At 38.9% G+C, this 72,089-nt stretch overlaps 2 protein-coding genes and 1 pseudogene across 5 annotated transcripts; 1 reads left to right on the forward strand and 2 right to left on the reverse strand.

Annotated features, from left to right (window-relative positions):
- Nucleotides 1-6,464: 6,464 nt before the first annotated feature.
- Nucleotides 6,465-7,571, reverse strand: LOC129762276 (jerky protein homolog-like). Its single transcript, XM_055760390.1, has 2 exons — nucleotides 7,260-7,571; nucleotides 6,465-7,110 (listed from the first exon to the last, which is right to left on the reverse strand). Exons 1-2 carry the CDS (start codon nucleotides 7,553-7,555, stop codon nucleotides 6,555-6,557), a joined length of 852 nt encoding a protein of 283 aa, XP_055616365.1. The 5' UTR covers nucleotides 7,556-7,571; the 3' UTR covers nucleotides 6,465-6,554.
- Nucleotides 7,572-18,248: 10,677 nt separating this feature from the next.
- LOC129767923 (trithorax group protein osa-like) lies at nucleotides 18,249-50,311 on the forward strand. Of its 4 annotated transcripts, XM_055769235.1 has the most exons (8): nucleotides 18,249-19,037; nucleotides 46,986-47,855; nucleotides 47,934-48,250; nucleotides 48,320-48,554; nucleotides 48,614-48,808; nucleotides 48,896-48,961; nucleotides 49,034-49,323; nucleotides 49,397-50,311. In XM_055769235.1, exons 2-8 carry the CDS (start codon nucleotides 47,179-47,181, stop codon nucleotides 49,786-49,788), a joined length of 2,172 nt encoding a protein of 723 aa, XP_055625210.1. In that variant the 5' UTR covers nucleotides 18,249-19,037; nucleotides 46,986-47,178; the 3' UTR covers nucleotides 49,789-50,311. The 4 variants fall into 4 exon arrangements, with proteins under 4 accessions (XP_055625210.1, XP_055625182.1, XP_055625192.1 ...); XM_055769207.1 differs by having other exon boundaries at nucleotides 47,934-48,554; XM_055769217.1 differs by having other exon boundaries at nucleotides 47,934-48,554; nucleotides 49,400-50,311.
- On the reverse strand, nucleotides 26,000-26,194 carry LOC129763726 (U4 spliceosomal RNA; annotated as a pseudogene).
- Nucleotides 50,312-72,089: the final 21,778 nt, after the last annotated feature.

Here is a 72,089-nt window from a genome sequence, read left to right on the forward strand (position 1 = left end):
ACTTGTTAATTTTTCATCCAAAAACTTGTTTCAATAGCCTTAAAATTACTTTCAAAACAGGCTATTGAAATCACCAAACGGTATATAAGCGAGCGCCGCTCGGAAAGCCACTCAGTTATAATTCAACAGCGATTGGAGCATGTTGTCGCTGTTGTGGTGAAGCCTGTTCGTGCACCTCAGGCCAGAAGGGAATCCATCAGGAGGAGAGTGATGCCACGGATCCGCTAGAAACATCCGAGCAGCCGCCACACACACACACACATACACGTGCGGAACTCTCGTTGCTATCATCGTTGCTGAAAAATAATCTGCCAGAATTTTATTTTAATGTTTTCTATCCATATAACACTGCAACCAAATACATTTGGTTTTGTGATTTTTTAATCAATCGCAATTAGCAGGAAAGCTTCTGAATACTATTTTTCCCCATCAGTAGAAAATTTTCGTATCCAATATTGGATGCATAACATGAAAAAAGGAAAATGTTTCACATCGCGAAAATCATGTAATTTTTGAGCGATTGTTTGCTTTCTACTCATATGATGCTGCGACCAAATACATTTCGTCTTGGATTTTTCAATCAAGTGCGATCAACGTAAGACCACGTCTTTCGGCAATTTATTAGAGGTGCAATTGATCTTAAGGAACTCCCGCTCTACGCGCACTGGCAAACAATGTTTAATCAACAATTTCTCAAACGAGAAATGGATGTTGTGAGAAAGGATTAGCAAACGCAAAAACGACAAACGGGAGAAAGAGATGTTTGGAGGTTGAAGGAAATTGGCAGAAAACATCTTCATTCTATCTTTCGAATAATGTGATTATCATACAACTTCGTTTTGCCAGAAAGAGATTATTAATGCTCAAAGGAGGAATCGAGTCCTCCGAGGAAATACCCAGCGCAAATTAGAGTCGACTATCGATTGAGGCATTCGTACACAAATAATTTTATAATGCAGCTTTCATTAAAGTGATTTCTTAGATATGGTGAAATAACCACTTTCATATATTTCGTATCCATAGTCAATGGCGCCCATCGGTATCGAATTATCATCGATACCACCATTTTCGCTAAGTGCTTCTTTCAGTTCGGTTTGCAAAAACTTTTCTTAAGGTGAAGGTGGAAGCTAGCCATAAATGGCTGCCACAATGGCGCTCATTTCTTTCATCTCCCTCCCTCACCTCTCGCCCGAAAATCAATAATTTTGCGAAACAGTGTGAAGAAGATGATCGTTTTCGCACACTTCCCATCAAGTAATATCAACCAAACTCTAATCGATTACTCACAAGATATTAAATTTTCATTTGCTTTCGCACCGTATAGTGAAGAACGTCGGAAAACTCGAGCAAGTGCTCTGAAAGTTAAATTTTCGTTTTTCAATCTTCTGCAATGGTTTTGTTTGTATTGGTGGAAGCATCGTTATTTCTTCGACATTGATGCCAAACAACATCATCGAAACAGCTATAAAAACCACTCAATAAAATGTTATTCCGGAGTCATAGCGTCCCATGTCATGAAAATCAATAGAATAAAATTGTGTTGATATCAATACAATTATTATTTTTACGTTTAATGGGTCTATAATGTAAGTTTTAGCAACTTTAACATTGGGTAAGAAAATTGTATTGCAGAGCTCGGAACACTGCCACGGCTGCCTATGCTTTCAAAAACAGTAAACGGAAAAGTATTAAATTCAATCTAAATGCCTCGGCCAACGAAGAGAAGGGTTAAGGCTTTCCAACGTGAATATGTGAAAACTATACGATCAGCGAAGGAAAATATTAAGGAATTATCAACATCGAGTTACTATGCGGAAGAACTTGTTAATACCAAAAGTGCCCCAATTCGCATGTGTTATAAATTTGCTCATGTTACGCTCGCGTATAATCAGAATCATATGCAAATGCACCTTCTATACATATTTATATTTGCAATTGTTCATCGGAACATATCGTTCATACATTTTTCTTTAGTATTGAATTGTTTTTTTGTTTTTTTTTCAAATGTATTCAAAGACTCGTGTCAATGAAGCGCCACACAGTCTGATAAGTGAATTGATCTATTTACGTGTGCTTTGCTCTTCTCTCACAAACACTATTACCCCATTTTTACACGAGGGTTTACCTATACTACTACAATGGCTAGCTTCCACCTTCACCTTAACCTTAACTCTAATCCATGAATTCGGTGTCCCTGAAAAGGGCCGTTGATTGTATGCCAAGGTACTAAGATAATAATGACGAAAGCGGAAGCGCGGCCGTTAAGCACGCTCTCCTCGGATACTATGGGCCAGCTGGATGTCCTTCGAACAGGCCGACTAAATATGTATCGCTTGCCTCCTGCAGTGCCATAACGGCGGAAAACTTTGGAAGCGCAAGTCAGTTTTGAAGTTCCACGAACCAAACTCTGCAAAGGTAGCTTGCGGATCAGCAATTCGGTCGACTTCTAATAGCGGCGAATTTCACGTAAAGAGATGGTTCCCGGTCGGTAGCGATGTGGCTTCTTCACACTTCCTGCAGCTGATGCGCTTTTGTGAGCTGCTTTACCACCGGTAGATTTACGAGCTGTCTGCTTGGTCCCGATGAAACGAATCCTCACGGTGCGAGAGTAGAGGTACAAATGAACGAAAGCAAAGGAAGCTTCATATTATAAACCATAACAGTATGAAATGTTAATCCCACCCCTTTTATTATGTTCGTAGCTTAGCCTGAGAGAGAAATGAATAACATCGAAGTAAGTATACAGTAATGTATTTGAATCCAGACGCTTTTTGATCCGGACACTTTGCATTATATTCAATATCATACCGCAGCCATAACATTTTGTGCATGTTGAATTAATACGATTTTGCGCTGGGTATTTCCGAGGAGGAATCGATGCCCCCTTTGAGCGTTAATAATTCTTTTCCGGCTAAACGAAGTGGTATGTCTAAGAGATGAAATGTCTGAGATTTATATGCGCAGTCAACGTTAGTTTTACGTCCACTTGGCGGTTATGTCAAAGATATAACCCACTTCTAGTTTTTCAGAGCGAATGCAAAATACAATACGTTTGACAATTTCTTTCGTTCACATATTTTGGTAGTCCTAGGCATCATATCAAACTGAAAAGGATGTTCATCAAATAATATATTACCAAAAATTTCGATGCATTCTAAAATATTATTCGAAGTGGTAAACAAGTGGATTGCATAATATAATTGCGTAGTTCTATGTCGAAAATATGCGGTCGTGTCCTAAATACAACCCCTTACAATTTTTTCATGTTCAGACGCAATACAAATATTTTAACATTCATGTCATCCATCGCACATCGATTCAATGTTGAACCTTCAACGATATGATATTTCAACAAAAATATAACCTTAAACTATTCTGCACCCTGACTCCGAGCACTTCCCAATGACTCGGACTGTGATTACCGTGTCCAACATTTATATCGAATTCACACCCTACTCCAACTTCTCCATGCGCCACGGCATAACAAGCCGCTTCAATAATTCAGCAATTTATCAACGCCATCGGAGTGGACATAATGCCACATCGAACAGGAATGGACATACACAAAAAAAACCGCAACGAGAAAGCGATAACCGCAAAAAGTGTTTCCCGTCCAATCGAATGTCGGTTTTTGGAAAGTTTAAATATTTCATCGTTCCTCTAATGGACGTTCGGTGTAGAATTGCTGCATCCACACGAACATACACATCCTTCCAAATACATCCATATATTGTGACACTTGGGAAGTCCACACCGAACCATAATTCGAATGGCATTCCGTGGTTATTAGCATTAAATTTTCAGATGCGGTGTTGAAACTATTTAAATTTTTCTCTGCCCGACACTGTGGGAGGCACAACCGTTAAATAAACATGACAGTTGTGGGTTTTTCCCGGGCCCTCCATCGCCTCCCATGTAGAATCGATCCGCTCTGCGGTGACCGCAGAATGGGGCTAATTGAGTCCTGTCACGGTGTCGGAGAAATTTAGAAAACGCTTGAGTGGAAATCGCTGCTGATGTTGGAGAAATTCCTCCGAATTCACATCGGGAGGAAATAAATCACTGATTGAAATGTCCTGCTTATGCATGCCTGCATAAATCTGACAAATCTTCCGATGGAGTTTTGCACCCCCGCGCGCTGCCATCCCCCGTCGGACTCCCGCTGGGAGTTGATGCTCGGGAAAGTCTTTCACCGAAAGCCGTAGGAGTCGATTCGACGGAGGCCCAAAAGACAGGTGGCAAAGTTCATAAATCAAATGTCAGAAGCATTAGGATGATTACGCTTTGAAGCAGTGCGAGCGTGTGTGTGTGGCCAAATAGCTCCATGCTTTCCATGAGTTTGATTCGAGTCGAGGTGGATAACGGGAACAGACCAACCAATAAAGCAGGGTATTTATGGGCTCTCCGTATGATGTGTTTTATGATTGAGGGGGAGAAATGGAGATGCTGCCCTTCCGTGATTCCCAAACATTTATGACGTGTGATATACGTGTTCCCGGGAATGGAAAATGGTTCGCTCGGGTGCGGATCCGCTGAGGGGAGTCCATACGCGTGTGAACCATTTTCCGGATGAATGAAGGGCGAATGTGTTTGCGGAGCAAAAAAAAACCTTCTTGATATTTATTGAGATTCTGAGCGGAAGGGGGAACAAGTAAAATACAATACCACATCTCACATCTCACTAGCAAGGAATTCGACTCTCCTGCCCTCGGGGACTCGGCCAAGAATTACAAACCAAACCCAACGCCAACAATCTTCAGAGCAGATGCAAATCAACCAAACCACAACAAAGCCAAGCACCTTCCATCCGAAGCAGGAATGCTACCGAAAAATTACTACCTTGAAGTGAGGTAGAGCTGCCGGCCTTTGAAAGGGATACTTTCTACTTTTATTCTACCACCGATCCAATCCTTCCTCCCGTGCTCCAACCCTGCAAACCCTGCAATGGGAAAAAACTCCCAACGTGTTCCGAGTAAAACCACCGCAAACCTTTTTCTTCTCCCCCTCTTGGAACCTCTGCTGGAGACTGCTGGTTTCCGAGCCAGCTGCCAATCAAGAACCCACCGGTATCGGCTAAACTATCCATGATAAGTAGGCTCATCACGAAATCTTGGCCCGATACGTGGCCGGGGCGAAACAGGAGCTCACCATCAAAGCGATTCGTCCAGAGAGAGAGGGGCCGTAAAACGAAACGATGAGTTAAAACAAATATATACTGATGGGATGTCTGTCTAATCAGATAGGACAGGTGTCCGGGGAAGGAGTGCGAGATTTGCCATAAAATCTGCTCCGACCGCTCGCAGATGTTTGGCTTCCCTCCTGGCAGCACTGCAGCAGCGCGGAACGCAAGAAAAATGTGAGACCATTGCTAAGCCAAACATCTCAAACGAAAAGTAAACCTTGTAAAAAGGGACGTTATCCTTCGCTGACAGTCGGGGAGAAATCGGCGAGCCACAAGCAGGAATCTTTAATGAGGACGTGACTTGGATCCGAAAACATAAATTAAGCAGCGCCAAGGATAAAAGATTATTTTAAGCCGCCGAAGGACGAGCACTTCTCTTCCCGCTCCGATGGAATCCTTTTCTTTTCCACTCCCCTGATGCCACTGCTGCTGCTGGTGCTGGTGGTGGGTGATGATGAGCTCATGAGACGATGGTCGAAGATTTGCCGAAGCAGTGCTGAATGAGGAGCGGTTGGAGAGGGGGGATCGGATCAGCCAGAAATGAGATTTACTTCCGCACTTAACGTCAGTGGAATAAATTAGTGGAATCATTTTGGTTTAATTTCCAGCACACAATAAACTGCCAAATGAAATTTATCCCCGCCACTGCTGAGAGGCAGGCAGAACGAGCCCAGCATAAATTAGGGATTGGGGGGGAGTAGTGATGGGTGGCGGCGTCTAATGCGAGCCTTTAATCCAAACATTCGCGATGGTCATGGGCGGATTGACATAGGCCTGTGTGACGGATAACTCTGTGAAATCGGGTTTGTGGATGTCAGTAAAAATTCTAAACAACTGATTATCAGAGGGAATTTATAATATAGGCACACTCAACATATGAGGATAACGTGCAAGAAAGACCAATTTCCAAATCATTTCTGGAATTAGTGTTTCATAATAGCGATCGTTTTCTCTGTAGTTCCGTCTTCATGTAAAAAAAATTAAAAATATTCTTTAATTTTCCATCATCGGCAACTTTTGGGAGCAATTGAAAGGTAACCTCGGGTTTTTATATGTAAGTAGATGGTATTGTGGATCATATACAGTTGAATTTCACTCGTTGGGCTATCTTTAGTTGGGCTTCGATTTAGTTGGGCTCCCGTTCGTTGGGCTATAGCCCAACTAAATCGAAGACAAACGTCAATTCTGACAACGTAAATTTTTTTTTCGAGGGGCTCGTGGATGGTGTTTTTAGGTTTAAAATAAATTTTAAATGAATCATTGAAATAAATAAAATCGAATATTATTCAACAAAAACAATATTTATTTTAAACGTTTCAAACAAAATTAAACAAACCACGTAAATTCATTTTCAACAAAATGGTAGAGTTCTTCAACATGCTCGTTTTAGCCATTCAACTTCAGTGATTTTCGAACGTAGCGCGTTCAAACGGCATACTTCTGCAACATCATGCTTCATATAGCGAACTAGGCAATCAATTGACTTGATTGCATCGCCAAAATCAGGATCTCCGGTACTAGTAATGGAAGTATCAAACGAATTACTTCCATCTTCTGTGTCTACCAACCATTCTTCTTGCATTTCAGGTTGATCTTTCTTGAGAACTGATGACAAAATCTCGTCATCAGAGAACGCTTCACTGGTTACCCAATCTGGATTATGATCAGCATCATACACCTGATCTTTGATCCACAGATCAATATCTTGCTCAGATGTTTTTGTTCCTGCCAAGCTGTCAATCCTGGACACAAGCGCTTTGAAGTCATCATCGGCCGCTTTCGAGTCTACATTAACAGCATCCTCCGGCAAACCATCGATCAATTTCTTCCACGAATTACGTATAGTTTTGTCAGATATCTCCTCCCAAGAGGTTGCCAACCACGAAATACACTGTTGAAGATTAATCTTCTTCAATCGTTCTTCGAAACTAAAGAAGAAAGTACATAAATAAAACCTCAAATAGAATTTGAATTTAAATTTTGAAAAAGCACAGACGAAAAACTATCGTGCGCATAGTTTTGTGTTTATATTTGGAATTAATTATAAAAAATTAATGTTTAATATTTGGAAATTTACCTTAAGTGTTCGTTTTCCAGAATTAATGCGAGCATCAGTTTTCTTTTATACTTTCGCTTGATTGCATTGATGACCGCTTGGTCCATCGGCTGGCATTCAGCAGTTACATTTGGTGGGAAGTAGATCACTTGAATCAGTCCATCGTCACTCTGTAGAGATTCGTCAACGTCATAATGACTGGTGCAATTATCAAGAACCAGCAATGCCTTTGGCTCCAATCCTCTCTCGGCCGAAAATTTTCGAACAGCGGGGACAAACTCTTCGTGGAACCATTGACGGAACAACAGTCTGGTCATCCAAGCCTTTTTGGAATGATTATATGAGGCGGGAAGTTCTTCGATGTTGATTCCTCGTGGTTTTGCAGCAGTGCAAATGAAATACAACGGAAGCTTTAGGGAACCATCTATGTTGGAGCAAGGCATAAACGTATACCTTGTCTTGTTTTGCTTCCGTCCGCTTGCCACGGTCTCATCACAGGTAACGACAGAGCGTGTGGCTAGGAGCTTGATGAACAAGGCAGATTCATCTGCATTAAAGACTTGGGATAGTGATAGCTGCATTTCCTGAATCTTCTTCTGTAGAACCTTCTTGAAATTTAGGTACGCTTCAACGTTTACCGATGCCTTTTCTCCTGTTACGGCTTTCACGCGCAATCCAAACCGCTGCTTAAAACGATGCATCCAGCCATCCGAAGCAGAAAAACCGTGCACCGCATAGAGCCCCCGGTCCTGGAACATCTTAAACAGTAGCTCCGCCTTTGCTTTAAGAATATCCACTGTCAACAAAATGTTGGACTGCCGCTGCTGTAAAATCCAGATGTAAATAGCTTCTTCCAGCAAAGGGAACGTCTGCTCTTTCAATGTTTTTCGATTATTTACACCATATTCCTTGAACTTGTCCACCGCCTCACGAATTGTTCTTTCTTTTGGATTATTCTCGTGACCGTAGAAGATCCTACGCCGTACTTCTTCCCAAGAAAGTCATGCGTACCACCTCCTGCTTCAAAATCTTCAATTATGCGAACCTTCTCCACCAGCGTCAGGAAATTGCTCCACCGTTTCCGGTTAACGTTCGTACTGGATCCTTGCAAACCATCCATTTTGAGCCTGGCGATCGAAATGAACGTATATTAAATCTACGCTAATTTTAATATCAAACTTCATTAAGAACTTACCAATTAATCCAACCTAGAACGAAACTCAACCACGAATGAAATAAACGTCAGTGGTGTGAAAACTTTTCTGCGTTTCCCATAACAACAAACAATCGGTGTGACCCTCGATCGATTTTCGACTTTGACAGTTCAGCCCAACGAGTGAAAGTCTTTCACAAATTGGGCTAATGAGCTTAGTGCAACGAGTGAAATTCGACTGTATCGGTCGGCACTGATCCAACTGTGTCAAAGGAACGCGCGTCTGGAAGATGTCATTTTAGATTACAATTTTTCGATTTTAATCTGATTGAGCGATAGCCATGTGGTAGTTTGAAATGATTTTAAAAACTCGGCTACTCGAGGAAACTGTATGTTTGGGTCCAACATGAATTAACACAATTTCGAAGTAGATCATGGGGACCGCATAGTTGACATTGGATTACGAAATTATTTTATTCAATTCGTTTGTTTCTTACTTTGTTATTATTTTAGAATGCAGCGAAATATTAGAAATTTCAGAAATTTTCCCGGCCCTGAAAAAAACTGTTGATTTGAGTGGTTTTGTGGAATCAGTTAAAGATGATCGACTCATGATTCATTCGAGCCCTCGCGAGAGCAATACACAAGCTGGAAATGTGTCCAATTTGTTCATCTTTGTCGGTGCACATTGACAAAGTGACAATTTTATTTTAGTCTCATTAGTGACCTAGATTAATTATTAAGGGGTGTGATAACTGTTAACTGCTATTTACCTATTTTATACCTTTTAGTACATCATTTGTATTATCATTATTATGTTTAATCACAAAAAAACGTTCAACTTGAAAAGTTTTTTGTACTTTTTTGGGTATACTCTATACCGCATTTTTGGTAAACGAAGCACATTAAAGCTCGTATCAAGGAAAACAGCAGTGTGCATTAAGCAAGACTGTTAAATACTCGCTGGCCTGAGCTAGACTGTGTAATCGAATGATGATTGTGTGTTGGAATAAAAGGGCTCTATATTCGGAGAGTTTATTCGTTTTTGTGTGTAATCGAAATCGCAATGCTTTATATTCTTTATATGTTGGCTCAATATGGCAATATTTCCACTTGGCACTGCACCACTTGGCGCGCCTGATCCTCAGTGGCATATGATGATTGGTCTGCACTGAACTGGCTTTGTGCATATTCTGAAAATGCATTTTGGAGCAAACAACTTCGAACATACGTTTAGCATGATAAAAAATAACAAACTGACGACTATTTTCGATTGTCTACATCGTTCTTGATCTACGAAGAGACCACTAGAACGTGACATTTTCGTGCGCTTGGCCGGGAGATCGGTGCCACCGGCCAAAGAGTGAGAAAGTACCTGGCGAACATGGACATACATGTCAGGAAGCGGAAGTCCCGTCCACTGGTTTAGGAGCTGCAGGCAATGACGTAGCGGCAGCGACTGAATAAGATGGTCAAGTCGATTTTCCCGGCGAATCGCGACGTGGCGGTAGTGATGGACGACGAGATCTATCGCACCCTGGATGGCAACGACTGGCAGGACACTTCGTATTTTACTTCCCTCCAAGAAGGAACTGAGCTCCAAAGTGAACAATCAGCGAGATGGGATGACAATCAGCGAGATGGGAATGTGAGCGCCCGCTGGAAGTTGCGTCGTTCATCAAGAAAAACCATAAGGGCGAAGACGCGGTGTTCCGGCCGGATCTGGCGTCGGCCCACTACTCGAAGCGATCGTTAGAAGAGATGAAGCGGCTGAATATTCTGTTTTTTAAATTTTTATTTCTTACCTAATTTTCTTCGAAATATTTTCATGATGTACTGTGTTCTATTAGTCGTCAAATCATTGCATTTGAAACCGAAATTGAGGGGATTGCAAAAAATACATAGTCGACCATTTTGTGGCGGCGACCTTTTTGATTTTATGTTTTTCATAATGTAGTGTGTTCGCCAAGTCAAGCCATTCAACCATTTTTAGTGGCGTGAAAATTGGATTTATCAAGATCATGGAATGTGCAGTTTTATAATGATAGCAGAGATAAAGGTGTGTTCCAAATTTCAGATCCATCAGTCGGAAGGAACGGGGTCAAATTTATATTTATGTGTGACAACCAAACATACATACAGATGATGAAATTTTGTAGAAGCCATTTAAATGTAAACCATGTAAGCCATGGAGAATTCTTAGAGTGAGCCCATGATTGATAGCTTAGTGGCCGAGTACTCGAGGACTCACCTATGTAATCGATGCACACGCAGAAGCATAAATAGTTTGTTTTCTCCTCTGTGTCCGTAAAGGAATCATTAGATGTTCAGCGAGCGATTTACGCGTTGCCGATCTGCAGTATTATAAAGTTGAAATGCACAGAACAAATGCATAACGGGTGTTAAATAAAAAATGAGAATTTTTTCAATACCTTTCAGTAACTCAAATAAAGAGCGTAAAATTTTCTTTCTCCAAGAAAATTGCTCTTTGGGCTCCCTAGAAACAGTAGGCATGTTTGGTTTTGCTAGTTTGAATTTAGTCAAAGCAAAGATGGCGTCTAAACAGCAAGTGCTCCGCGAACGCATTGTACGGTTCTACGAAACGCATTTCCAGCAAGGAAAAAAGTTCACGGTGGCACATTTTAAGGAAGAAAATGTACCTGTCAGTACGGTATATCGTATCGTAGAGCGGAAGGTCGGAAGTGGTCGTCCGCTGACGATAAGCAGAGGAAGACTTTTTTAAAGCAGCTGTTTGACAACAAGGACGCAACCAGCCTGCGTGATGCCGGTCGGAAATATGGCTGCTCCCACGTATTGATCCATCGGATCCTCAAGATGGAAGGAATCGTCTGCAGGAAGAAGACGAGGTCGCCGGAGTACACGGAGGAGATTGAGACGGCTAAATCACAGTGTCGGTGGATGACCACAAAATACCGCGGGACGTCTTTCGTTCAGGACGACGAAAGCTATTTTCCGCTGTCCAAAACGCATATTCCAGGAAATGATAATTACTACTCCAGCGACAAGTCATCCACACCGCCTGAAGTGAAATACAAGTTCAAGCAGAAGTTTAAAAAAAAGGTTATGTTGTACATCGCCATTTTCGACCGGGGTATTTCAAAGCCTTGGTTTAAGCCGAGCGGTCTGGTAATCAACCAACAAATCTATCGAGAAGAGTGCCTCGATAAAATCCTGCTGCCGTTCCTGAACGAGCATCACGCGGATGGGAAGTACGTCTTCTGGCCGGACAAGGCGTCTTCCCATTACGCCAAGAAGACGCTAGCGTATCTTGAGGAGAAAAAGATACCGTTCGTGCCGAAAGATCGTAACCCAACAAACTTGCCCCAGTGCGCCCAATAGAGGATTTCTTTGGCTCACTCAGTGCCCTAGTGTATAAAAACGATTGGAGGGCCAAGGACACGGAGCAACTGACTACAAGAATCCGGAAAATGAACGTAAGTGCCGTTCAACGTTCTTGTGAGAGCATCGCGACAAAGTTGCGTCGAACAGCAGACCACGGCCCTTACTCAAACAATCACTGACATTTTTTTGAAGAAAATACATTATGTTATTGATAAAAAATACTGAAATCGAAGAAAAAAAAAATTTTTATATGTGATTGAAAAAATTCTCTTTTTTTATTTAACACCCGTTAAGGGAATGTCATCGACGTAGCCGTTGACATAGTGCTGGCTGGAACAAGACTATGAGCAGAAATCACGAATACCAAATAAGTTCTTAACGGGAGGATCTTAAGTTGCAATATCTCCCCTCTTCACTGTGCCCATCGAACGAACGCTGCACCCCCCCCCCATAGCATGAATGACAGCTATATGACCATAGTATTGATCCAACAAGCTTAGCTGGTGTTTAAGGTGCGATGTTATTATACACAGTTGTAATTACTTTCCATAGTTGTTGGATTTTCTTGAACCTTAACTTTAATAACAGGCAACAAATGTTCCATTGGGCTAGGGTTAGGAGATTGTGCTGGACATTTCAAAACTCCAACGTTTTTCTTTCCCTAAACCAATTTGGAGCTGGCTTCGAGGTATGCTTTGAATCTTGTTATATATGTATCGATATAGTTGAGTCAATTGGAAAATTATGATGTTGCAATAAGTCACTTCTTCACGATTGACCGTTTGTTTCGAACACTCCCGTGTCGCTTAGCCGTGTTTTGATGTTCTACTCTGATAGCCATGGTTTACTAAGTGCCACTCGACTCTTAAAACTATGTTTATGAAGTCAATTTCGCACTGTTTCGGATGTCATATGGATGGAAAACTCTTTATTTGTGTTGAAATTTCAGAAGCTGAACAAGCTCGATTTCGATTAACTTTAGATACTTTAGAAAAACTGGAAAAACTGTTTTGAATGTTTTGGTTTTGATTTCATTTCTCACTACTGATTTGATTTTTTTTTAAATTAAATTTTGCTTCAAACAATACATATAATCACAAATTTAAACCTCCATACCCTATTTTCAATCGCGAGTTTAGTAGTTTTGTACAAACAATATTCAAATAATTTTATAGTCGGTCGTTTTTCAAACAAAACGAATTTATTTATGTTGTTAAATGACAGATGGCGCTAGATCGAAATTTCATCCACGCATTCGTAAGTAACCTCACTTCATCTACAGCCAGGTGTTTCGTCAGCGAGCTGGAAGTCATTTCGAATGAGCACAACTAATTATTAAAATACTGCAAATCACACTTGCTCGGTTTATAAAATGACAATCGCGTTATTGTCATCAATTCTGATAAAACATCTGCTGTAAAGCACGTGTCTAGATTCAGTGCGCAAGCGTTACTAAAATTAAGAAGATGTCTGCACAATGACGCGAGAAATTGTGATTCGAAGAAAAAACAATAATCTGGAATTCATCGTTAACGCACATCGTTCATACGAATCTCTCCATGTTCTTCTTGAATAGCACTCATGTTTTCAACGTTCGCCTTCTTATCGTATTTAGTAGTACATCATTTTTAGTAGTACTTAGTTGAGATTTCTATACAAAACAACACACCTTGAATGTATTCTGAGTGGCAAGCCTTAGAATGTGTGTGACCACAATGCAAGCCAGAAGAAATATCGTTGACGAAAAATGCCCGACCGTTCTGAAAGAACAAGATGAATATTGCACAAACACTAGGTAATGAACATCAATGAACACCAATTTTTACGCCACTAAAAATGGCTGAATGAACATCATTACTCATTTTGAAACAATATTTATGAATAGATATATCAGACGAATAAAATAAAGAAGTGCGTGATATGATGTCGTGAGCTGTACCAACAATTCATGGTCCACATGTACGCGAAGGCAGAGAGCGAACGACTGCGATTCCTTGAAGATTCCTTGAAGCTTGAGGAAGAATACATTCACTTGGGAAACGCTATCATGAGGAACGCCGTAACAGCGTCAGAGTCAAAATTATCCGAACTGATTGCAATTTTGCATTCTGAAGTCCATTCGACTCAAGTCCAATCGAGTTGTGCAAATGTGTCAACCTTGCGACGCAATTCGACATAGACATGAAATGTGTTCGATGTGAAAAAGCAACACATTCTTTGCAATTGGGGGAATCTTGAACGAAAATTGTGGCTACGACCAAATTTATTACTTTTTTTTCTTTACATTTAACTTTCAAACATATCAGTAACATTAATAAAAAAGGGGGGTCTTCGTAGCCTCTTGGTTACGCGTTCGCTTACTAACCGATCGATCGTGAGTTCAAACTCAGGACCCTCAATTGACCATCTTTGTGTTGTTATAGAATAACTACGTCCACGCAACCATCATCAGCTATGGAGATCGATTCACGGTGGAACAAAGATCGATTCATCCATACCTGAGAGAGAGGAGCCAGCTGAATGACAGATAGTTTGTTTTCTTATTATTCTTTTTACCCATTCTCATCAAGAAAATTCCAATCTGACAATTTCAATCAAGCAAGTTGTTGTTATTCATTTATGAGAAAAGTGTTCAAGCTTGACGTGAACCTTTGTTTGTGAGTACATTTGTGCGTTTTTATCCCCGATTTGATTTTTGACTTAGGACTGCGTCTAATAGGAATATATGAGGGGTAAAAAATTTGAACACTGATCATGTAGGAAATAATAAAGGATGTACCAGGTCAGCCCACATCATGGCTTCCAGCAGCATCGGCCCATTCAAATTTTTTTACTTTTGATAATTTCGATATGGTTGCCCTAAAGAATTATTTCGATGATTTCTAAAACAATATCCGAAATAAGAAGCAAACTGATTTTTATGATTTATTTGTCGGTGGAGATCTTGTGTGAATTTATGGGTGTTTTTGGCTCATTTGTGACTTCTTCCGATCGTTCATCCAGTTTTCGCGAATTCTTTCATTCTTTCATTCATTCTTTCACTGGTTCCAGGTTGGCCTATTGCTGCAAGCTCAATGAATCGATTTTATCAATGAGGGCGATGATTGTATATTCTCCGATGCAATTTGAATATGCAACGTATGTGGAATATATAAAAAGTGCTAATCTTCCAATGAAAACAGTTAACATTTATTTCTCTCAGGTGCATTTTGAGGGAATTTCGTTTGTGTTCGATGGAAATAATAAAAAGATGCTGTGTCTGCATTTTTAACAGGCAGTGATCACGATTCGGATGAAGACGAGAATTATCCTACCAGTCTCTCGTCATCTTTGCCATGATATTCCTGCCCATCACTGATGGACCATTCATATGCAAATTTTAAATTTGACATGCATGTCGCTTATCAAGGCAATAGTATCAATGAAGATCCAATCGAATTGACCGATAGCGAAGGTGAACCAATTAGTCTTGTCCACAAAGCTAAAAGGATGTGCACCCGTGGCCGAGTGGTTAGCGTCTCACGTTATCATGCCGGGTCTTCGGGTTCGATTCCCGTTCTGGTCGGAGGGATTTTTCGTCAAAGAAATTTCCTTCGACTTGCACTGTGGTCACGCGTATTCTAGAGCTTGCCCCTCGGAATACATTCAAGTGTTATTTGGCATATTATTTGGCTGAAGAAATCTCTACTTAGTATTACTAAATGACGCTAGTTAATGCATACGTTGAGACGGCAAAAGTTCCACAGGGAACGTGAACGCCATTCAAAAAGAACAAAACTAAAAGGGTCAAGATTCTTTCTCCCCTTTATGTGTGATATAATTTGTATACCATTTCCCATAGACAACATATCTGTCGCTACCAATCAGTCTACAAATGTTGTGCTCACTCTGCCCTCCCTCACAACACCCACTTCCCGTTTGTGACATTGATGAGTGAACATTGTTTGTGCGAGTGTCGAGCAGGAATGAATTGTCTTTCTCGAGATTCATCGTAATCTTACGTTGATCGCACTTGATCGAAGAAATTACAAAAAGAATGTATTTGACCGCAGTATTTGATGAACTCTTTCTGAAAAGAACTGGATTTGATTTGCTGAAAACATGGATTTGATTTGCTAAAAATACTTTCGGGCAGCCACACTAGTAGTAGCAGCAGCTTTCTTCTTGCTGGGCGCCTTCTTCACAGCAGCAAGTTTGTTTTTTTTTGCAGCAGTAAATGTTCGAATATGATCTAACCGCTGTACAATTATAATTGAGTGGATTTCCGAGCTGGCACATGCTTATATACAGATTTTTGTGATTTCAATAGCTTGCTTTTAAAACAATTTTTGAGCTATTGATACAAGTTTTTGGAACAATAAGTAACACACATATAACGCGTAGACATTTTATCTTTCGAATGAAACGGTTATCATACCATTCCTTTCAACCGGCGAAGCGGTTTTATAGCTCAAAATCTTGTTTCTCCAATGTAACACTCTCGTTCTCGAAGCTTTGAACTTACACCCCAGTATAGAAATGAAAGATGTAGTCCGACGTCAAAATTATTTTCACATAAAATGTCTTGCCAAAAAATGTCATGTTGAAATTTTCTACATATTTCAATACTTCCCCTTGGTTCACCGTGACTGGTTCGCGCTGACATAAGGGTGATCACAACAAATGTAAGCTGGCTCCTCTCTCTCAGATCCATACAACTGCTCTGCTCTGCAAGAAACATCGGGCTACTGTTCTATAAATAACCCAACACTGATCAATATCAACTGCCTCTGCTGTCCGGTCTGCTGAACAATGGAAGAACAGATAGAATATCCTTACGCCTAATTGGTTACTACAGTGCAATTTACCATAATGTAATGGAACAGAAAACCTAGCGCATAAATGGCTACTACTACTACTGTGTAATTTACAATTTATAGAAACATAAACATATGTACATGTACACGATAAAAACCCGGCTCTGTTACAGAACAAATGCTAATGAGCCTGATAAATAAATAAATGGGATAAAAAAGTAACATTAATGAAATACATTGCATCATGAAACATCATACCAACTTCCGTTGAAATCGTATAATTCATTCTTCTTATCGATCATACGATGTGATTTTGTAGATCGTTAAAATATTCAAACACGCTTAAAATACATTAGTTATGTTTTATTTAACACCCAAAATATTCTCTAGAAATAATTTAAATGGCAAAACAACGTTTGCCGGGTCAGCTAGTTTGATTATGAAATTACTTAAAAATGAAATAAAAAAAAATACGAATAGTCGAATAGTTATCCCGGTTTCAGTTCAGAAAAACAGAAAGCAGATCAAGAGTGGATAAACTTTTTTTTATATAATGTACAATGATAAATGAAAAGTTGTAGTAACCGCAAACAATATGACAGCTGCATTGTTATTTACAAAGTCTTTCGTTGTATATTCACATCGTGTTCCAGAAGCAGCGAAAATATGTTAACATATCCACCAGAAATTTGTGGGAAATTAATGAAAAGCATAATAAACTCCCAATGTTCATACATTTTCGTCAATTAACATTCTTCATTTAGTGTGATTTTTGGTTTCGAAATGATAAAAAATTGAGAATGAATTATTCCCTAGAACATCCTGAATCAGAGAGCGAATCGGAGTAAACTTTTTCGATGTAAATAAGCTCACTTTGGATTCATAATTGCATATTTAGTTGCAGTGGGTCTTGCTAATATTAAAGTTCACGATTTGTAACATTTGAATAAGAACCAAACAAACGGTGTATCGTTCTCCCAACCCACACAGGAATTTTTTTTTTCGCTTGGTTACAAATTGCAAACTCCCATCCCCTCGGGTCTCGCCGTATTGTAATTATATCACAATACCCGTTCCAGCCAAAGCTGCGAGCCAACCAACCACCGATCCAAGTGCCGCTCTTCAGAATGAATGAAAAACGGTTTGTAATTTGTTATAAACAAAATCATTTTTCCCGTGCGGACTTCGAGTTTCACAGGAATTGGCACCGCTCGCAGTAAAAGCCTCGTTTCGTCCCAGGAGGCCCAACTTGTCCGCCTGCCACCATCCACCCTGTTTGTTTCGCAGAGCGCCGAGTACACCATGTGATGCAATCCGTCGCACACATGAGGCGGATCCCTTGGATGAATTCCTTGCGAGGACTCGGGCTGGACCCGAGTGCGCACGCGTTCCCCCAACCCTCCCACACGTGGAACCAGTGGAACGGCAACGTTCTGTCTCCATCACGCATAGGCTAAGACCAGCCATCCGCTGAAAGGTTCTCTTTCGCTCTTCCGTGGACTCGCCTACGAGGTGGTTGCACTTTTGGTTGGCTCAGATTGCACCTTCAGCAGCAGGAATTCATCCACCAATACTGGCGCACGGCTGCCGTAGTCCTGCTGTAACACACAGCGCGCACAACTGTGTTGGTTTTGTGCACCCTATTCGGTACCCGTTTTCCACCGGTCCGGAGGAAATTCCGTCGTCAGTTCGCTGTAAACTCGGTGAAGGTAAAGATGAGTTTCCACCGTGGTCCCGCCATTCGAGGAGCTCCGGTTCTAGCCTGAACTGTGAACTGTGTTGTGCAGAAGTTTTCCAGCAAGTTGCAAGAGGAGAGAAGAAAAAAAAATAGAGACACAGACAAAGTTTTCCACACCCCGCGAGCAAAAATTCGAAAACGCGCAAAACTTTTGCACCGCGAGCCAGAAGTTTTGGAAGTTTGAAAGCTGAAAGTTTTGCGCGATCCGGCCGCGAAAACACATACACAGAGAGCACGGGAAGAAAGCGAGGACAATTATATTTTGGCTGGCCGCCACCGCGCGCCTCCTCGTCGTGGGGGTGATCGTTTTCGTCGTGTGACTTAAGGGAAGCGAAGCAAACAGCAAAAAAAAAAGTATAACGCCAAAGCCAAGGGAAAGTTATTGCCAAGATCGAACGGGGGGCAAAAACTTTTTACGGATTTTGAGGAAGTGCAACGGGGGACAACAAAACGCAGTAACAGTAACGCAGCTTGGCAGGGTTCGAAATAATTAATTTAAAACAAATCAGCAAATCAGTTTTCTTTCAAAAGTGGTTCGAATGTCTGATCGGTGTTTCCAGGGGTGGTAAACTCGTGAGCAGTCCGGATCGACAGGGAACGTTTCCAGTGGGAAGTTCTGTGAGGGCTTCCAGTGCAAAAAAAAAAAAAAAAAAAAAACTGTGGAAGCGGAAAAGTCGAGTCGAGCGTGTTTACTTATTTGTTGAGAAGTGTGGATAACCAGTGGGGAAAAGGATACAAGTGAATCAAAGGTATGTACACTCTTTATTAAAACAAGTGGGTTGTTATTTTTCCTGTATGGGTATAAGGACCTTCTGTTGAAACAGTACGAATACCATGAATGTCGTCAAAGAATTTCTTTAGTTTTGGCGAAAGATAAAAATTACTGGGTGTTAAATAAGGTGAATACAACGGATGATTTAAACCACAGACTTTAATTTGAGCCAGAAATTGACACACGATAAGTGATAGGTGTTTCGCAGAAGAGCCCAACTTTCTGGATCATGGTATTCAGGTCGAATTGGATAGTTTCTAACCATTCAGTAACCATTTGATCAGGCGAAACAAACTTTTTATATACAACAATTTGAGTTCCGAAACATAAATTGAATAAATCAACCAAACTTGGAGTACTCTCAATGTTTACTTGGTTGCTCATTGCTCGAAATAAACGCGGCCCATGGGTGCTTTTCCGCTTAGGAACTTTTTGACAATGTATTCTAAGTACGCCAGAGTTTTTCGTCAGTTCTTGTTTTCTCATTCAAACTACATTCTTAGCCATGCATCTGAGGATTCCCGCATGTACCGAGGACCAGTGTTGCCACACGTACAGATTTATCTCGAAAGGTACAGATATTTTCGTTATTTTTGGTACAGATTCTGTACGGTACAGATTACTGACTTTCGTCATAAAGTGCAGATTGGTACAGATATTCGGTACAGCGCGCGAAATTCCATACATTTTTTTTGGTAAGTGTTATTACTTGATATCACTAAAGATGCATCTCTTGGTAAGAATGAAAACAAAACAAAACGTATCTGTGAAGCTTGATATGATACAGAATTTAGCGGCGCTTCGATGCTTTGTTTCTGAAGCTCAAAACCTAGCGATCTTTTTCTGAGTATAATCAAAACAACGCAAAAGCTTCGAAATCGGCTAAAGAGCGACACGAGGAACGCAATTTTAAGATTAAAATATTTGATTAACACTATATTGCCCAAGCAAATCATTTTGACTGCTTTTCAATTTCAATCAGAGAAATAATTATGACACAATTTTCTTAAAAAGTAGAAGGGTCTGAGCCTAGGGGCACGGATGGAACTTTGACGTAGGGCTGTGATTGTTCAGATCAGTTGTTTTTTTTAAATGTAATTCTTTTCATTGTTCAGAAATCTGTTGATTTAATTCTTTTGAAACTTCAAAAGTAGCCCTGAAAAGGGCTGTTTGTTATATGTACTCATATCCGTCAAACGGTTTGTGAGGAACAAAGAAGGAAAGGGTTCTGGCAAGTAGTTTAACTGCCTGAAAAAGATTAATGAATATCAGTGTGATTAATGAATATTATTAGTTATTATTCTTATTATTAGTTAGCTGTTTCGGTGAAATAATGTACGTTTGCAAACTATCATAATAAAGTCGTACTGTAATAGTCGTAAATCTATCATAGATGAAATTGAGTCATTGAGAACTATGGATATGAGTCATGAAGATTATTAATATTCTTTTAATATTAGATTATTAATATTTAATATTATTATATCATTTCGTTTTATTTTTGTGATGTGATGCAATGCCGATCTCAATAATTCCTCGTATGATAATCGTTGCCATCCTCCTAGTATTGATATCTTTTTTCGCTCGGAAGACACTCGCTTAAGATGTTCGTCACCCCGTCACATACAGAAGTCTTTCGCTAACTGGACTATCTTCAACTGGACTTGTCAATAACGGGGCGTACGTTAACTAGGCTGCAAATCAGTTATGTATCAATGATAGATGTCATCGTCAATTTGAAATGTTGCTTTTGCTGTTTTGCAGTCCAGGTAGCGAGTAAAATTCGTTAATTGTATTGATTTTCCGGGCCATTTAACAAACGATCACTATATGGGTGACACTTTCCTCGCTCCTTTTATGAAATCTTGCATGAAATTTGAGTGATGCATGAAATCTTGCATCTGATTAAAAAGGTCTTGCTGATTTGTTTGATAGAACGAATTATTGCACACAATTTTGTGTTGCATACACCATTCATGGGAACGAAGTTGAAAGAAAGAATGCATAATACTTGATTTACCTTCGCATCCACTCGCAAAACATACCTCTATTATTTGTTAAATTGTTCACTTGTTTTATTAGTTCCACTGTTGAAGTCTCGGGCAAAAAAAAAAGTTGGATAAATTTGCCTTCTAATGGTATATATCATAACATATATCGTTAGAACGATTCAGCGTAATATGCATTTGGAAACTCTTAATAAACGTTACATTTTTCGTAGAGTATAGTATGTATATATAGAAATCAAACACGTAGTCCTACGTCAAAAGTTGTGACTTTTTGTACATCTCATTAATACGTTTATTACGTTTAATACGTTTATTAATAGGTTGTACTAAAAGTCACAACTTCTTAAAAAATTGTGTCATAATTATTTTACTAATTGAAATTGAAAAGCAGTTAAAATGATTTACTTGGGAAATATAGTGTTAAGCATCGTGGCGGCAGCTCGAAATATTTATTGATTGGTAGTATGCAATCCAAATTTAGAAAGACTATGTATAAGCATCCCAAACACACGAGTTATTCGAAGCTTGCAAATTTTAATGTACATTTACAGTAAATGTACTATTAGTAGTAAGAAAATGTCAATCTAAAGTTCGTAAATTGATATAATATTTTGTAGTTTGTAAATGAGTTTTTTTTTCTTCCAAATAAATAGATTTTTTCTAAAACGAATATTCTCGATGGTATAGATTTTTGGAAGAAAAAGTACAGATGAAAAAGATTTTACCACTTCTGATACAGATGAAAATGTGGCAACACTGCCGAGGAGTAACGATCCATCTTAGATGTTTTCTGTGCGATAAATCGTCCTTTTTGTAGAATTTTCTGACCTTCTCGATGAAAATGTAATACGTTTTGGTATGTATCAAAAATCATCAAATTTATCAAAGGTATCGAATTTTTCGAAATGTTTAGCAAAATAAAATGAATAAAACTTGTATTTGTGAATCTTGTAAACAATAACAAGAACGATCCAAAAATGACGATCAGGTGAACCTCTCGCACTGCAGACTCACTGATAGTTTTTGTCGAGTGAGGCCAAGGCGTTATGCATTATTCAATATTTCGAAAGATATCATAGAAAATATGAATAATTTCAAATATCGAGTAACACGATGAAAATAGGAATTTTCTCCAAAAAACTAAAATAAACCATAGAATATAAAACGAAATGTTTGAACAAAAGTAAAAGTTTCATGTTCAGAACACAACATACTCAGTAGAACTATCTAGCAGTGCAAGAGGTGTCAGGTCTTAGGACTTAGGAATAGGAAAAGGCCTCTATACTCTTTTCACGCAATATAAAAAAGGGGTCATACCGTAAACAGAATTTATTCTTAAATATTCCTTCAGACATCTTGTTTCGAAATTTTCGATGTAGAAAGTGATCTTCTTGTACCAAACCAGAAGGAGTGCAGTCATCGCGTCAAAAAATATGCGATATGAACGAGCAAATCAATCTAAATAATTTCACACTTCTACGTCAGCAAAGCAATCGTGTCGAAAACACCTGTCTATGTACTTCATTCACTCTCGCCCTGTGCGGAGTCTGATTTGCAATACTTGCAGTCTTCTCAGAGTCCATAGAGCCAGTACTGCATTTGTGTTTCTAGCGAGCGATTTACGCGCGAATGATTCGATTCGCACAGCAGTAGTGACGATTTGCCATGTAAAAATTGATTCTCTTCATTATTTAAGTAAATTTTCATTGTACATCTACTTGAGTGATTTGCAATGGTTTTTCTTCGCGTCTTTATTCTGATTTTTAGTTCTTGATTTTGGATTTGGATTTAGATTTTGGATTCTGATTTGATTATATCTTATATTTATTTTATCAGATATTTATCTGATTCACGTAATATTCAAATATGGGATTGGTTTGTTTGCAGTGTAAAATTAAAATTTGGAGGATTTTGATATAGTTTCTGATAATGGTATTTCATGTGTGGCATAGTCAACTTTGAATCTAGTGTAGTTTCGAAACATTTTACTTGAGTTCAATGGGTTCAATCTTTACGTTTGTAGAAGTCGAAAAATGATTGCTCGGGTTTGAAAGGCATTCATTTCTATCTTGAATGAGAATAGGCTTTACTATGGATAGTCAGCCGACTATGAAACAATTCCCGTTCGTATTCAATTGGAAATGACTTTGCGTTTCATCACGCAGTTTCTCCGTCAACATGACTCAATAGTCAATCGGGCGTTTAGTCGATATCTCCCTTCACGACTTCATTGCATTTTAAAGTGACTCCCCTCAAAATGAGTTCGTTTCTCTCTCTCTCATGTATCCCGTATGCGTGTATCGATGTTTGAGTTCAACGTGGTTTGACATATATTACAGGTGAGCTAGATTTTTTTGTATCGTAGTCACACATACAAAATAGCGTGCAGTGTTGTGTTCAGAAACACTGACAAATTTGTGAATTTTGTTGATATAAACCCGTTTTTCTATATGTTTTTTCACAAAGTTGAACTCGCGGACAAAGTGAATTAAAATTTTGTTTATTGTTCTTCCCAACTGCACGCTATTTACTCATACTAACGCGAGGACCTTTGTAACATACCTGATAACTGTCTAAGTTCGTTGGTTTGAGTTCACGGTGGGTAGACAGTAAACCGTCCATTAATGGTGTAACTACTTTTTTGCATCAGAAATAGGCTGACCAAATAGTTCAGGTATGAAAACGGGACAGGTAAGCCAAAAAATCATCTTTTGATGTTTTTCGAAGAATTTTATTGAGTGAATAAAACCGAGTATAAAACAAAATAATCAAACATTTTTAGATGTACCTGCTTTGTTCTCTACATGAAGGAATATTCAGATGTTGAATGGACGTTATGAAAGAGATTATGAGTTTTGGAAGTTTTATCATTAAATTTTGTCACATTCCAGATCGAAGTTCTGTCATAATTAATTTTAGTATAACTTTCATGGTTTCAACATTGAGTCGTGACTTTTCCATTGTCCGCATATTGTTCATGGCAGAAAAAATCCTTATTTTTTTTTATCTCATTTATTTATTAGGCTCATTAGCATTTAGCTGTAACAGAGCCAGGTTTAATCGTGTACATGTACATATGTTTATGTTTCTATAAATTGTGAATTACACAGTAGTTAGTAGTAGCCATTTAGTCGTTAAGTTTTCTGTTCCATTACATTATGGTAAATTACACAGTAGTAGCCATTTAGGCGTAAGGGTATTCTTTCTGTTCTTCCATCGTTCAGCAGACCGGACAGCGGAGACAGTTGATATTGATCATTGTTGGGTTATTTATAGAACAGCAGCCCGGTGTTTCTTGCAGAGCAGAGCAGTTGTATGGATGAATCGATCTTTGTTCCACCGTGGATCGATTTCCATCGCTGATGATGGTTGCGTGGACGTAGTTATTCTATAACAACACAAAGATGGTCAATTGAGGGCCCTGAGTTTGAACTCACGATCGATCGCTTGATAAGCGAACGCTTAACCAAGTGGCTACGAAGACCCCCTGAAAAAAAAAAAAATATCCTTATAAAAGATGCGGTACTAGTAGGTAGACACACAAAATAGAAAAGCATATTTTGACGCGACATCATCTTCCATTGTTTTATGTGGTCTATGTCTATATCATTCATCATAAAACTTCACCCAAAGTTAATTTTGAGCACATGTTATGGCATCCCAGTTTATTACATTGAATGAGCTGAAAAATAACAGAAAATGTTCTACTCCCCAATACATGCATATCATTTGTATAATATATATGCTAGAGCCAATATGAGCGAGCGAAACAGGAGACACATTTAAATGAAAGCATATGAAAGTTTTTCGTGTAGTTTGCCAAATACACGGCCCAGACAGAGAAAGATATATTCTTGTTGATGTTTTCTTTATCCTCTTAGAAAACACTTTCCAACTTGAGGTTTGAGGTTTAATATTATCAAACTTCTATATAACAGCGCTGGTAGCTACATGGATAGCGTGGTCGTGTGAAATAGCTTTGCATTTCAGCCGGCCTTCGCTCGATCCCCATTGACGTTGTATGGACTTTTTTTTGGCACAATCCGAAATGAAATGAGTAAAGAAAACAGAAAGAGATGTCTGCTCGCATACATACAAACCATTTTTAAGCTTTTAAAACAGCTCATTATTTGCGCATTTGATTCTTCAGCACACTAAATGGCATCATTTCTGCCAAAGATGAAATGTTTTCTGCCAACGCTAGTTTGGGTGTAGTTCTGCTTGTGTTACGTAACCTGCTGTCCAACGAAAATTTGTAAATATTTGAATTTTTACTGTATTTTAACTGTACTGCTTCCAATTCTACGTCCTATGTGTTCCTTCGGGTTCGGGTTAGTTGTTTTTTCTTCAGTGTTTACATGTTCTTTTTCAGATATTCTCCTACTTGTACGTGGGAGAGTGTCTGACAATTCAGTGTTAATGATCTGTCAATCTATCAATATGTCAAACTATGTTTTCGTCTGCAATATCTTCATTCACGGGCTTCTGTAACGCTTGTTTTCGGTGCTGTTCGGAACATCGGAGTTGGAAGAAATTTTCGAAGCAAAATATTGCCACAAGGAAAATGAAAAACGCAGAGAGCGCTGTGCATTGTTTCCGGGTTAAAGTGGCTTCAAAGTCCAGCGTGTTTCAAGCCGGATATAATTAAGCTGTGTTCTTCGGCGAAAACTGAAGATGAAAGTTTGCTCCGCAACGCTTGCCGGCAATAGTTTCGTATCCTTACGTTAACAATACGGTTGAGTCTTGGACACTACCCTTCTAAATTTTTTGAACCGCGTGGCAACTTTTCGAAAACACAACTTTACATCACAAACATCAATACACGATTGATTTTATAAGGGTGTATCCAATACAATCGACCTTTTTCGGCGAAAATCATTGCACAAAATTGTTGAGAAATCAATGAACTATTTGGGAAAAATAACATTTTAAATACAATGTTATAAAATTTCAATCAAAAATTGAGTTCAGTATTAAAAAACTATGGATGGGTTATATCTATGATATGACCGCAAGGTTGACGTACGACAGCCGTTGACTTAGTAATCAATTGGATTTCTTCAATTAGCAATAATCGCACCTCGGATGTTCCTCATTGGGTACGATATCGCCGCTGCACAGAGCTATCTTTTGTGTGTATTGATTATATAATTGATTAAACTAGTGAATGAATGAAACTGTTTACGAATTTAATTACAAACAAATACCAATTTAAGTCAATTCATGCATTATGGTAGTAGTTATCGCAGGAAATAGTTATCAACATTTTGCATAATCATCAAACGATATGCGTAGAAGTTCAGTGAGCTGGTGACATGAAGATATATCTTCCAATACAGTTTTGAATAATCGAGCCAAAGCGTTGCATCTGTACCCGCTTTTGTAGACCGTGTTAGCAAAACGGATTCCGGAGTGTAAAAATGCAGTATTGCCGACTTGAATGTATCTGCAATGCCGATGGTTTCTTGGTTTCGGAATCTGTATTGAGAAAACACATTCCGGTTTGCAAAAATGCAAGCGAGTATAAAAGTACCCACAGCTTGCATCTATTTTGCAATGCCGATTTCCTCAGGCTCCATGTTTTGAAATCTGTGTTAGGGAAACATTTCAATTTGCAGAAACGCAAGCAAGTATAAAAGTATCTGCTGCTCCCGATTAACCCAGGTTCAATGGTTTTGAAGTATGTGTTAGGGAAACATCCATTCAACCTCAATCGTTGCGCAATCATAATCGAGTGGATTTCCGAGCGGCACTCGCTTATATACCGATTGGTGTGATTTCAATAGCCTGTTTTGAAAGAAATTTTTGGGGCTATTGAAACAAGTTTTTGGATCAAAAAGTAACGAGCATATAACGCGTACATTTTATCTTTCGAATGAAGTGTTTATCATACCATTTTGTTCAGTTGTGCAGGAGCTATTAACCCTCTACCGCCCGAGTTTTTTATTTGTCTAGAAAAACCTTCTCCACTTTTATCTCGAATTTCCGACTTTCAACATAAAAAACAATGTGTATGTGTGATAGATGAAAATATTCTAAAGACGTTTTAGTGGGGGTGAACATTGAAAATAATGTATGAATAATTTGAAAAGAAAATCCGCGAAGCCCGTCCAAAGGCGGTCTTGGGCTGTAGAGGGTTAACGCTCAAAGTCTCGTTCTACGGCGTAACGCTTTCGTTTTCGAAACTTTCAACTTACTCCCCAGTATAAAAATGAAAGACGTAGTCCTACGTCAAAATTTGACACATTAAAATGTGACCCCAAAGTATTTTTTCAAAATAGTCCATTTATTTTTGCAAAGAAGGGTCAATGATTCTAGATACTAGAAATTGGTAATAAAATTGGATAAATAGTGATTGGTGGTACCTGCCACCATACTTATAAAATTACAAAAAAAAATGAAGAGTGTCGACTGATTTGGCGTGAAACTGGTCTATGATTCGTTGCACCTTTCGATTTGCAACTGACAGGGATTCTTTGTTTCATATTTTTATCTCAAACATTACAATTTCTTCAACCATTGTCGACTTATCAAACAAAATATGTTCATCTATTTGAACACGAACATCTGACCATTTAGGAATGAGTTTTAATACAATCCATACATTCTATTGTGTTTTTCCTAGACTAGACTATCGGGGCTCAGTTACATAAAATTAAAGGAGCCGAATTCTTAAATATATTTTTAAAACTATATAAATAAACAATTTTCTTAAATCTAGGAAAATTATGTCAGTTTGGATAATGTTTATGTAGGTGCTGCTATCGAAATGTTGATCAATGAATATTTGTCAGTATTTAAAATTTCACACAACCCCGTAGCTGATTTTAATACCAATTCGATCATGCTTTACATTACACTCTACAGTCAAGTTCTCAAACATTTCAATGATTACAATGTAAAGGATCATCAACATGGCGAAAATTGATTGATAGAAAAGAAGCTTATGTAAATTGTTCCTCTTCTACAAAGTCTTCCAAATGTTGGCGATCGAAATTATATTCAAGATATTGATAAGAATTCAGGGAGATCTGAGACCTGGATTTCACTGACTTCACTGTAAACTGTGTTACTATTTGAAACTTTGAAGATATTGTATTAGTTGTGTTACGTGAGCCAACTTGTTATAAGAGTGAATAATATTTTTGTAGGAACTTATATCGTTGTACTTTTCAAAAACTCAACAAGTCGATGTTCTTGCCAGATTATGTGTTTGAGCATACAAATTCGTTCACACATATATTCGTGATTTAACACTAAAGAAGTCATGAACAGATTCGAGTCCAAATATGCTGATATTTTACTGTATAACAAATTTGCACTTAGGTTGGAAGTTCATTTGCGTTCTCAAATTCGTTGCAGCTCGAATGATAGTACACTCATCCACTAATTTAATTCAAAAGTTTACATTAGATTGGTAGGAAGTAACTTTAACATTTGATATTTACTAAATTTTATTTTGTTGAATTCTGATAGAAAATAATGTCAAGTTTACTCACTTAACCAACTGCAAACTTTTTTAATTGGTAAGTATTTTATATGAAGAAGAAAAAATAACTAGATATAGAACTTCATTTGGCTACAGGAGTCTGTGGTCTCACTTCATTCTGGAAAAGGGGTCTGTCGTCCAAAATAGTTTGAGAATCCCTACCGTAAACGAATGCAAGGTTGATTCTTTCATTTGAGGTAAAATTTTGTCACTAAAAAGGATTGGCACTAATTCTGCTCTTCCCAAATTGAGAAAAAACATATTTCAACATTTCTGATTCTGACGCATTTTTGAGCAACCGTTAAACGATTATTTTCAGAGTACAATTTGAACAAAACAAAACTAAGAAATAGGACAGGAACAAAGACAGTGCGAGGAATTTTAGCTTTCAAAAATTATGTAGACAGGCATAAATAGCAGTCAGGATCACTTAGAATCTATCAAAATGTTAAAAAAAGTATAATGTTAACATATATGATCATAATCAGGATGAGGAAAATCAAAAATCTTACGGTACTTACATATTAACGCTAACGGAGCGCAATTTTGTATGAATTTATTTTTTCGCAAAAAAAATATTACGAGAAAATAAATTCATAATGAAAATTACGCTCCGGAGGAGTTAATGCGTGAATACCAATGCTACATTCTGACACTGATAACCTAATTTTTTATGCTTATATAAAAAAAATAGAAATCAATTCTTCCAGCTTTTTTCCTTTCATTTTAAAATTTCCCAGCTTTTTCCAGCTCTTTTTGAATTTTTCCCAGCTTTTTAAAAATTTGATTGGTATCTCTGAGCAGAAGTGGAATAATATTTGGTCAACCACTGCATGGCAACTCAGCGGTAACTCAGCTCATAACCCCTTCCCGTATTATTTAATACGTCACACATCAAATGATTTCACTAGCCTGCTGAGCGTTCTAGCGCTCTATGTTATTCAAGTACCCACGAGTGAGACTCGATGTTGTACGGAAAAGGGTTAACTATATATCGGAGGAATACATTATACGCAAAGACCGTAAAAGTTAACAAAGATCACATTTTCCTTTATGTGGGAAGATTTTATTATTGATTCTACATTTCACATCTGTTTACTCACTGCTCATAATCCCACCAATAGATTTTACGGGGCTTATCTGCATCGACAAACATTGAAGGCCTTTGCCTATCCAACCAGTCCAACTCATTGATCCAATCGGCGTAATACAACACATCGATGTAAACCTCCGGCAGGTCGTTCTGGTTATCGCAGTGATTGCTTTTCCCAATGTCGAGTACACCGCGCAGATAGACGTTCCCGGACGCAGGCTCTCGATAGGTCAACGGGGCTTCGTGCATGTTGGAGTTACATTTGAAGAGCGGCCCCTCGCTGACATCCACCATCTGACCGCAGATATATCCCCCGGCGGCGTTGACGGTCGCTCCCTCCCGACGCCATCGTTCCGCGCACGATCGACCGTTGATGGTTGTCAAATTGGCGTTACGGTGAAGGGTTGGGTTTTCACTTGAATAGCTTATCTGCCAGCTGTGGGTCTCCAGCGGTAGCCGGATCGGTTCGATTGCAATTTTCGGCAGACAAATAGGTGTTTTGTCAAACGGATCAGTGAGTTTCAGCAAAGCTAGATTATTGATCAAAGTCAAACTGTCAAAGGAGGGATGCAGTTGAGTTACATTGACTGTAGTGATGATTTGGTGGCGATCGTTTACGACTTTTCTGAAATAATATTACAAGAATGTATCTTGGGAAGACATGTGAATGTACTATTTTTGTATTACAAATTATCGTTAGAAATTCCATCCACACACGAGGCGGTTGTCAAAAGAAGATTGGGTGTGATTAGAGATGCGTAGCACTGGAAGAAGCCGGAGCTGTGTATTTGATAGATCCAATCACTTCTCGATCCTTCAACGCAATTTCTGACGCCGAGTAGATCTCGTATATGCAGCACAGCGTTTTTATCAATCCACTCGCGGTAATACGCGACATCCAGCAGGAACATGTAGAACGCTTCGTCCCTTTGGATCCAACTGAACTGTATGCCACGAAGGAACCATGTACTGTCGCTAACGCTGTATTGGAATATCGATCGTGGTATCTGGTAACAGAACGAAGTGTTGTTCAGTGAAGATTCTGATATGTTGAAAAGTAGCACACATTGGGATGCATTGGTCATCGGTAAGTCAAATTCACCCAGCAGCCCTGTTGAGTTCTGTGTCGCCTATTCTGCTTTATCACCTCCCCACAAACACACAGGGCGAAGAGTATCACTGAATGTCAGCGGTGAAGCCAACTCCAATAATGCAATATTGTTGAAATGAGTTTCCGGATCGTACGCTTCATGACGAATGATTTGTTGGATTCGTTTTTGTGACAAAAAGTGTCCTTTTCTCCCGTTTTTAATCACCGTGAAAATGACAACGTATTTCAGAGGATACCGATCGTCTAAAACATCTGCTGGCGATAGCATGAAATATTCAGTGATAATCGCCGCTTCACAAAACTTCCGTGGATATTTAACGCCATGTTCAGAAACCTCTCCATGCCACGGCCATTTTCGCTGCTCTCTCTGACCGGTTCGGGTAAATATTGGTTCTTTTTTCTTACCGCAAATGGTGTAATCTTGCGGGACTTTTTCCACATCGGTCACGCTGATATTGAGCTTTTGGTTGATCCAAGGCCGATAGAAGGCTACATCGGTGAATACAAAGAAATGTTTCGTATCGATCGAAAGTTTGGCCGGGTCTTTCCTCCCGTTGCTCACGATCCCCCGTAAACTCCACTTCCCACCTGTTTCGAGGTATACACCACCCCCGCTGTCTCCCTGCCCAGCGCAGGTACCATTCCGAAAACCTGCACAAAATGTCTTCCTATCGTAGAGATAGTTCGTGTAGTAAAGGGTGTGTCACATCAAATTGCATCACGGAAAAAAACGCTGTAGAAAAACGCCCAGTAGACCGATCCTTTTGAAAATTTTAGACAGTAAAATAAAAACTATTAAACAACTTTTGGCATTTTCTTTTTATTCATACTTCGAGTCCAAACCCGTATGCTCGCACCTTCCTTTTTACCCCGTCCATAAGGTTCTGTACAACGTCAGGTTGTAGTTTTTTTTGAACAGAAATCCATTTTCTCTTGAAGTTCGCCTCCGATTTGACAACTTTTGGGTTCTTCCGGAGGGCCTGCTTCATAATCGCCCAATATTTCTCTATTGGGCGAAGCTCCGGCGCGTTGGGCGGGTTCATTTCCTTTGGCACGAAGGTGACCCCGTTGGCTTCGTACCACTCCAACACGTCCTTTTAATAGTGGCACGAAGCGAGATCCGGCCAGAAGATGGTCGGGCCCTCGTGCTGCTTCAATAGTGGTAGTAAGCGCTTCTGTAAACACTCCTTAAAGTAAACCTGCCCGTTTACTGTGCCGGTCATCACCAAGGGGGCGCTCCGCTTTCCGCAAGAGCAGATCGCTTGCCACACCATGTACTTTTTGGCAAACTTGGATAGTTTCTGCTTGCGAATCTCCTCCGGAACGCTGAATTTGTCCTCTGCGGAGAAGAACAACAGGCCCGGCAGCTGACGAAAGTCCGCTTTGACGTAGGTTTCGTCGTCCATTACCAGGCAATGCGGCTTCGTCAGCATTTCGGTGTACAGCTTCCGGGCTCGCGTCTTCCCCACCATATTTTGCCTTTCGTCGCGGTTAGGAGCCTTCTGAACCTTGTATATACGCAGGCCCTCCCGCTGCTTGGTCCGCTGGACGAATGAACTTGACAAATTCAGCTTATTGGCGACATCCCGGACCGAACTTCTCGGATCACGTCTAAACTGCTTAACTACGCGCTTGTGATCTTTTTCACTGGCGGAGCATCCATTTTTGCCGTTCTTCACCTTCCGGTCGATGGTTAGGTTCTCGAAGTATCGTTTTAGTACTCTGCTGACCGTGGATTGGACGATTCCCAGCATCTTACCGATGTCCCGATGTGACAACTCCGGATTCCCGAAATGAATGCGCAGGATTAATTCACGACGCTCTTTTTCATTCGACGACATTTTTCCAAATTTACGAAAAATTGACAGTGAAGCATGACCAACGTGATCTATACACTCTTATCGGATTATAAGCGAAAGCTGAAGATATAATTCCTAAAAATTAAATTTCTACAGCGTTTTTTCCGTGATGCAATTTGATGTGACACACCCTTTGAGTGGGATCACTATCTCTACAAATCTTTCTCGCCACGATGGGCATAACAGCGTGTTTCAACATATCCGGCATATCGTGATTCTCATCCCGTCCCCAGCCCGGAATGTATCCCTGCCTTCCAACGATCAACTCCCCTGAATCACTGCCCTGCCAGAGGCAAATCGGTTTCACGTAGTTGGTAAAGTCAATCTGGCCGTCTATTTTCAGCAAGGCGATATCACTTTCCAATGTGTACGAGTTAAACTCCTCGTGTCGTATAATTTCTACCACCGGAGCCTGCTGGAGCGAGTGTTCCAGCAGTTGGATATTGGTGATTCCAGCCCGAACCAAAACCTCCCGCGTCTTCAGTGGTCGCACTCTGGACGCGGGGAAAGTGCAGTGAGCGGCCGTAATCACATAACCCGCGCTGACAATGGTTCCTCCACACGCGTAGCTGGGTGAGGCACGGTTCATCTGATGGAACAAGGCTGCATGCCATGGCCACTCACCCAGCCGGGATTAGGTGCCAAAGTTGACTAAACCTTCTGGCAGGGCGATACGCTGACCACATTGCCCGGCAATGGTCAACTTCCATTCAGATGATGCTGTAAATGATTTCATGACGGCGTCATAATTTACCTCCAGTCGCAAAACTTATGTACGCCCCGAACAGAACACTCAATAACATAATTTTCGGTAACGAATGCGTCGACACGTCGTTGGGTATATCCATCTTGAACACGACTGTGACAAATAATGCGCTGATTTGATCTGGAGATGGGACACATACTTTGTGAAGCTACCGAATGAACTCGAACTCGTTTTCGGATTACGCACATCGTCACCAGTTGTGTGTCACGTTTGCGTTGAATTGGAGTGTGTTTGGTAGTATTTTGGAAAGTATCACCTTCAATTCACAAATCAATTCACGTTTACGGGCTAGATTCAAATCGTAATAACCACTTCATTTTCACACTCAACCCTTCGCACTCGAGCGGCGCTGAATGAGATACTTTGTTATTTGTACACACATGTTTGTCTAAAATTGTTTTGAAAAGTGCTCGATAGCAGAATATGGCCGAATTGCGGGTTCGAGCAAGCCAAACAGGTCTCAAGTGCGAATGGTTAATATTACACGTAGGAAAAAATTGTAAAGCTATTATCATAATAATCATAGTTTCTTTTTCATTTGCGTGCCAAATTATGCATCCGGTTTGGTGCTTACTACACTCGGTCTAACTTCTAGTTCTGATTTAATTTTTTATGTATACTTTGATACTTCAATTACACCCAAACTAGCGTTGTCAGAAAGCATTTAATTTTCGACAGAATACATGCCATTTCATGCCTTGAAGCGTCAAATAGGCAAATAATGTCATCTGTCCCCCAACGCTTTAAAATGTTTGTATGTGTGGAAGCAGACATCTCTTTATTTTTTTCTTTTTTCATCTTTTTTGGAATTGCACCCAAAAAATAGTCCTACCGACGACAACGGGGATCAAACCAAAGCCGTCTAGAACGCAAGGCTGTTTTACACGACCATGCTACCCACATGGCTAATGATGCTTAAGAAGTTGTTCAGCAAATACGTGATAATATTGCACCTGATTATAAAATGAAGTTGGGAAGTGTTTTCTAAGAGTAAAAAAGGAGCGCATCAAGGAGAACAATATCTATCTCGGTCTGGGCCGTGTATGTGGCATAGCATGTCGAAAGCTTATTTGTCTTTTGTTTCGCTCGCTCGTATTAATCTTATACTGCTGTACCATGTATATTATACAAATGCTTACCAGTATTTGTGAGTCATGACATTTTCTGTTATGTTATGTCTCATTTAATGTCATAAATTGGGATGACAAAACATCAATTTTGGGTGTACGAATACAAAATATTGACAATTAATCTTGCTAATATGTTTTTTCATTTTGTTAAGAAATAGCTCATCTCTCTCCTTTTTCTTGTTGTTACCAGACTGAGCATATATGTTGATATAATTTATGTCGTTTATTATCACTAATGTAATTCTACCAGAAGTATCGAGAATTGGAAAATTGCAGTATAAGTTTTTCTTCAATAGAATACCTGTGCCTCACTTATATTTATCAGAGCGTGACGTGAATTAAGAAGCGAGAAGTTTTCGAATGTCAACTCTTGCAAAAATACTATAATGTAAAAAGGTAATGTTTTACAAAATCTTTGAAAATAGTCTTGTTACCATCTCTCTCGAATCATGTGCTGTATCTCGTATTTCGACAGCACGGTGGCCACGTACTTCTCGTCCAATTCGATTGGCACTCCAAACAGACTTTCCTCTGGTCGTCGCAAATGTCACTTGAACTGTCTCGTGAATGTACCGCTCGGAGGACTTTCCAAAAGCGCCGCCTTCATCAAATCTTCGTACTGGAACTTGACATATACACTGTACTCCCAAGGCTCCCTGAACATGGTACACAGCGAATCAGGAGCCCATTCAAGTTCTCGTAAAAAGACGAAAATCTCCTTGTCCGTTGGCATTTTAGAGCTTGATCCGAACTGGATTTTCAAACAGTTATGCGGGCGCTACACGATTCGTCCAACGTTTCACTCGAATGTTGGACTCAAACATTTGACTCGATGAATCGACAAATGTTGTGACGAATGTGCTGCTACACGGTGAAGTGAATGTTCGATTCAATGCAATCGGTCCAAACATTCGGCGAGTATTTGGATCGAATGTTTTTTGTTTTGATTTCACGTCAAAAACGTTCGAAAAATGGGTGACGATGCAACTATTGAAATTGCGGCCGCAGCAATTATATTGATATCGGGCTGTAAATTGAAAATGCTCGAAGAAAATAAACGGAAAAGACGTGCTAGAAGATGGTGGATGTTATCATTAAATAAAAGCAGAGAAAGGTGAGTTGAAGAAATAGTTTGTTTAAAATCCTAATAAGAATATACTAAAAATTTGAGGTACAACGGATCGGATATGCTGATGGATTTATTGAAAAAACCATCAGGAAAATTTGAAAACTTCTGCAGAATGTCAGCTGAAGATTTTGAATATTTGCTGAACAAAATTGGACCGGAAATAACAAGACAAGACACCAATATGAGACTTGCTATTCCGATAAAAGTCCGCCTAGCGGTTACATTACGATTTTTAGCAACCGGTGTTACTTTTACCAGCCTCGGATAACTCTTTAAGTTATCTCACCAGTCCATAAGCAACATTGTTCCCGAAGTTTGCCAGGCACTTACTGGGGCATTGAAAGATGAAATTCAGGTGAAGGAAATACAATTTAATCATATAAATATTTATTGTTACATGTATAAATTACATTTAAAAAACATTTAATAAATTAAAGTATATCGTCATCCTTCTCCACTAACTCTGAAATATTAGGTGCAGTTTCATAATAAAAACTTACTCCTTCTAGAATAGAACCAGATTGACTGGAAACAGAAGGCACTGAAGAAGGATGTTGTACAGAAGAAACATTACTTGTAGAAATGAAGGAATGCGAAGGCGGAACATTTATTGCATCAAGTTCATTGATTTCTGCCTCAAATAGCAGATTATCGATCTGGTTTTGTAAAATGAGCTGTCATCTCTTGGATAGTCTCCTTAGTTTTTCCGCCAACAGCTGTCCGTACAAAGCAGGTGCATCTTGTAACGGCGTTGTTCGTGATTTGTTGGCAACAAGAGTGTTCAATGCATCGCTTGCCTGTTTTAAATGCTCATCGATTTGGCTGTGCTGATTCGCGCCTCCTCTTCCATTTCTCTTCATATTTCCTTGTGGCAATGCAGAGAGTGTAGCACTTCGCTTTCTTCTCTGGCCCACAAGATAAGATCCTGCTGAAGTGGTTCGTTATGTTCGATATCGGTATCCTGTACTTGTTCCTGGTTCTCATTGATTATTATTTCCTCTTCATATTGAATGATGTCATCTTCTGTTAATCCTTCATTTGTGGGTTCCTGTGAAATTAAATTATAGTTAATTTATTATGTGTTTAAAGCATATTTTAATATATAATTTCATTGTTTTCAGTTACCGCGATCAGAACGTGAATGGATAAAAATAGAAAAAGGATTCAATCATCGATGGAACTTCCCTCATTGTCTTGGAGCAATAGACGGAAAACACGTATTACTCCAAGCTCCATTCAATAGTGGATCTACATTTTATAATTATAAAAAAACATTCAGCATTATACTCTTGGGACTGGTTGATGCATACTACTGTTTTACATTTATTGATGTCGGGGCTCAAGGAAGAATGAACGATGCCGGAGTCTTTGCATACACAGCACTTTACCGTAAAATTATGCGGAACGATCTTTTATTCCCACCAAGCAAACCACTGCCAGGACGACAAATGAATGTTCCATATGTTTTGGTTGGTGATGACGCATTTCCTCTCAGTACATCAATATTGAAACCATACTCGGGGAATCATGCTAAACATAGCATTGAAAGAACTTTTAATTACCGCATTTGTTGCGCCCGCAGGATCGTAGAAAATGTATTCGGCATTTTAACATCAGTATTTCGAGTTTTCCGAACACCAATGCTGCTACAACCCGAAAAAGCTGCATTGGTATGCAAGACATGCTCACTACTGCATAACTTCTTACGACGAAGCGAAACATCTAGACAAATTTATACTCCAAACGGGAGTTCGGATTATGAGGAAGATGGACATTTTAGACCCGGGACATGGCGTCAAGACACGAGTAATACATCGATTATTCCAATTCCCAACATGCCCAGAAGGCCTTCACTACAAGCAAAAGAAATACGAAAAGAATTTGCTGAATATTTCAAAACCTGCGGAGCAGTTGAATGGCAAGACTATGTTTAGCAAATGTACATCAAATCATTGTTTATTATAATGTTTCAAATAAAATTACCTCTGAACTCAACGATGGTTTTTTTTGTGTTGTGGCCTTAATGAAGCGATCTATTGCCGTATATGCAAACCATGACGGTACATAGACATCCTTTGCACCGGATCCGGACGAAGACGATAAACGAACTTTTCTCGACAAAGCTCTATACGTAGCCATCAGCGATTCCTTTTTTTCCTTAATGCTTCCACAGTGATATTAACACTTATGTTATTCGCAATATTTTTCCAAGCATCGAACAGTCGGTTTCGATTCTTATGATATTTGTGTCTAGGATCCCAAAGGACCGGATGCATTTCGTACAATTGAATGAATTCCATTATCAATTCGCTGCTCCAATCCATATTTAGTCGTATAATGTTGTGGGAAGATGAGATGTATTATGTTGTGACTGACGGTATCCCGTAATCCTAAAATAAATATTTTATATAACTATGGCGTTCTTATTTCTTTTCAAATAACTCACCAGAATTTTGAGAATTGATTCCATAGCTCTTACACCTACAACTTGTAAACAAACATATCTGTCAAAGATACACTCGGATGAATTATGTAGCAGTGTACCGAATGCCATCGAGTGTCGAATCGAGCGAATGACAAAAATCCTTTGATTCGTGCCACTCGCGTTGGAAGGTAATCCATAACGAATGGATTACCATCCAACGCGAATGTTCGACGCTCGACATTGGAGTTTCGTAGCTCGTTAGTCGACTACACGATGCGTCGAATGATCGAGCGTCCAGCATTCGAGGATGTTCGTAGCATCGTGTAGCGCTGGCTTTAATTTGGACATTGCGGGAATCCATCTTATTTTTTGTATCGATACACTAATACAGGGTCAATGTAATAATGGACAGCTGACCAAACAATGGACAGCTGAACAATCAATGGACAGCCGGACAAACATTCAGTAAACAATGGTTTTAAACTCTTCTAAACAGCGAATAACTCTTATATCGCAGCGAAAAAAAATACTGATGAAAATTTAGCAACCTTTCACTTCGCCTACTGCGATTGAACTGATGATTCAAATGCAGTAATGAAAGAAACAGGTGTTGTATACGATAAAATAGACAAATGAAATAGATGAAGTGGTGCAAAAATTACACCGAAAACTAAGAATTAACCCATCATTAATATTGGGGAATAATACGACAGGCTCAACGCGATTCACATCAAAACGGTAAAAATAATGAGTACATGCAATTTAGATTAAAACGGAACAAATAGCGAAAAACTCGAAAACTGATAGCCGGAGGTGAATAAACTTCTGGGAAACCGCCCAGAAACGATTAATTGGCGACACTGCTCTACACCAATGTCTACGTTTAACGATAAATCATACTTCTGAAATGTTGCATATTATGAAGAGGTAGTTTAATATGAATTCACGTAACCATGTGACACGTGTCAATAAAATTAGACTTCCGCACAAAAAGGAAAAAAAAGAAACACTACTCCGTACCCATAGTTCATAATTTGTTTAACGTTTTTTCACCACCAAATTGCAAGGAAGTAAAGCCTCGGCTTGGTGTTTCATGTCAAGCAGCGATTAATGCGAGCATTCATTTTTTTCGCTACATTTTAACCACCAAAACACATGTTTTCATACCCACCGAAAGCGACGTCTTAATAAGCGGCCTCATTTATTGCAACTTCCCACGGAGCATGGTTCGACTCTAATGGCAATGGCAACAATCTCGCACACAAGTCGGCAACAGCCGCATGCGACAGGTTGTGACATCGTGACATCGATTGGCAGACAGGCGAGTGAGCAGCACCAGGCAGTGTTATTACATTTGTTCGGCCTAAAACTTACCAAACCCCTTCCCAGCGTTCGTCAACGTGGCTCTGACAGAAAACATTAAACTCCTGATGCCAGCCTTTCCTCGGCTGCTTGGCCACATCAGGATGAGGTTCCGAAATATGACCGTGCGCCCAAATCCGTCCCAATATCCGTATCGTATACACGCGATGCATTCCATCGTTCCTTTTGGGGCGTCTAATGGAGTGTCACGGAAATTTCGTCGAGTAATAATATCTCGGCTTGACGGTACACGTCAGCACGGGACGCATTTCAGGAAATCAACCATTCGCCCTTGCCTCGTCTGCATCGGGAATCCTCTGGGGACGAATCGCGCGGAACGTCTTGGGCCTCCGATGGTTTCCTCAGACTAATTCTTCGCTTTCCTTTCCGAACAACCGCTGGTGAAACGTGGGAGCTACTGACAGTGGCCGACATCGAGCCGATTTGTGTGGGTATGGGCATGATTGAATGGAAATCCAATAGGAAGTTTCAATCAAACAATACTCCGTTTTGTCGCTCATTGAATCGATTCCGACTCGCCGAGTTAATAGACATGCGACTGGTGCGTGTGTGCCGAGCTCGGAATGGCGAACCGGAAATTTAGGGAATATTCCAAAGATTAGGCGAGCTTAGGGTGTCGATTTTTGCCTACCAGTATTTGATTCCATTTGGATTTTTGTGAGAGATGGGATCTGTTTATAGCTTGCATTGTATTTATTTCTGCTTCTGTCCATGATTAGAATTCCAAATTCGAATCAAAGCTATTGGAGAATCATATTACTCCAAAAGACTTCTTGGGTGTTTTGAACATTGTCACCCATGAAGTGTGAATGAATTTTTAAACGAAGGGCGAAACCTGACGATTTATTAATGACTTTGCAGTTCGACGCAAGAAGAATACTTTGGTTTATACGTGTCCTCTTCTACTGTAGCTGTTAATAGTAAAACTGATCCAACTGACAGCACAACAGCATCTTTTAGGTTCATAGTGAAATCTACATTCAAGATATGTTTTTCCTTCCATACTGGTCCCTATCTGGCTCCCTATCCGTCCTCCCTTTGTCCGATGAACATGCTTCGAATGTTGATGGTTTCTTCGAGAGGTGTTTCAAAAGTCATATTCTCCATGAGAACTGAAGGCCATCTGGCAGTACCCCTTTTCCATATGCATCTGCTGATCTTTACAGATAGAATCCTCAGTTTGTTTGAACTGTACGCACCAAGCATAATCCAGGTAATGATACTTACTTTCAATCAAGTACATTGTTTAAGAGCTCTGACTTTTGTCAAACTCTCGGTCTTTTATATTCTGTCATGTTAACCTGTTCGTAATTCGCTTAGTAAGCGATCGATCGTGAGTTCGAAACTCAGGGCCCTCATTGACCATCTTTGTGTTGTTACAGAATAACTACGTCCACGCAACAATCATCAGCGATGGAGATCGATCCACGGTCGGAATGAGATCGATTCATCCATACAACTGCTCTGCTCTGCAAGACACATCGGGCTGCTGTTTTATAAATAACTCAACAATGATCAATCAACTGTCTCCGCTGTCCGGTCTAACTGGATAATGGAAGAACAGATAAAAAACTCTTACGCCTAAATGGCTGCTACTGTGTAACGCCGAAAAATGGCAACTGTGTAATGTGATAATTATAGATATGATAGATATGTGACATGTACACGATTAAAATTCGGCTCTGTTACAGCTAAAATGCCAATGAGCCTGAAATAAATAAATGGGACAAAAAAAAACCTGTTCGTACATTGGCAACACTTTTCGACCTTCGACGAGGAACTCTTCACGATTGTGCGGGCACACGATTCCAAAACGATCGAGTAGAGTAGGGCGGGGTTAGTTGGTCATTTTTGAATATATTTGGCTTGAACTTTGTAGTACGAAGTTTTGCGTTAGAATGTTATGTACCACAATGAAGCTTACCTTTTACCCAGGTTGTCTCGTTTCAAATACACTGGGTTTAGTAGTAAAACATATGCTTTCTATATTCGTTTATAGCTTGCGTAATGAGACGCGGCATACCTGAAAATTTTATATGCGCTGCTCTCAAACAATTTGTGTGACCAACTAGCCCCTCTATATATGAAAAAGAATATTCATGAACATACAATAAACATAATTTGAAAAGCGATTTCCATTAACATTTAAAAGTAGTAAGCTACTTTTAAATGTTAATAGTTAATACGATAAGCTTTTGTTTTACGTTAGAACCGATTTTTTCCATGATTGTTTACCATTTTCAGAAACAATTTTACAAATCGCAAACAGTGAATGATTTTTGGGAAAATTGGCATCATGTTCGTTTTTTTAACCTACTTAATAAAAAGTTTTTCCAATTTGCTTATTTTATTGCATCAGCAATTCGCTATTTTTCATCCATAGATCGCTAATTTTTTGGATGCTCAGACTTCAAAATCATCTTATTTTGCTCTTGTTTATTTAGAAAAATAAAACGGAAAATTGCTCGTAATGGGAAATAAGTGTCACATTTAAATTACCTGATGAGACTCGAACCAGGGTATTCTAAAAAATCTGATTTTCCTTTGATACCTGGTCCAATTTAGTTTTTGTGCCAACCCAAATCCTCTCAGTAACATTAGTGTATGTTTGCAATCCTGATGATATGCTAATTGGATCGAAAATTCTCTATGGTTTGTTTAATATCCTATATATTGTGATTCTGTAATTCGTGAATAGTTTAAATCAACGAAAATTTTAAGCATTCCCACTTCCTACTTTGTGCTCGCCTACCCATGCTGTCAATAAGGTTCAACTTATACATTTATGAGGACAGAGATGAACCAGCCTTCGGCTGAAAATCTCTTTAATAAATAAAAAAAATATAGGAGGTTGTGTTCAAGATACGACCGCTTTGTTGACGTAGAACTACGATGTTATTTTATATAAGTCGCTTATTTATAACTTCGGCTATTATTTTATAATACTGTGAAAATTTAGAAATAACTTTTTAGTAGAATGGTATGATCGCCCTGGAATGTTTTTTTTAATGGCAGAATCAGTTGACGACAATTGATCGATGATTCATTATTGCCCCCGCAGAACAATACACTAGATGATCGTATGTCGCAATTCGTTTCATGACAATGCATTGAAAATTTACCTCGAACGCTGTTCCGGTGGCTTTTTTCACAATTGACATAGGCTCGGCTACAGTCGATTATATACTTGTTGCACTAGCACCATTATTCCATATCTCATAACTACATCAATATATCTTTGGCACCGCATGGAAACAACAACAATGACAATACAATGTATCAAATGTCATGCTATTTCATTTATTTATTCATATCAACGGGTAACGGGTGCTAGAGGTTTTTTTAGTATTGTCTCAGTGGAATCGCACTTCTAGACATCGTTGGTACAACGTAAACCAAGCACCAAACGAGCGTTCGCCATAGAATGCATACAGAGCCATATATTGGTGGCTTAAAGCTACTAGAACAAACACTTCTCATCATTTAGCACTATTCTAAAAAAATGCGTCTGTTATTATTACTGGCCTCGAAAAAATTTGTATACTTTCTCTTGCTCAAAATAAGCGCAGCTGTCATCCTTAGTGGAGAAAATTTTGTTACTAGCGAAACCAAATCACATACAAAATTCCAGAACGACATTTACTTTCTTGGTGACTAAATAAACTCTTTCTGTTAATCTCAACAACCTCGAAAAGAGTAGCATTGCTTCATTATGATCAAGATTAGCGCAAATGCAATCATCCCTATCTCCCCTTCTTGTATATATTCATCATCACGGCTGCATAATTTGCACCACCAAACATTTTCGCGTCCACAGCTCACTCCGAAACGAAGACATTTGATGACGCAAAACAAGGAAGAACAAGCGATGTTCATCGCTTTGAAAACAGAACGAGAGTGAAAGTTTGCCTCAGCGCGATCCACTGTTTATACTCTACGGAAATATTCCCCGTCGTTCTTCTTCTTTTCCGTTGATCACGGAGACTTTTAATCTTACGATTTCCCACTCGTTACTCGTCGATAAGTTGCTCGTTATTGATAGCTCTGTTCGGGAAAGTACGCAAATGGACAGAACAAATGTATGAAAAAATGGAAACGCTTATAGTTTTCATGAGTTTTAACACCAGGGGATTGTAATGTATAGCATATCAAACAAATCGTAGGGAATTTCCGATTCGTTTGGTATGTAAGTCGCTCAAATCCGTTCGCGGCAAAAATAGTTATTAACGTTAACTTTATTTCATAAAAACGTGACCTGTTTTCTGATTTGGCACCCTTTAGGAAAGACGTAGGTCTACGTTAAAAAAAAATTGTGAGGTACAATATCATAAGAAAGTTGTTGGTACTTTTCGACTCACTTGTATAGACCGGAATGTGTTTCCTTAACACGGACTACAAAACCAAGGACTAGGAAATATATCACCGCAATAGCTGTTCTAGCTATAACACCAAGAAAGAGAGTAACGTTTGCGATGCATGATCAGTGCAGCAAACTTATAAGTGGTTATTATAAGTACAGTGGGAAAAATCGTGATTTTGGAAGATTTTGCTTGAATTTTCACCAGGAATTGTTTGTATCGATATTGCAGCGAAATTAAGAAACACAGAAGTGTCAAAAAACAAATTGAAGGACGGTTAGAAAGCTTTGATTTGATTAATGGCAATCCAGTTTAATATGAATGTTTTGGATGAAAATAATAATAACACATTAAAAATTACTAACTTTAAAGTTTTTCAATTCCAAGGTTGTTATTCAAATCCACTAATTCAGATGTTTCACTACTATATCCGGTACCAAATTTTCTCATTTTTCAAACGAAAGCAACAAAATCGTCTGAGGTGACGTTCTTTTTGATGTAGAGCCAGTTAGAGACAACAGAGTCCGAAACAAAAAGAAAAGTTATAGAACTTTTCTTTTTCTCTGTCATTGTTGAAATTCGACCATAAGCGTAGAAGGATTTCTTCATTCTTCATCAAAAATGTTCGTTTATCACCTCCTGAGAGTTTATGGATTTTTTTTTCAGGCGAGAAAGGTGTTTTCTGACTTTAAAGGTATAAATATAAAAAAAAATTCATAGAAAAACATAAAAAAATTGTTGTTCGTAAAACTTTTTCCCTGTGCCCATCTTGCGATGGATGGATGACTTTTTTTGAACTGTATGGGCTATAGATAAAAATTTTTTAGAATTTAAAAAAAAACATGCTTTCGAGAAAAATAAATTTTAATTTTCAGTTTTTTTTTGACAAGGAATTTTTTTTTAAATTTGCTTGATATTTTTTAATGAAAACATGAATAATCCCCTACCTTTCATTCTTCAACCAATCAACACAAAATAAACACAAAAATATGTAACGACTGAAACATTAGTTTTTAGGGGTCCCCATACTAAAATGCCCTATATTCCAGAAAAAATATATATAAAATATGGAAGGTTTACGTCTTCGACGAAAGTTCATATATTAATTAGATCTGAAACTTTGTCGAGTACACTATATTGCTATCTTGATTTTAAACAAAATGGGATTATTTGTATTTTTTTTTTCGAAAGAAAACATGAAAAAGTTGTTGTTAGAAAAACCTTTTCCATGTAAAAGTGTCCATCTTCCGATGTATGGACGACTTGTTGTAAATTGTGAGGGCTATTGATATTTTTTTTTCAGAATTTAAAAGAATACTTTGGCGAGAAAAATGAGTTTTAATTTTTAAAATATTTTTTTTTTTAAACAATTTGGTATTTTTATGAAAATTTAAATAATTTCCTACATTTCATCCTTTGATCCAAACTTCGCAGGTATTATAGTTTTTGAGTTATATTTTTTTTTTGTAAAAAATCAAGAAAAACTTTTTGGCCCTTTCAAAAAAGTAGTCTAATTCTTTTTTGAATATTTCAAGTATGCAAAGTTGCTTAAAAGACCAAAATAGAAATGGATTGCCAAAGGTGTTGCTAAGCGCAAAACTCGAGGAAGGAATCGTTCGATTTGTGCCGTTTTTTATATAGTTGTATTCTTCTCTGGCCATAGATCAATCAAGAAAATCGGTATTTTTTTCGAAAAACTGGGAAAATGGGAAAATTTCTTTCTCTGTGTTCTGAAGTAATATCGTAGAAGACAATTTCTCTTCATCGACTCAATCTGACAATGTGGAAGATAGGTCAGAACCTCATCTATCGGATTCTAGAGCAAACTAAAATTGGAACGTTTATGCAGCTGAGTTATTAACTAAAGAAAAAAAGGTGATGAAGAGAAATCGATCAAGTCACTTCAACCCTTTCATCCGGAGCCCTTCAATTGATGGGGACAAAAGTAGATCTCAAAGAACATGGGCATGACAAGCGGCTTGAATGAAGGAGCGGTTATTCAATTGAATGGAAGGAATACAGAGAAGAGATCCGTATGAATAAAATATGCTCATTCGTAGAGTAATATCCCCCCGATGATCGTGTGAATAGAAATGTTGCCAAGCATGACTGATTATAATTGTCGTTTGATTTTAAATGAATGATTTCAATATTAGCAGAATGTAACATTTGGTCTGGAGCTGTCCTCATATTACTAATACCATATTGTTTTTGATTCACTTCAATAGAAGCAAAAAAGCTGTTCAAACGTTGGAGAAAATAAAACATCAGAAAATCTCTCCACCGAAAGAATCGTGTCCAATGCTTCCCTGCGAACGACGACGGTATGATTTAGTGCCAAATCCAGTTCGCAACAATCGCCCATGAATAAATGTATGACAACACACGATTACACACCGAACATCCATCTATAAGGATGCTCGCCAAATCCACCTTTCCGCCATAAGAGACAGCATAAGAAACAAACGGAAACAAGACACACACACACACACACACACATCCATTCATTTCTTCCCGTGATAAAGCCATTGCTCCTGGCGAGGGCGAGGAAGCAGCAGTACTTTATCGTCCGTATAATCAATAAAAATTATGAATGTCACAAGTGCTCTTTACTGTCATCGTCACTATTTTTCGTTCTCCGAGACAACGCGCGCCAGCCGAAAAGGGTTCTTTTCCACCCTCTCCGCTCTGCAGCAGCGGGAGGGATGCTGCGGCAGCAGAAGGCAAAGCGATAAATCATATCCTTCATGTCTCCTCAGGAATCCCTGGGACTGCCGGGGTTTTGCTTTCTTTCCGTGCAACGGAGGCACCAGAGGCACGCGAATCCGGGGGGAAGGGGAACACGATTTTATTTCCGTCGCAGAGATAAATATGATGGTTGCTATTATCTTGGGAAGACTCCCACCACTACTCACTACTTCTGGTGGTAGGGTTTTCTGCCGCCGGATGTGGAACCGCACGGAGGAAGCATGCATGAAGCGGGCGGAAGGCCTCTAGTTGCTCATTATCTTTTTACGATGCTCTGTGTTTTCGAGTGTTTGCTTCGAGCGTGATTGGCTTGATTTTTAATGTGCCCAAATTAGAGCAGGGAGCTGTTTGTGACGGCGAATGGCTTCGGGCGGTCAAAACTTAAAGTTGAACTAACCGAGTTTTGCTTTCTCTTTTCGTTTCAGAATATTAAACTGTGTGCAATTTTCGTGCGATAGACAGCGATAATAACTAGTGTGTTAGCGGTTACACGTTTCACAATACTTAAAGTGCAATATCTATACGATTTCTAGACATATATCACCAAGTAATCTAAGCAGTGTTATACAGTACCATATTTCTAAGTGTTACCAATCGTTAGTGAACAATTTACCCAAAATGATCGACAACAGCTACTCGTACGTGACGCGGGACAACCTGCGCTACACGGATCTGAACGATGGACGTTCGTACGCCCAGATGAACACCCTGTCTTCTCCACCTTCGATGGGTAATCGGCTCGGTGAGTACGACACCTCCGTATCACATCTGACAAACCATCGTCCCTACGAACCGGCTCCACAAACGGCCTTCGAGCGGTACGACACAAGCTATCCACCGCAGCGGGGCAATCTCTACCCTTCGTACGGATACTCGCAGTCCATCCTTGATGAGGAACAGAAATATCTACCAGCGGAACCACACGCTGCACCCGAGGCACAGCCAAGCCAGCATCATCTGGGTCTGGCGAGTGGTCCGACCGATCGGCATCATCCCATGATGAAGGTTGAGATGGACGAAAGTACCGGGCCGATCTACCCTAGACCTATGTATCACTACGACCCGGCCTGTGGAGCGATGCCGCCGGGATTCTCGGCGATCAACTTAAGTGTGAAAGAAGCGAGTCCGCCGATACCACCATACAAGACCAGCGGAACTCCTTCTCCGAATCCCGGCAGTCGGAAGCTGGATGATCAACGCACGAGTAAGATCTCTTCAACTAGCCCAGAACCTGGTACCAGTCCACAGCAGCGTAGCAGTCCACAGGCGACGCTAGATCTCAGCTCCAACAACAGGTAAGTTCCCCAGAATTTGACTCAAATCCCGACACAAGTTCTGACTAGACCATCCGTTCGTTCTGTTTCTACGTCTAGCGGTGGAACGAGTCCCCACTTTGTGCGGAACACCTCCAACATCGTGGCGAATGGTAGCAACGCCGGTAGCACTCCCACCACCACCACCACTCCCACAAACAATAACAATACCAATACCAACAACAATAATGCCGTGTATACGAATGAAGTATCCGAGTCACGCACCGCGGACGTAAACCAGTCGGACTTCAGCAGTTCCGATCGTCCGCTCGGGATCGGCTTCGCCCGGCCCCAGCCACCTTCGGCTTCCTACAGTCGCGAGTCGACACCGGACAGCGGTGGTTCGTACTATGCCGACACGTACCGCGACACGAGTGGTGAGTGCAACGTGCCGGACCGCAGCCAGAGCTTCTTCTCTAGCGAGAATCTTTCTCCGTATTCTGCAGGATATAGTCCCCATGCGAGCTATGGGATGGTGGTACAGCCGGATTACACCAACGGCTACCCCGGCTACGCTCCTAACGCCTATCAATACAGCGGACCGTACGCAAGTTCGCTCGGTTCCAGCGTCTACCCGCCATCTGTACCCTCCGGATATCCACCAAGTTCCAGCACAAGCTTCGTTACGCCGCCGGCTCTGAGCCAACACATTTCACCCCACGATAACCTGCTGAAAGCTGGGTAGGTGTTATCTACTTGTACCTCCCAAAATTCGCCCCTTATCATAACTCTCCTTACAGTCTCACAGGGTATCAACGCTTGGAGCGACCCCAGTTCCCGTCACAATCGCAAGAACTCAAATGCCCGACGCCCGGCTGTGACGGCTCGGGTCACGCTACCGGCAACTACAGCTCCCACCGGAGCCTCTCCGGATGTCCGCGTGCATCGAAACCGAAAAGCAAACCCCGCGATGGCCAGGAATCGGAACCCCTAAGGTAATGCCAGTGTGATAACCCAACCCCGCGGAGTGCAGGTCTAAGGTTTCCTTCTTTTTCTCTCCCTCTCGTTGCGTTTCCCCAAAGCAGATGTCCCATTCCGGGCTGCGATGGATCCGGTCACTCCACGGGCAAGTTCCTGTCGCACCGAAGGTAGGCACCGCCCCCGCAATTGTCCTCCCCCGAACGACCAATGCTCACCCAATGCTCTTCTATCTTCAACAGTGCGTCCGGCTGCCCGATAGCGTTCCGCAACAAGATGCATATCCTGGAGAACGGAGGCACAATCGAGCAGGCAAAGGCAGCGATGGCCCAAGCGGCCACCGGAAAGTTTGAATCGTTCGCCTGCCCAACGCCCGGATGCGATGGCAACGGACACGTCGATGGAACGTTCAGTACCCATCGAACGGCAGCCAGCTGCCCGACGGCACAGAGCGGTCAGCAAGCCAGCAAAAAGGCCCGCTACAGCGACGAAGTCCTGATGAGTCCCGGCTCGGGCGCAAAGTCGTTCAACGGTAAGCTGATCGAAGATTGACTCTAGTAGTAGCCCTCTGTGTGTCCTAAAGCTCCAGCTCTCTCTTGCTTCAGCAGAACTGACAACGAACTACAATCCCACGAAGACTGGACTGCTTGGCACTAGTGGTGGGACGGCTATCGCAGCGGGGCCTTCGCTCGATGATCACCATCGAACGAAGCCGGATTCGGTAGCAAATGGCGGTGGTGGTGGTGTCGTTGTTGGCGTTGGTGTAGGAGCAGGAATGGGGGTGCCACCGCAGTCGCAGCCACAATCGACGAACTCTGCCACCGGTGGCCCCGAGGATATGCTGGCCCTCGATGAGGAAATCACCGAGCTTAAGCGGGAGAATGCCCGTGTCGAGCTGCAGATGCTGCGGCTCAAGTCAAACATCAACGCGATGGAGTCCCAGCTGAACAACAACGAGCCGAAGCTACTCGAGATCGGGACACGGGGGATCACATGAAATTTCCTGACCTGTTAGAGCCTTTTAATTTCCGCATGAATGGGAATTGGCGTGCGAGGGAGGGTGTGTTTGAGTGTGTGACAAAAAGAAAACTAAGCAAAAAACAGAAAATCAACTGAATCCGAGAGATACTTGCACTGTATACTGAATATTTTTACGGAGCGGTGAAAAGAACGTTAAAGTGTTGGTCCAAGTGGTGGGGGCGGAGGGTGAAAAGAAATAGGAAAACGGAGAAAACGCTGTAACGATTACCTAACATACAATGAAAAGAAGTAAACCTAGTCGAAATGTGCTATACGACTCATTTTAATTATTATTGATTGAAAATAAGCATAGCAAAAACAAAGAACAAAAAAAAACCGAAATGTATTGAAAATAATGAGGGAAAAAATTACTTATTGCTATTATTTTACGAACAGAAATCGTTCATCGGTGAAGTGACAAGTGGAAAAGCAACAAAGCAAAATAAGGAAACACACATACACACATTAGCAAAATTGTAAAAAGTAATTATTGTATGTAACCCAGTTATGAATTTTAATGATAATAAAACTTACATATTTGTGATACTAATAATCGAAGCGGTCTATTTTGTGATGGTGTGAAAGAAAGTCCGTCGGAGAGACACGAATTGCAGCCAATGGTAAGTAATGGCTTTTCCGGTGGTTCGAAACACAAGAAACATATTTGAGAATTTGGGAAATATTGTTGAGTTTTTTTTTCTAAACAGTTTTTTTTCATTACGTTTTTCATTACGGATATTCATTCCCCCAGTTTCTAGCCATGATAGGATTTCGGTGTGATAAACGAATAATTATGGCAATAACTCTTCGCTCTTCGTTTTCTCTAACTTCATATACGTTTGGGCTCTGGCAAAAAAATCAATGAATGATGTAAGGCTCATGTCACACACAATAATTCACCTGCGGCAATTATCTCGGCGGACTTTTTCGTAGCTAACACACACTGCGGCTTCACAGGTAACCGCATATTTGTTCTCCTCCACCATTATATCACATTTCCAATAAACGCATAGAAATAACAACAATGTTAGCGAGTGAAGCATTTATATACAAATCCGTCAAACACGTTCTGATTGACAGATTATATATCACGTAGCCGTCATGCATGTTTTAACACTTTCGTCGCCCCGTCACCCAGACATGGGTGACACTTCTTCATTCAAATTGAATACGCATTTTAAAAGCAATTTGATAGAATTTGACAATTTGCAGAAAAATGATAAAATGATAATATGGTTTTAATTTTATTATTTTTCTGATGTTTCTTTTGACGTAGAACTACGTCTTTCAGGAAGGGTGCCAAATCAGAAAACAGGTCACGTTTTTGTGAAATAAAGTTAAGGTTAATAACTATTTTCACAGAGAACAAATTCTGATACTTTGCACACCAATGGAATCGGAAATTCTCTAAGATACGTTTGATATACTATACAGTACAATCCACTAATGCTTACACAGTTTAATTTAATGAAAACTAGAAGCATTCTAATTTTCCCATACATTTGTTCTGCCGATTTGTGTGCATTCCCGAACAGAGCTGTCAATAACGAGCAACTAATACAATCGTTTCTGCCCGTTTTCAACTTATTTGGTATAAATCAGCCATCCGCGATTTGAAGCCACACCACTTCTCGTTTAGTGGTCATCGAAGCAACATGGTTGCCGCAGAGCGTCGAGCGGGAGAGGATTGTTTTCTTGTCGGGTGAAGGAGGAGTATGGAATAGAGTTTCTTTCCACAAGGGCCTTACTCAGGGCTAGAGGCGGAAACCAAAAATAGAATAGAATGAAAACACAGATGCGAGTGAGCTAGCATAACACAACGAGAATTTTGGAATATAGATACACACTGCATTTATTTATGTAAATGTATATTTCATGAAAGAATGCTTTCAAATTCCAGCAGGGTAACCTTACTGTTGCATGTTGCGTGGTTCGATCACATCTCAAGCGGAATATGTGAGCAAAAGGGCTCATAGTTTGTGATCGATATCTGAGTGGGAAGGAGAAAGTCTGATGCGAGTTAAACCAAATAAACGAAAAGTGCTGATACCTTTCGACTCTACTCGACTCTTTCGAGTCTACTGAAGTAGTAAAAAATTAAATAGCTAAAAAGATATTACAAAAAAAATCATTCTAAAATAATATCCGAAGTAATAAACAAGTGGATTGAATAATATAATTACGTAGTTCTACGTCGAAAACTGCGGTCGTGTTCTAGATACAACCCATTATAATTTTTATGTATAATGTTTCTACCATACTTTTCATTAAATCATAGTACGGATGGTTTGTACTGCAGTATTTTGCGAAACCCATATAATATGCTTTTGGCATTTGTTATTGTTGTCAATTCGTCTTTAAATTAAAGAAAATATTGCTAGATCATGTAAAAGTTGTCTACAATCTAAGGTTGATCTCCATTGAATAATTTATCCGCGAGTTCGACCCGCAAGAAAATTCAGAAACATCGTGTTGGGCGACGAACGTGTTAATGGAAACGATTCTTGTGTAAAATTGTTGTTGTTATTGAAATTCATACCGGAGGAATAAGAGGAATAAGGTGTGAAAAATAAATTTCAAAACTTTTCGTTACGGCGTGAGTATTGTATTCTATTTGAAGTAATTTTGCCTTAATCAATTTGTTTCAGTTGATAGTTATGTTTTCAGTGCAAAATAACTTGATTACACTACGGATTAGTGATTGCTTTTTAGGGTTGATATGATGTGAAGTAGAAACACTAAGAAATCAGCACTGGAATCATTCATTTTATTATTGATAATTGGTTTGAAATATTAATTTATTTTATGAAACGTACCGTGTTTTTGAACTCTATATGATTGGAATACAGGCCGTTTTATTGTAGGAAAAATCATAGTATAAATATGCCTGAAACTGGTTAGGCGATGTAAAAGTCTTCATTTCGAGCGCCATCTGTCATTTAGTTTGTTTGCAGCGTCTTTAAGAACAAGTTATTTTTTTTTGGCCCGTCGATTTTTGCTATGGATATTTTTATTGGTCAAAGACATTAGGTATAAATTTTTGTTGCAAACAAAATGTCTTGTGCCGAAACGTCGAAAATATTGCAAATTGCATTTGGTGACTTAAATATGTCAAAAACGCTGGTGTATGAATGGTATACGGCATTCAAAGATGACCATCAACCTCTTCAACTGATTGAAAAAAATCTACAAAAATAGGACTGGTGTTCGAAAATCGTCATTTGAGTTTGATATAGATAGATATTGGTTGATGTTTTGGGCATTAGTATCCAAAGAAGCGGGAATTCTTTTGTAAATTTAAGGCTAATACTGACATAGGTATTGGGTTCAATTCCTGATCGGTCAAGGATTTTTTCGGGTTGGAAACTTTCTTGACATGCCTTGGGATAAGTAATGGGCCTGTAGTATCGGCTAGAATTAGGCTTGGGTTTGCTCAGCTGCTTGAACTCGGAAACGATAGCATCGTGGCCGGGTATCAGATAAAGCGGAAATTCCCTTGTAAATTCTTGGCTAATACTGACATAGGTATTGGATTCAATTCCCGATCGGTCTAGGGTCTTCCCGGGTTGGACATTCTCTCGACATGCCATGGAATAAATACGATCAGATAATGGCTTATATTGTTCTTTCGATTAGTAATCTATGTCTGCGAAATAACCAGTCTGTTTTCAATTCAATTTAATTTGCTTACTGGTTTGTTGATGAATAATGTAAATACCGTAATATAATTATTATCAATTAGATAACCCGTTCCGCTCAAACCTTTGTAGGGGAATGAGGTGGGACCATCATCATTATTTAAAATTAGTCGCAGCTCGACTAGTGCCGAAAGAGCTCAATTCTGTTCAAAAATTTCATCGTTATCAAGTGGCACTAGATTACGATGGAACTGTACAATCAAATTGAAGATCAAGTTCATCTAACGCTTAATTACTGGCGATATGGCCCCGTGTGATGTTTTTTTTACTATTTCCGAAGCTCAAATTACCGCTTCGTGAGATTCGTTATGACAGCATCGAAGACATAAAAATGAATTCGATGCGTTTACTGAAGGCGCTTTCTAAGTACAGCTATGAAAGTGTTCTGATGACTGGATTGTTCGTTGGATAAAGTGTACTGCTTCAGAAGGGCCTATTTAGAGGGCGATAATATAAATTTAGATGATAAATAAAATATTTTCTTAAAAAAATTATTTTCTGTATAAATTTGACAGGTAACAATTGTTCTTCCACCGCGGCGGAAATCCATGTTACGGGTCAATAAAGGGTGTGTCACATCAAATTGCATCACGGAAAAAACGCTGTAGAAATTTAATTTTTAGGAATTATATCTTCAGCTTTCGCTTATAATCAGATAAGAGTGTATAAATCACGTTGGCCATGCTTCACTGTCAATTTTTTCATAAATTTGGAAAAATGTCGTCGAACGAAAAAGAGCGTTGTGAATTAATCCTGTGCACTCATTTCGAGAATCCGGAGTTGTCACATCGGGACATCGGTAAGATGCTGGGAATCGTCCAATCCACGGTCAGCAGAGTACTAAAACGATACTTCGAGAACCTAACCATCGACCGGAAGGTGAAGAACGGCAAAAATGGATGCTCCGTCAGTGAAAAAGATCACAAGCGCGTAGTTAAGCAGTTTAGACGTGATCCGAGAAGTTTGGTCCGGGATGTCGCCAATAAGCTGAATTTTTAAAGTTCATTCGTCCAGCGGACCAAGCAGCGGGAGGGCCTGCGTACATACAGGGTTCAGAAGGCTCCTAATCGCGACGAAAGGCAAAATATGGTGGGGAAGACGCGAGCCCGGAAGCTGTACACCGAAATGCTGACGAAGCCGCATTGCCTGGTAATGGACGACGAAACCTACGTCAAAGCGGACTTTCGTCAGCTACCGGGCCTGTTGTTCTTCTCCGCAGAGGACAAATTCAGCGTTCCGGAGGAGATTCGCAAGCAGAAACTATCCAAGTTTGCCAAAAAGTACATGGTGTGGCAAGCGATCTGCTCTTGCGGAAAGCGGAGCGCCCCCTTCGTGATGACCGGCACGGTAAACGGGCAGGTTTACCTTAAGAAGTGCCTACAGAAGCGCTTACTACCACTATTGAAGCAGCACGAGGGCCCGACCATCTTCTGGCCGGATCTCGCTTCGTGCCACTATTCAAAGGACGTGTTGGAGTGGTACGAAGCCAACGGGGTCACCTTCGTGCCAAAGGAAATGAACCCGCCCAACGCGCCGGAGCTTCGCCCAATAGAGAAATATTGGGCGATTATGAAGCAGGCCCTCCGGAAGAACCCAAAAGTTGTCAAATCGGAGGCGGACTTCAAGAGAAAATGGATTTCTGTTCAAAAAAAAAACTACAACCTGACGTTGTACAGAACCTTATGGACGGGGTAAAGAGGAAGGTGCGAGCATACGGGCTTGGGCTCGAAGTATGAATGAAAAGAAAATGCCAAAAGTTGTTTAATAGTTTTTACTTTACTGTCTAAAATTTGGGCGAATTTCTACAGCGTTTTTTCCGTGATGCAATTTGATGTGACACACCCTTTAGGCTTTGTCAGTTTAATTGTCGATTTGTTAATTCGTATAAGCGTGAACCTTTTCCGAATTTTTAGTGGCAGTTTGAGTCTAAATTCACCTCACCAGTAGGGATTGTTTGATGTGATGTGAGAATTTTTTTTCGTATTGATGTGATTTTGTTAGAAGGAACCTAGTTGTAATACACTAATTTATTGATCAACAGTTGCTTAACGTTTGCTTCTGCAAATATGAATTGTTGGGAGATATTACGTTCCGTTTCGTTCACTTTACCTTCTACACTGATAGGTGGAAAAAAGTGTCCACCTGATCATTTTTTTTCATTTTCTTGCATTGATTTGGTTCAAATTCAAGTAAACACACTTGAATCTTTTTTTATATCTTATTTATTATATTCTCTTAAAGTTTCACTTATGAATTTCAAAAAAAAAGGTTTCACTTAAAAAAATAAAAATTGAATTTGCATTTAAAGACAACAGTGACAAAAAAGTACCCACTCCGAAAATATTTTTTCGATAAGTTTCCACGGGAAGACCCCTCGATTGTTCATATATTGACGTTGAGACATGTTTTGAATCTAACGGCTCGAACTGATGCATTTGCACACGTGTTTGATTTTCCTTGTGTAAAAAAAAATTTTTTTTGTCATCCGAAATTTTGTGGTTCGTCTTGTGCAAAACGGTAAATAGCACCGGGCTGGGCACTTTTTGATGCAGCATTATGTCTTTTGGGGACATATTGGGGGTGTAAAAATAAAAAAGAAAAATCGATCGCGTTGTCAAAATTGTGTCTCGGGCACAGACCTCCAGTAACTTTACATATTCTTTTTGAGTTTCATTTATGAAATACTGAAAGAAAGAGTTTAGCTTGAAGGAAAAAAATACTATTCCTATTGAAAAACGAAAACAGTGACAAAAAATCACAAATGCATCATTCATTGCATAGTACCGTATTCGTATTGAAACAGCAATTAGGAGAGCATAAATCGCCGGTGCTCTACCAATCAGAACGCTGGATTTTCATGAAAATAATGCTTGGGATTTTTTTATTGTTCGATAGCTAGTTTCATAAAATCGCTCTTCCAATATGTTCAATAGATGAAATTGCGTATGATTCCTAGCCTACGTGAAATGAAAAGTTTGAAAGTCGGAAAATTATAGGAAATCTGCGCAACCATAAATTACAACCTGTACAACCATGAACCTGACGTGGAGTCCATCACATGCTGAGCATAGCATGTGGTTGGCTGGGTTGCCTTAATAAAATCTGTGTGTTTTGGGCTCAAAAAATATTTTTATCTTAGTTTTGTCTCAGAAAATCTGTATCAAATTTGAAGCATAATTTCAGTTGCAGTAAAATTGATTGACATAGTTATTATGAATTCGACTATGTTGATGGTGTCCACGTAGAGCCAGAATTGTAGTAAAAATACAATGCTTCATTGAGGTTTAATGGAAGTTCACGCAGTTACCAGGACCTGCTTTTTTCATCGCGCTACGTGAGTAGCTTCGGTATAATAAGTACAATAATGTAATAAGGTAATAATTCTAGAGATAGAAGAAAAAACTTCCATCACTTGAAAAATGGTCATAATTTTTTTCTTAAATACATATGCTTACGATACGGACAGGTTCTGACGGGTATTTAGATTCATAATTTTTCTGCTTTCGTCCAGTTCAGTACCTTCAGATTATTAAACTATTTTAAATTGAAATATTTTGAAAATTAAAAATCTCCAAAATCTTTGGGAAAAAGTATTATTGGCATCAAGCCATAACAAATATTGGAACGTTATTTTGAAAAATCTGTAAATCTGTATGAAACTCAAAAAAATCTGTAATCTGTATCTACAGATTCTTGGTTTCTTAAAGTCTGAAAAATCTGTATAAATATACAGATTATTCTGTAGATATGGTAACCCTGGTAGTTGGACCATCGTTGATCTTGAATGGAAGATAGCTCTTCCGGCAACGGTTTCGTAGAAAGAGACGAATCGAGACTCCTTATGCCATCGTTGTTTTGCTGGGACGCATGTGGTTGGATTTTTTTCATTGTTTACACACTGAAGTAGCTTTTTACGAGGAAACGTGGCGCGTAAAAAAACTGCATGAATTCCAAAATCCGCAAAAATCCCGAAATATGCTTAAAAACGCATAAATTCCAAAATCCGCGTGAAAACAAATTTAAAAATCCATGCAAAAATCTAACAAACAATGAATTATTAGTATAAATTGCAGCTCTTATCCTAACAATTGATATACTGATTTTTTTTTGCATGCTACAATCATGATTTCTGTTTCTCATTTTATTTCTCAGCTACTAATCAGTGCTACAATACAAACTTATTTCGTGAAAAGTCACATCAATTAGCAAATAAAATCGGTTTACGCGGTTCATACGAGTCGCATAAAAAAACCGTGTATAACCGCGTAAATTCCGGAATCCGCGTGGAAAAAAAATCGCGTAATTTCCAAAAACCGCGAAAAAATCCGCGTAAAAAAACAGCGTGAAAAGCGACTTCAGTGTAGGGTAAATGATCTTGGTTTGTCCGATTTGGGGTGTTTTTACGCAACTAGTAAATGCAAGTCGATTTTTCTTCATGAAAATCGCAGGTAATCGATTCGAATTTGGGTTTGTTGAAAAGCCCCAAGTCTCTCCTAATACTACCATAAGGTGTTGAAATTATTCAAATTTTTATGTCTTTTAACGATTTTCCTCAAAGAGGAATTATGATCATGGTTTGTCCAAAGAATGGTCATGGTTTGTCCGGTTTTAGAAATCACCATTTTTGAATGAAAACATTGGAATTCTCAAGTAGATGTTGCATATTGATCCATTCATAACTTAGGCTTTCTTCAGAATATTGCCTTTTCTTTGGCATTTTAAAAGTGTTACCCTCAACACACTCAACACAGGGAAACTTTATTTCTGCTATGCGCGAAGGACCCAATAAACAAACTGCAGCGCGCCAAGCGGTTGCCATAGAAATCATGTGGACAAAACAACATTATTGAATTGGACAACTCATGATCAGAAACGCGTTTTGATGAACTCAATGCGTTAATTTAATGGTTTAGCTATGTAAACCTGATACAAATGATGTGCAAGCATTATGTTTACAATATTTGTAAGTGTTAAAATCCAGAAAAGGTCTGAATACGTGCCAAATAATCATCTGGTGATCGATTAAAAGTTAGCTCGAATGAGGGGCGCATTGACACAAATAGAAGGTGTATTTTATAATCCTTTAAAATATGTTATTCCGTAAAAATATACTATAAAACTACTGTACATCATGAAAAAGACAATATCGTTTATATGTTTTGAAACATTCGAATACCTGATCTGACAAAGGTGTGCTAAATTAGAGCATTCAAAAAAGTGGACAAACCATGCACAAATCAAAACCATTTACCTTAATTCGAAGTTTGAAATTTTTCTTACCTCTATCTTTGAAAAAAGACTAGGAAGAAAATGAGACAGAATGTTAAAAAAAGTTGTAGGGGGTTGTATCTAGGACACGACCGCATATGTTCGACGTAGAACTACGCAATTATATTATGCAATCCACTTGTTTGCCACTTTAAATATTATTTTAGAATGCATCGACATTTTTGTAATAGATTATGTTCTATGTTACAAATAAATTTGATGAACGTCCTTTTACGTTTAACGTTTGGACTACCAAAATATGTGAACGGAAAAAATTTCAAACGATCATTGTATTTTACATTTCCCTCTGAAATTACTGCACATCTCATGTTTACGTTGTTCTCGAACCGCGAAAAGTCATTCACCTCTAGTATCTGAAATGACGATTTCCCCAGGCTTCTCAGTTCAAAAGTACGTTTTAGGGAAACATATACCGGTCTGCACAACGACAAGCGAGTACAAAAGTAGTCAACACCAAAAACTACCCCCGACTTGCATGTATTTGCAAAGCGGATTCCCCCAGGCACATTCATTTTGAAGTCCGTGTTAGGGAAGCACATCTCAGTGGGAAAAATACCCCCGACTTGCATGTTTCGACAAAGCGTATTCCCCCAGACACGTTGATTCTGAAGTCCATGTTAGGGAAACACAGCTCGGTGGGCACAAAAAATACCCCCGACTTGCATGTAAATTTGCAAAGCGGATTTCCACAGGTACTTTGATTTAGAAGTCTGTGTTGGGGAAACCGTAAATCGGGCCAATCAACCCTTGGCAGTTAGGGCGTTTAGATAACGCTTGGAATTTTACAGTTATCAATTGTTCATCTCATGAAAAATTACATTTTATTAATCGTGATAGACGCGTAGAAAGATTTTCTATCAATTGATTATCTTCATCTCCCACATCTTTCCGATCTGTTAAGAAATGTTCGAGTTATAAGCATTCGAAATACGGGTAGGGTTAGTACACAAATCGGCAGAACAAATGTATGGGAAAAAAGGAAGTTCTTCCAGTTTTCATGGATTTAAACCGTTTAGAGATTAGCGAATTGTGATGTATAGCATATCAAACTAATCTTACAGAATTTCCGATTCGATTGGTTTGCAAATCATGAGAATTCGTTCACAGTGAAAAAAGTTATTAACGTTAAGTTTATTTCGTAAAAACGTGACCTGTTTTCTGATTTGGCACCCTTCCTGAAAGACGTAGTTTTACCTCTGTTTTTCTATGCCATCTCAAAACAAATTTACTTCTCAGCAGAACAATGGCGGTGTTCATACAAGCAAGGAAACCTATCAGTGAATTAAGTACCAGAAAATCGAACCTTAAAATATTGGCGGATTCTGGGTCGAAGGGTTCACGCCGAGGGGAAGCAGTATGCATCTGTAAATGAACTCTAGACTGTAATTTTTTTAAAATATCGAAAAATGTTCTTTAGAATTTGAAAATATATCCAAACGATATTCTTTTACGTGATTGAGCCGAACGATAAGATCGCTCGATTAAAAAGTGTGACATGCAGATTGGTGTTATAACATATGGACGGCAAAAATAAACATTTTCAAATCTTAAAGGACACTGTCACTTTTATTACTCTATTTACAAGCGTTACTGTGGGAGATATTGAGGGTGGTCGTATAGAAGTTGGACAGAGTTTATTTTTTTCCAATCCATCGAGTCAATCATCTCATTCATCTCATAGGGTGTTTTGACCAATATTTCCTTGCAGTGCTTTCTTTGATGTCAATTCACCGCTATGCGATACCACTTTCAGTGTCGGAAGGTTGTCTTGAGAATTGTAATTAACGACTTATGCAATCGATATGCTACTAGAGACGGACACCCCGAATTCTAACATTCGCTATTATGCAAAACAACATGTTCAAGACAATATGACACTCGCTTTCACCAATTAAACGGAGGGAAAACATGCTAAATTTTTCCACCATTCCTAGAACCATGAATTCCACCTTTATCCCTGCATGAAATGATACTTGAGGAGAACGAGGACTTCCGACGGCAAATAGACAATTCATCGAGTCCTGCGATGGAGTTGGTCTTAACTCGCTAGAAACTCATCCGGAAGGGGAGCACCACTGTTGCCTTTTTTTTGGCTCACCCTCCAGGTTTGCTTATTTGCACAACGGAGCGCGCGGTAGCAAAAAGTGCATTTGTTTGAATTGGCCATCGCGCGGCGCACACAAACCATTGACGGAACGGCTGGGGTTTCAGTACCGACATTCTGGTCCGCCGGTCCTTGGATGAGTCCATTTGTTGCACACAAAACCCCAGAGTGCCATCCGAGTGACGGCTCGTGGTTTTTGTGGTCGCGCGGAATGACACGGCCTGTATGGGTTTCCATTCCCGTTCCATTCCGGGGATCGTTGTTTCGTTTTCGCGGTGGCTGTCGTTTTTCAAATATTGAATGGGGAATCCTGCAGGAAAATGCGAGGGAGTGAGGGAACATATCGTCCCGTTGGCGTTGAAGAGTATTAGAGTTAATTGGCAAGTACAACATGTTACGTTTGAAGTGATGATATTGGAGCCGTCAGGTGGGACAATGCAACAGATAGGGGATAAACATATAAAGTGTTGCGTGTTTGGTGAAGGACTTGGACGGTATGCATTCGTAGCTGAAGCGCAATTTAGAATTAGAATTGTGATGAAATGTATAGCAAAAACGAGCTCTTTTCCTCATTCACAGTGACTTTAAGCTTAATTTTTAAACACAAAACTTGTGCAGCTTCAAACAACGACTTCGATATCAGAGCACTTTAAAAAGACATCAGTTTTTGGAAAATAATTTTTCGTCCGCGCCAAACTTTTGTTCCACTGAGTGAGAGTAGGTTAACGCAACGTCAACGCCGTCGTCTAGAAAACTTCTCTCGTGAGTATCGATTAAACTTTCAAACCGCTTTTCCCCCTTTCTGTAGAATCACCCACTCTTGCGTCGGTGACATCAAGGCTAGATGATGAGGGGAGGGCAAAAGAAATCGCTTTAATTATCGTTAATTTCCGCTGGCAGTGGGTGGATAAGCGACCGAAGGGTGTGTATGCATGTGGCGGAAAAAATCACAGCACTTGCCTGCGCGGATCCGCCGAAACAAAGGGCGAACTCAAGTCTTTAAGAATTGATTTTGCCGTTTGGTTTGGGACGACGGGAGAAGAGGACAATAATTACTGCGGGCTATTTTTCGACAGCCGAGCGTTTATGGAAAAGTAATTTTTCATGTTCTTCCAGATTCAGCACGGAATCACGCCTTCGTGAGACCCGACCCCGATCGCCTGGTGGTGGCTCCTCGCCTTTTTGCCCATCGTGTGGCGATCAATTAACGGTCCGAAGGAACGAACCGTCGCTGTTTTCAACGTTTGGACGATTCGTGATTTCTGCCAAACGAAGGCAAGAAAGGCGCCTCGAGCTCACGGTCGGGGATTGAGAAGGAAAAACCATTGATTAATTGAAATTAATTAAAAATCACTCAAGCTTAAAGGACTGATGTGCCGCTGACAGATTCAAGCTCGCGGCAGTGATTATGGCGGTTTTATTTTTCAGTCGAGTCACTCCTTGCGCGGTAGGATTCTTATTGGGGATGGATTCTGTTGAGCTATTTCGATATCCTTCAGAAATTGATTTTCGTGGACACAATTATGAACATTATTGTGTGGGTTTTGAGATCAATTCACCGAGTATAATCCCTGTGTGAATTTCATGAACGAATTTCAAAGTTAATTGCAAAATAATTTTCAGAATACAATGATGAAACTAGGATTGCTGTAGGGACTGTTTATCAGCTTTCTTTGGTCACTCTTCCATGACAACTAGTGGCAGCTTTTCAAGTAAAAACTTACACTGGAATATACTCGTGCATCCATGAGTGCCTATGTAAATCGAATATCGAATGTGATCGATTCGATTTTTGTTACAGAAGCGATCCAACTCGCTCGCCACACTGCTACATTTGTCCCTGCATTTTCCCATGATCTGATGAATTCATACTACTAACTAACAATGACAATTTCCAACATTTTCTGTAGGTCGTAAAAGGTGTTACAAATTAAACGATAATATTATTTTTTCAAGGAAAAAAAATTAAAAAGTTGTTGTTCGAATTTTTTTTCCATATTAATGTGCCCATCGTCCGATGTATGGAAAACTTGTTGGAAATTTACAGGGCTATTTATATCTATTTTTTCACAATTTTAAAAGCATATGTACCAAGCGATCGATCGTGAGTTCAAACTCAGGGCCCTCAATTGACCATCTTTGTGTTGTTATAGAATAACTACGTCCACGCACCCATCATCAGCGATGGAAATCGATCCACGGTCGAAATAAGATCGATTCATCCATACAACTGCTCTGCTCTGCAAGACACATCGGGCTGCTGTTCTATAAATAACTCAACAATGATCAATATCAACTGTCTCCGCTGTCCGGTCTGCTGAACAATGGATGAACAGAAAGAATACCCTTACGCCTAAATGGCTACTACAGGGTAATTTACCATAATGTAATGGAACAGAAAAAACTTAACGCCTAAATGGCTACTACTAACGACTGTGTAATTTACAATTTATAGAAACATAAACATATGTACATGTACACGATTCAAACCCGGCTCTGTAACAGCTAAAATGCTAATGAGCCTAATAAATAAATAAATGAGATAAAAAAAAGCATATGTTTTCGATTAAAATGAATTCTAATGTTCAACATATTTTTTTTCAATTAAATTTTTTTCCAAAAAAATCTTTGATAATTTTTAATTAAACCTAAGTTATTTCCTATATTTTATTCTCTGACCAACTTTTAGTATGTCTTATAGTTTTTAAATTAAGATTTTTCGAAAAAAAAGTTGAAAAAACTCAAAATGTAAAAAGACGGGTGGGTAATGTCGGGGACATAACCGGAGTGACGTAGGACTATACAAAGGGGACAGCTTTTGCTAAATATATATTTTAAATATATTGTTTCATTTTCTTCTCCTACGTGAATACCTACCTATCTACCTGAAAAATGGATTAGCTTACTTTATGAACATGTTGGGGGTTCTGAAAAGAACCTTTGGTGTTGTGTTTTTGCGTTTTTTTTACAAACTTGATTCTTGATTTTTTTCTGAAGGCCTTGTACTTATTAAATGTTCAACGTCGGGCATCTTTCGGCGTACACACATACCGTACAATCAAAATGATGGCTGTGATAGGGAATGCATAGGTGGTCATCAGCTCGTTCACTATCATATATTTCACTATTGAGCATATTATCGTACCTTAAACTGTGGTTTCGGAAACGAATGAATTGTAAGATTTTCCGCAAACAAAATAAATAAAAATGAAACAGAACTGAGGTTTTGGAGACGATCTCTACGATCTGTCGAGAAATAAACGAGCTATAAGCGTTCTGAAAAACCAACAGTAAATACAGGGACGGATGACCTTCGGATTAAAGTCCTTTAAAATAAGAAACGAGCAACAGGAAATACATAGCTTATCATGTTGCTCCTTAGTTATTTTTCTATACAATCCAGATGTAACGTCCGTCAATTTTCAACATCAGTTATCAACCAAAGAAAGCAGTTCTTGCTACCGAGAAATTTGGTTAATGCCATCCTGCATACAATGTGTTGTAATTTGAAGCCACTTTTAATTCGGAAACCATGTATGGGTTTGTGAAAACTGAATGATCAATTTAAAAGACCTCAGCCACCAATAAGCTCAAGAACAAGCATAAACAAAATTAATCGGTTTATATTATATGTCATATTATGTCACTTTAGAATGTATTGTGAAAAACTTTTAATAACTCTCCTTTGAAAGGTTTAATGGCCCTGAAAAGCGCCGTGCTGGCTTTGCCACCAAAGCAGTCTGTATAAACAAACTTTTTCTTTCTTCTACCTGCTGCCGTTTTGCGATTGCGTTTGCCACTCGCTGAAATTAGTTGTTGCCTTGATGAGCGCCGAACCGAAGCTGCTCTGTTCTGAATGCGTGTTTTCTGATTGTCGTGAGCAGCTTTGCAAGCCAACTCGAGCACTACGGCGGCCGCAATTCTATAACCGATATTAGGTATACTGGTGCTCCGGCACCAATCCGTTGATGCGATGTGATGTGAAACGATGCCATACAACCACAATGATTTACGGTTTGAAAGAGAATGATATATTTTTCAGCGAGTCCGCGCGTTTTGTACTTTGGCGGCGCACGCTCACAGGATAGAGACAAATCGGCAGACTCAGCCAAAGGGGCGAGTCCAACGAGACGAACGAATGAGCGTTAAAAGGCAGCGATGGCAAAAAAATACATTCATTACGATTTGTTCGCTCGTTGGAAACACGAAGGTACCGAAGACTAGTGGAATAATGGAAAAGCCGCCAAAAAGTCCGGCACGGCGCAGAAGAATATCTCGGAAACCGACAAGAGGGAGGAGAAGGAATCATATGCTATCTACATCATAAGGTGCTGAATCAGGATCATTCCGACACCGGTTTCTCATCGAAGGCGATGAGCGTCATGAGCTTCGTCAATGCATCTTTGAGCGTATCGTAGCGGAAGCCCCGGGTCTGACCCACTACAATAAGCGGTTCATCATTACGGCGTGGGAAATTCGGATCGCAATCAGTCTGTTGCTGCCCGGTGAACTTGCATGCGGTTTCCGAAAGTACCAAAGCGGTGAAGAAGTATACCAGCTCCAAATAAAGAGCGTTTTCCGACTGCTGATTCGGAAGCAAACACTAAAAAGGGTCCTTTTCAGGACCACAAAATCATCTTTAATCTAAAGAGTTTATTGTTTTGTTATCACTCGATATACCCATCTTGTTCGGTAAACCTTCCTGTTTAGCGATTGCGTTTGCCACTCGCCACAGGATTCACAGTTGGAAAATTTCTTCCCATCCAGCTTGAGACATGTTGTACTGTAAATTACATTTAATGCGATATTCCGAAGCACCACTCAGTGTCGCATTGGAGGCGATTTTAACCTGTAATTGAACTTTAGCGATGACAGTGGTACAGCTTTCACAGTTGGAAAATTTCTTCCCATCCAGCTTGGGACATGTTGGGTCATAACTTGGACCCCGAACTCCATGTTTACAAAAATGTCCAATATGTTGCATTACAGGTCCGTCCAATTAGCTAAATGTCGAACTAAATGTAAATTAATGTACTTTCAATCTGGAAGCAATTTAAGAATTGGTGAAAATTGAATAATCGAGAAAGTCTCCAACCATCAATAAGCTCAGCACAACTGCCAAATTCTCAAACTCATCATATTCTGGCAAACAAATTATGAAAAAATCAATTTGTGTTTTATTATTATTTTGGATAATATTTTAGAATGCATTGAACTGTATTTCGTAAACTCTTTTTTGAAAGGTTTAATGGCCCTGATAAGCGCCGTGTTTTATGGAATGGTTCCAATTTTGAAAACTTAGTACTCGTGGTTTTGAAAAAAACCATTTCGAACGCCGCATTGTTCTGGATTTGCCACCAAAGCAGTTTGTATAAATAACAAACTTTTTTCTTCCGCTACCTGTACTGTTTTGCGATTGCGTTTGCCACTCGCCACTCGCTGCAACTGCCCGTTGTTGTCTTGATGTCCACCGAACCGAATGTGGTCTGTTCCGAATGCGGGTTTTCTTATCGTCGCGAGCAGCTTTGCCAGTCATCTCGATCAGTTCGGCGGCCGATATTATATAACGCCGGCTAGGTGGACTGGTGCACTGGTACTAACATGCTCGGCCTAGCTACCCTTGCGAAGCAATTGGCGGATACACCTACGGGAAACTGGAGACCAACACTGTTCGAGCGGGATTTTGCCTTTCCCTTCACTTTTCCTCCTTTGCCATGTCCAGACATGGCTGCTTGTGTTGGTTTGTTGATGTGATGTGATGCGAAACGATGTGGTGTACGGTTTGGATGAGAATGATCGTTACGGCAGCGAAGCGGGGATTTTAAGCTGACTGGCTGGCTCGAGAATTACGCATGTGTGAGACTGCGACCAATGTTTCGTTCATATTTTTTCTTTTTCCTTTCCAATCGTGCTTCGTTATATTTCGCTGCTGCTCTGGTTGCACGTTTTGGTCGGTACGATTTGAGGAGCCCAAAATGGACCAATCAAAAATGGGCTCATAGTGCATTTGGACAATGCTTGATATTTCACAATTATTCAATTATTTATCTCAAGAAAAATGAAATGTTATTCGTTATGATAGATGCGTAGATATATTTCCTATCAATTGATGCAAAAACCTTTGCGATCTATTGAGAAATGCTCGAGTTATAAGCGTTCCAAATCTTGCATTTTTTCCTACTTGTTCAGTGCCTAGATTTTCATTTCACACCCTATATCTTCCGGTTAGACGTAGTCCTACGTCAAAAAAAATCTGTCAGACCTACAAAATTTTAGTCAAAGAATGGAATGTAGGAAATTATTTTGGTTTTCTTTAAAAATTATCAAAGAATTTTTTGGAAAAATTTTCATTAAAAAACAAATTTATTGAAAATTAAAATTCATTTTTTTTTTCGAAAACATATGCTTTTAAAATTCTGAAAAAAAAATATGAATAGCCCTTAAAATTTCCAACAAGTTTCCCATACATCGAACGATGGGCACATTTACATGGGAAAAGTTTTTTTCGGACAACAAATTTTTCATGTTTTTCTTTGAAAAACTGCTATTAATGTTCAATTCGTTACATTTTTATATATAAATTAACTCATTTTTAATGATCTGGTAACTTTTCTCTATTAAGAAACATGCCAAGAACATGTTAAACGTGAGAATTTACACATAAAAATGTTACAAGCAAAACATTACTTTTTTTCGGGAGTCTTCACACAAAAATGACTTATATTCCAAAAACAATAAAAGATAGAAAGTTGATAACTTCGACAAAAGTTTATATTGTAACAAGATCTAAAACTTTGTCGAATACACTATATCGCTATCATGACTTGAACAAAATTAGGATAAGTTGTAAAGAAAACATAAAAAAGTTGTTGTTCGTAAAACCTTTTCCCTGTAAAAGTGGCCATCTTCCGATGTATATACGACTTGTTGGAAATTGGTCTATTCATATATATATATATATATATATATATATATATATATATATATATATATATATATATATATATATATATATATATATATATATATATATATATATATATATATATATATATATATATCTCGACAAAGGAATTTTTAGGAATTTAAAAAAAATACGTTTTTGAGAAAAATGAGTTTTTATATAGATGCTTCTAAGTTTTTGGTGAAAAGTGGTAATTTTCTTCTTTGTCGCAAAACATTAGACCCGTATTCTTTTATTTTTTCATTGCGGTGACCATTTCCATTTAAGGGTGGTCCAAAAAAAATTTCCCCTTTTTCCAAAAATGACTTTTTTCAAAAATTCATAACTTTTGAACTACTTCACCGATTTCAATGATCGACATATCAAATTAAAGGCAATGGAAATATTATTCTTAGCAAAATATTACACTTGCAAAAAAAATGGATTTTGTTTTCATAATTATTGATTTTATTTGTTTTTATAGTTTTCATGGTTCGGGACCACGGTCGCTGTATTTTTCAATTTTTTTTCTTGAGAGCTGAGGTTTTTTTTTTATATAACATATCCAAAAATCATAGAGTTGTTTGTTTCGTTTTGAAGTGATGATTTTTTAAAGTGCACCAATGGTCCAAAAAATCACGATGGCGGCATGTTGAATGCCCCATCGTGCAGAGTATTAAATAGTGAAACTATTTAAAAAAAATTTTTAACTTACTTTGTTAACATGTTTCAGACCAGCGACATGCATGAGGTCCATTGTGCATTTTGTATTTTAGCCGAGTTTTTTTTTTGTAGGCACAAAGCCGTTATTCATTTGAATTACTTTTGTAGTGCCCAAAATTACAGGTCTGGAAGCACTCGTACATGTTTTATCATCTTTAACACTCCGAGAATTTCTGTCCGTTCGTTCCCAGGTTGCCACCCCCTTGCTCTGGGTATCTATATTTTCTCCAAGCTGGTAAGCTGCAGCCGGTGCAGTGAGCGCAATTTGCACCGAATCACGTCGAAATAGGAGCAAGGAAAGGTAAAACTTCTCCGGTACTCGTGTATCGATCGCGATGGTATAAGATTTGTTTTCGTGCAGCGGAACGCAGAAAAATAACATGAACCACGTTTGTATTTTAGCTACACCATTTCTAGTTGGGGCGGATATTGAAATATTCATCTACAAGCTTGTTTTATTTGTAGATTGATAAAAAAAAAGATCTAAGAGCTCAGCTCTCTCGTGCAACGCAAGTTAACATCATTGTTACAATTTTAGGCTCACTAAGCGTTAGGTGGGCAGAAATCTTTTTGAATGCGATATTTTCAAATCAACACATTAATTACAAGTACATTACTTATAATAATTACCAGATATCCGGATATCCGGTAACTATAAGGTATCCAGCTGGATACCGGATATTAGAGAAAATCATTGATTTCTCATTAACGGAAGATAAACAACAAAATAGATTTTTAACATAATTCACACAATTAAAAATAAGGTTCAATTACCGAACTGCAAAAATGTTTTCGGAACTAAATTTCTATTAACTCATAACATTAATTTATTAACAGTATTACTTTCATTCAGAGAACAGTCTTCCGCTGTAAACACTACTGCAAGGAACTTTAACAAACCTTGCCAGTTGGGGGTACCTACTGATTCTTATTTTCATTTGTCACCTCGTTGAAACAGTCCTAAAAGGTGTTGTGAGTTTCGCGTGTAAGGTTTGATTCAGTTTCGTCTTTTTTGCTTCGTTCCACAGAAGTTGAAGACGGCGATGAGTTGTTAATCCCAGGAGAAATCTTCGAAGTATATTTTGTATGTTCCAACAAGATTCTCTGTCGGACTCTTTTCATTTCAAGAATTTCTAAATAGTCTGAATTTCTAAATAGTCTCTAGTCCGAAAGGGTTGAAATTGGTGGTTTGGATCTGCGCCTAAGAAGTTGAAATGACTTCTCAGTTGAAATGAATATCCACATAAATCTCATCAATATAGAAGAATAAATCTTTATAATAAAAAAAATCTATTAAAAATTTGTTGCAGAAAACTTTTATTTCCTTATTAAAGGCTATTCACTTTAGACGAAAAAATTGATCGTCGGTCATTGTTTTTATGTGAACATGTGTTCATTTCTCCTTAGGATGTCATCCATTATTTGGCATTTGCACACATTTAGGTTCTTCCAGATTCGTATTCACAAATAAAGAGCCGAATAGTCGAATTACATTATAGCATTGCATTCCAAACGTGACAACATTCTACATGTTATGCTAATTATTATGAATTCATTCATCCTAAAAAGTCAGTTGCAGCTAAAATGAGTCATATGATAATGACAGTTGTAGTTTTGGATATCTGCCACTTCATATAAAAAGTTTTCAAAAAAAAACGAAGAGAGTTGAGGTATATATAATAATGACCGAAGACTTATTGGATTATTTCTATACCTATTTAGGAACAAAAGAAATTTTTGGTTTTCTAAAAAATAAATAACAATACTGAAATGGCAAAATGGTCTACTAATTACCTACTTCTACGTAGTATTGACTGGAATACCGAAAAGTTTGAGAAAACTTTTAATATGTTCCAACACTTTGATTTCAAATGGGGGTTGACTTTTTTTTTGCGTCCATCAGTGTAAGACAGTTAAAGTTTTTAAAACGAAAAATGGTATGGTGATTTACCCACAAAAATGTTATGAGTAAAACAATTTTTCAAAGAAAACATGATAAAGTTGTTGTTAGGTATACTCTTTCCCTGTGATGTAGCCATTTTCCGATGCATAACTTGTTGGTTATTGTATGGGCTATTCATATATATATTTCTTAACAAATTTAAAATAACCGCTTTCGAGAAAAAGGAGTTCAAAATTTTAAAACATTTTTTTTTTACTTTGTTTGATATTTTCAATGGTAATTTCAATAATTTCCTTTATTTATTTTTTTAATGCTTGTTGATAATGACGAATTTCATGCCAACTCGTCTTAGGAGTTGGCAGTACCATCTCAGATAGTAGTGAAACGTTGTGGGTGTAAAGACAGGGGTCAGTTAAGCAACTTTGCACACTAGAAATATTCGAAAACTAATCAGACTACTTTTTGAAAAAAGCCAAATTTTTTTTTCTAAATTTTTTACAAAAAGGTATAACTCAAAAACTATGATACCTTCAAAATTCTTGTCAAAGGATGAAATGTAGGAAATTGTTTAAATTTTCGCCAAAAAAAAATACCAAACAAAATTTAGAAAAAAAACGCTGAAAAAAAATTATTGTATTCGACAAAGTTTTAGATCTTATTAAAATATGAACTTTTGTCGAAGACATCAACTTTCTATCTTTTATAGTTTTTGGGATAGAAGTCATTTTTGTATGAAGACTCCTAAAAAAAAAAGTTTTTGCTCGTAACATTTTTTGTGCGCAAATTCTCACGTTTGACATGTTCTTGACATGTTTCTAAACAGAGAAAAGTTAGCAGAGCATGTAGTATGTGCTAATTTATACATAGAAATATTACGAATTGAATATTAATAGTATTTTTTCAAAGAAAAAAATGAAAAAGTTGTTGTTCGAAAAACTGTTTTCCATGTAAATGTGCCCATCGTCCGATGTATGGAAAACTTGTTGGAAATGTTAAAAGCTATGTATATCTATTTCTTTCAGAATTTTAAAAGCATATGCTTTCGAGAAAAAAGAATTTCAATTTTCAAAATATTTTTTTTTCAATGAAATTTTTTTCCAAAAAATTCTTTGATAATTTTTAATGAAAACCAAAATAATTTCCTACATTCCATTCTCTGACTAAAATTTTGTAGGCCTGATAGATTTTTCTGTAAGTTTTTTTCATCAATCGAATACTATAAGATCTACAAAATGTTGGTCAGAGAATAAAATGTAGAAAATTATTTAGGTTTTCATAAAAAATTATCAAAGAATTTTTCGGAATAAAAATTCATTAAAAAAATATTTTGAAAATTTAAATTAATTTTTCTCGAAAACATGTGTTTTTAAAATTCTGAAAAAATAGATAGGAATAACCCTTAAAATTTCCAACAAGTCACCCATACATCGGAAGATGGGCACATTTATATGGAAAAAGTTTTTCGAACAACAACTTTTCCATGTTTTTGATTTAAAAAATGATATTAATGTTCAATTCGTTACATTTTTATGTATAAATTATCGCATTTTACATGCTCTGCTAACTTTACTATGTCAAGAACACGTCAAACGTGAGAATTTACACACAAAAAATGTTA

This window comes from Toxorhynchites rutilus, chromosome 1 (assembly GCF_029784135.1).
Source record: "Toxorhynchites rutilus septentrionalis strain SRP chromosome 1, ASM2978413v1, whole genome shotgun sequence".
NCBI classification, from domain to species: Eukaryota; Metazoa; Arthropoda; class Insecta; order Diptera; family Culicidae; genus Toxorhynchites; species Toxorhynchites rutilus.

Excerpts from the sequence above, each read along its gene's own strand:
- LOC129767923 (XM_055769207.1), top strand. The coding sequence starts at position 47,179 with ATGATCGACAACAGCTACTCGTACGTGACGCGGGACAACCTGCGCTAC. Across the intron at positions 48,809-48,895 it reads CAGGAATCGGAACCCCTAAG|CAGATGTCCCATTCCGGGCT; the intron begins GTAATGCCAGTG and ends GTTTCCCCAAAG. Across the intron at positions 48,962-49,033 it reads AAGTTCCTGTCGCACCGAAG|TGCGTCCGGCTGCCCGATAG; the intron begins GTAGGCACCGCC and ends TATCTTCAACAG.
- LOC129762276 (XM_055760390.1), bottom strand. The coding sequence starts at position 7,555 with ATGACCAGACTGTTGTTCCGTCAATGGTTCCACGAAGAGTTTGTCCCC. Across the intron at positions 7,111-7,259 it reads CTGGAAAACGAACACTTAAG|TTTCGAAGAACGATTGAAGA; the intron begins GTAAATTTCCAA and ends TTTCTTCTTTAG.